The sequence below is a fragment of the Stegodyphus dumicola genome, chromosome 1 (assembly GCF_044657685.1).
Source record: "Stegodyphus dumicola isolate Sdum_Otavi_A_Nest chromosome 1, ASM4465768v1".
Lineage (NCBI taxonomy): Eukaryota > Metazoa > Arthropoda > Arachnida > Araneae > Eresidae > Stegodyphus > Stegodyphus dumicola.
The window spans coordinates 282,250,791-282,322,879 of record NC_140768.1 but is presented as its reverse complement, the minus strand read 5'-3'; the positions used below and the strand labels follow the sequence as shown (position 1 = coordinate 282,322,879).

At 36.0% G+C, this 72,089-nt stretch overlaps 1 long non-coding RNA gene across 1 annotated transcript; it reads left to right on the top strand.

Moving 5' to 3' along the window:
• The first annotated feature begins 31,790 nt into the window (after positions 1-31,790).
• Positions 31,791-56,322, top strand: LOC146999567 (uncharacterized). The gene is made up of 3 exons (XR_015039829.1): positions 31,791-32,339; positions 47,085-47,234; positions 56,256-56,322. It is a non-coding gene; the product is annotated as an uncharacterized LOC146999567 (long non-coding RNA).
• The last annotated feature ends 15,767 nt before the right edge of the window (positions 56,323-72,089 follow it).

The window sequence follows — 72,089 nt, the reverse complement described above, 5'->3', positions numbered from 1 at the left end:
CTGTCAGGCTGAAAATAATTTTCCAAGAATTGTGGGAACGAGGAATAAATTGGGATGAAGAATTACCTCAATAATTAAACCTGGAAAAACTGGTGCTCTGAAGTAGAACTCCTGAAGGAATTTTCAATGGCAAGGAAATGCTTTCCGACCAATGTAGAGATCATTGCAGATACATTGCAGTTACTCATATTTTGCGATGCCAACCCTAGAGCTTACGGTGCTGTAGCGTATCTCAGATTTTAAGGAGAGAGCATCAGCACTAGTTTTGTGATGGCTAAAACTGGAGTTTCTCCTTTAAAGAAACTAACATTACCGAGATTAAAATTAATGATTGCGGTGGTTGCAGCCAGAATTGCCGATTACCTGAAAGATATATTCGAAGTGAGCAATATTTTACTTTGGTCAGACTCTTCCATTACATTGCATTGGATAAAAGGAACGGTGAAGGATTGGAAACAATTTATATCCAATAGGGTAGCTGAAATAAAGAACTATACTGTACCGATCCTCAAAACTTGCATCATTGTAAAGGGTACGAACAACCCAGCCAATATACTCACGAAAGGAAAAAAATGTTTCAAATGTAATGAAAGACGGTAAATGGTGACAAGATCCTCCATGGTTAATGTTACCAGATTGTTCATGGCCTCCGAAGAAATTTGAGTGAAGTTAATTCTGAAGAAAAATGAAATGAAAACTACAGTGCAGTTTGCATGTAATGTCACACCGACATCAGAACCAGTTCTCAATATAGAAAAATATAGCAAACTGTCAAGATTGTATAGAATTACAGCTTGGATAAAACGCTTTATACATAACGAGAAAATTTGGTGAGAAGAAAGAAGGTCCCTTAGAAGCTTTAGAACTGTCAGAAGCAGAAATGTATTGGGTGAAAACTATCGAATCAAAGTATTTTAAAGGAGAAAGAAATCAACTGCTTAATGATCAGCTAAATAGCAGGGGTATGGAAACTTATTGAGTTCGATCCAAAATTAGATGAAAACAAACTGATATACATAAAGGGAAGACTAGAATTTTCAAAATGTGAAATGAAAGAAAAACACCCATGGTTAATTCCTGGAGGAAACAAATATGCAGAACTCTTAATTATGGAGGCTCAGGTACTACATTTAGGAATATCTGACACACTGGCTGAACTACGGAGCAAATTTTGTAGCTCCGTTTCCAGCAGATCGTGTTCTAGAATCTCCTCCATTCGATGCGATTGGCATTGTCTTTGTTGGCCCGTTGTTTACAAGGGAAAACAAAGAAAAGCACTATATTTTAATATGTACGTGTGCAGTTACATGAGCCATTCATTTAGAACTAGTTCCTAATTTAAGTACAGAAACTTTCTTACTTGCATTTCGAAGATTCTTTTCACGGAACTGAATATGTTCTACTTTCAACTCCGATAATGCGAAAAATTTCAAAAGAGCTAATATAGGAAATATGGAAGAAAATTAACCACCAAGAAGTTAGAGGATTTTTCGGGAAAACTGGAATTCACTGGAAATTTATCATTGAAAAGGGAGCCTGGTGGGGCGGCTTTTATGAACGTATAGTGAGAACAGTGAAAACATGCCTCAAGAAAATAATTGAGAAGTCGTCTCTTTCAACCGAGGAATTGAGAACTGTCTTAACAGAAATAGAAGCAGTGATAAATGCAAGACCGATTACTTATGTGTACAGTAATTCACAAGAGTTACCTTCTTTAAGTCCTTCGCATTTTCTTCTATGGAAACGTTTGATTTCTTTACCACTGGTAAAATATGATGGAAATGTTAATGCAGATAGAAATAATATGATAAAGCTATACAACTATCGACAAAATTTGTTAGATCATTATTGGAAACGATGGAAAAACGAATATTTGCTAAACTTTAAAATCTGCAAACTGTATAACACCAACAAAGGTCAAAGGATACTTTAAGGTGAATGATATAGTCTTTGATTGGAGACAACCGGTTGCCTAGAAATATGTGGAATATAGGCAAAATTGTGGAAACGTATACTGGACGCGACGGTAAGATACGATCCTGTAGTGTAAAATTTTAATCTGGTATAGTGAAACGACCAATACAACTTTTGTATCGGTTGGAACTTTCAGAATAGACTATATGCTAATAAAATAAGACAATTTGAACTTTAAAATTTCATGTAAAATTCTATATGTTCTTATTATTATTTATTGTTTTGTTATGTATTATTGTAGTATTAATGTAGTTTTTCATTATGTTTTAACATTAATTGTAGTATTTATAATTAATTATTATTGTAATGATAAATAAGTATTGTATAATATTGATTAGTTAGATTTAATTAATGAACATGCAGTTCAGGGGAGGGCAGGATGTTATAAATTGATAGTTTGCGACGTTAAGTGGCGCTCCGGACGTCTTGTCTCTGTTGATATTCTGTACGTTTTAGTCTGATGGAAGAACGAAGGTGTTAAGCCTAATAACGATGAAGGCGTGTGCCTAATAATAATGCGTAACCATTGTTTTATATTGTAAACAAAACGTGTGTGTATTAAGAACGAAGCGGATTATCACTTACCTCTGGAATGAAATGCTCTCTGATGGTAACGAAATTAGTAACTACACGCCCCACATTCTTTTTTATCTTCGTCCTTCATTTTTCTTCGCCATATTTAAATATGGCGAAGAATCAGTCAGTGATGATCCTTTCGAATGACAAAATTTCCTTTATGAAATAGTTTCATTTAGCTCTGAGTGAAAATTTTTAATTTATGGTGTCATTTCTTTGATATTCGTTTGAGTAATATCGAAGGTATGCCCTGAGTGTTTGAAACATAACTTTTTATTTCATGAGTGTCGTGCTATAAATAGATGCAGGCGTAGCTGAATATATCTCATTTTATCTTTATTATTTTTTAATAGAAAATACAGACCACCAACAGCATATACTAGAGAATGGAAGGCAAGAAGGCTAATGACCCTATTTTGATAGAAAATGATGTGGATCATACTGTGGAAAGAGAAAGTCCAGCGTTTGCCGATATAGAAATTAAAGAAGAGCCGCTTTCACCGAACCCTTCATGTTTGAATGCTAACTCATGTCAAAGAAACGCAGGTAATGATATTTCGTCAAATGATTCCTCCACTTCGCAATCTACTACAGGAATGGAAGGCAAGAAGGCTAATGACCCTATTTTGATAGAAAATGATGTGTATCATACTGTGGAAACAGGAAGTCCAGCGTTTGCCGATATAGAAATTAAAGAAGAGCCGCTTTCACCGAGTCCTTCATGTTTGAATGCTAACTCAGGTCAAAGAAACGCAGGTAATGATATTTCGTCAAATGATACCTCCACTTCGCAATCTGCTACAGGAATGGAAAGCAAGAAGGCTAATAACCCTATTTTGATAGAAAATTATGTGGATCATACTGTGGAAACAGGAAGTCCAGCGTTTGCCGATATAGAAATTAAAGAAGAGCCGCTTTCACCGAACCCTTCATGTTTGAATGCTAACTCAGGTCAAAGAAACGCAGGTAATATTTCGTCAAATGATTCCTCCACTTCGCAATCTGCTACAGGAAATTATACTTCGTATGCAAGTAGTTCTTCGATTTCGCGTACTGCTAGAAGACGTATTAGACCGTTTTTATTACATCGTACTTCAAATGAAATCAAAATTGTATACGAAAAATACACAATTGAGTATGGTAAATATGTAGAAGAATATCATGAGGATGATTCTTCAGCAGACGAATCTGAATTACCAAATAGAAAAATTAAAATACTAGAAGAAGCCCCAGAGAAAGCCACTTTTAATCCGTTCCTGAAAATTAAAGATGAACCGATTGATTATAAATTTGCACAGTCACATCGAAGTCTTTTACCACAAACGACATTTAAAAATACTTCTACAGTAGTATCAGTTTCATCAGGGAAAGACTACATGTCCATTTCATCGAGTGAGGATAATACGAAAGAGCAAAACAATGCAGAAAATCGTATATTTCTAGCACTTCCCAGAGTTCAAGAAGGCATTACTGGTGGACCAATTGATGATGAATCTGCACAGTCACATCGAAGTCTTTCACCTCAAACAACATGTAAAAATATAGATACTTCTGCAGTAGTATCAGTTTCTTCAGGGAAAGACTACATGTCCATTTCATCGAGCGAGGATAGTACGAAAGAGCAAAACAATGCAGTAAATCGTGTATTTCCTGCACTTCCCACAGTGCAAGAAGCTATTAATGGTGGACCGATTGATGATGAATCTGCACAATCACACCAAAATTTTTCACCTCCAAAGACATGTAAAAATATGGATACTTCTGCAGTAGTATCATGTTCTTCAGGGAAAGACTACATGTCCATTTCATCGAGCCAGGATAGTACGAAAGAGCAAAACAATGCAGCAAATCGTATATTTCCTTCACTTCCCACAGTTCAAGAAGGTATTAATGGTGGACCGATTGATGATGAATCTTCACAGTCACATCGAAATCTGTCACCTCAAACAACATGTAAAAATATGGATACTTCTGCAGTAGTATCAGTTTCTTCAGGGAAAGACTACATGTCTATTTCATCGAGCGAGGATAGTATGAAAGAGCAAAACAATGCAGCAAATCGTATATTTCGTGCACTTCCCACATTTCAAGAAGCTATTAATGGTGGTCTGATTGATGATGAATCTGCACAATCACACAAAAATCTTTCACCTCCAAAGACATGTGAAAGTATGGATACTTCTGCAGTAGTATCATGTTCTTCAGGGAAAGACTACATGTCCATTTCATCGAGCGAGGATAGTACGAAAGAGCAAAACAATGCAGCAAATCGTATATTTCCTGAACTTCCCACAGTTCAAGAAGGTATTAATGGTGGACCGATTGATGATGAATCTCCACAATCACACCAATATCTTTCACCTCCAAAGACATGTAAAAATATGGATACTTTAGCAGCAGTATCAGTTTCAAGGAAAGACTGCATGTCCATTTCATCGAGCGAGGATACTACGAAAGAGCAAAATAATGCAGCAAGTCGCATATTTCCAGCACTTCCCACTGCTCAAGAAGGTATTAATGGTGGAGCAGTATCAACATTTGCAGGGGTAGACAACGTGCCTATTTCACCGGATCAGAATCTTTATTTTACTTCTCCGGCTCAAATCAGTTCTGTAACAATATCGCCTTTTGAAAGGAAAGACAGCATGTCCATTTCATTAGCTGAGACTCACGGAGAAGAGGTGCAACGTGATAAGCTTCCTTTCATGGAGGACCAAACAAATGTCTTTAACACTCAGCTAGCCAGTTCTGTAACACCTTTTGCAAGGGAAGACTGCATGTCCATTGCATTGAGTGAGGATCACGGAGAAGGGATCCAGCTTGATAACCTTTCTTTCATGGAGGACCAAACAAATTACTTTAACACTCAGTGTGATGATTTTCTGATACTGAATCAACTATATGGTGTGGAGGAAGCCATGGTCGAGATTTCAGCTTGTTCTGAGGAATCGCTTTCCAGTAATCCTGAAGTAGATGGTTCTGAAAACGTAATTTCAGCTTCTCATGAATGCAGTCCTGGTACAGTATCCGTAATTAAGTTCATAGCAAGTCAAAATATTATAAATACATCCAGCATTAATACGAATGATATAAATGGCAAGAATATTGAAGATGAAGAAAATCGAAGCATTCCAGCCTTTCCAGGAGTTAAAAACCAGTCAGCAAGTGAAAGAACCATATCTGAAATTTCAGTAGCAACGTTTGCTAGTAAAAAGAATCAAAGTACTGAAAACAGTTTGTCAAAAGAAATTACAGGTTCCCCATCTGACAGTATTCGTGATCAGTTGTCTGAGGACTGTAATCATACAAATGGAAAGAAAACATTTTCCATCCGACCAACAAGCAAGAAAAGGAAACGTATAAAATCTGGTGAGCGGCTCGAAATGAAAGTTAATGCTTTGCACGAGTTAAAGTCAGGGGGAAACCCTTCTTCTCAGCATATTAAATCTAATCTTTTATTGCCTGCAGGGGAATACCATTCACCTAGTCAAGTTTTGAATAATGAAGACGCATCAGCAAATATGTGCTGTGGCACAGATGTGAATGCAACGGACGAACATACTATAGATGTATGCAGTAACAACGATCTAAGCAATTACGTATCAGCATCGAAAGAGTTAAGAGCATCTCTACCGAAGAAAGCTTGGCTTGCACAGTACTGTACATCGACGAGTAACGAAAGTGACATGGAATCTGGAACAAATGCTGCTGTAGACAATACTCCTATTTCAAGGTCTTCCGTAAAGAGGAAGTCACCTACGTATAAAGATATGATTAGAGAGGTATTTTTAAGGTCCAATGAGAAAAAGATTTTAGCCAGGGAAGTAGTTAGTTGTATTGTTGCGTATTTTCCAGAATGCACAACAAGAGTTAGTTGGAAAAGAAGTGTGGCGGGAGCGCTATCTGCAAATATATGCTTCAAACGCATACCGCCTTCTACACAGAAAACTAGAGCGGGACATTGGACATATGTTCCAGAACTTGACGTATCCAGAACGCTTATTAAAGCAAAGGCTATAAAAGTATTTAGAAGAGAATACGTCACTATGCGAATTTATGAAAATGACCAGAGGGAGCATGAAAAAACAAAAAATGTTACTTGTACGCGTAAATTACGTAGCGAGACATTTGCCTGTCGCAATAACAAACGCGCTGGCGTTAGTACATTAAGTTACAACGTAGAAGAAGGTGAAGTTTGTATGTCTATGCCACTCAACAATTCAACGAATCTCGACAGTGCATCTGTGCCTGAAACTCGGAACTTGAGAAAAGACTGTAATTCTACAGCTGAAAGTTTAAATTTCTCGACTGAAGGTTTAGGACCAGACACTTCGCTCATCGAAAAGAATAATAACTTAAAAAGTAATGAAGAGTTCTTTTTACCGCCGCAGCAATCAATATCAGAACATCAATTAAGTGCTCCAAGTTCTAATCCAAGCTCGGTTTCATCTTTACCGCCATCCACGTGCTTAAACGACATCCCTTTAAATATGCTGCAAGAGTTTCCGGAAACAGTTCCTGCATTTTCGAATGATTTGAATTCGCAAGGTATTTCTCGGAATATCGATAGTGAAGTGAATTCGAGTCAGTTCACAAAAAGAACGTCATCTAATCGCAATACGTTACCAAATAATCTGAATTTTTTAATGACAAATAATAGGAATGAAACTTTAATGCATGCAGGTAACATGTCCATAAATAATCCAGGACAGATACCAAATCGTATTAGAACTACACTTGTTCCAGATGAAGCTTTAATGCATACAGGTAACATGTCCATAAATATTCCAGGACAGGTACCAAATAGTAGTATTAGAGCTACACATGTTCCAGATGAAGCTTTAATGCATACAGGTAACATGTGCAGAAATATTCCAGGACAGATTCCAAATCCTGTTAGGACTGCATGTGTTTCAGGTTCTACCTTGCCGTCTTTTAATAGTAGTTTCAAAACAAAATCGTATTTTAATTCTGTTCCTGTTAACAATTTAATAAGATCACCATCATTTACTAAATCCTCAATATCATGATTCTTTGCAATCATTTTATTCTCCTCCTTACAACATTAATATGCCAGGTGTACCTGCCATTTACAATAGCAGTTTTCCTTATAATAGTAATCAAACATCAGATGCGTTTTTAATGCGCAACCCAGAGCATTATAATTATTATACATCTGCAAGGCCATATACATATGGAAACTTAACTGCAGAAGCAAGCCATTGTCATCCTTATAATGTGAGACTTCCTATGTTAACGCAGAGCAGTAATATAAATTTGGATTTAACGGCAGGAGAAGTTCACAGTGATATAAATTTTGAATTAACTCCAGAAAGAGGTCACTGTCTTCCTTACAATGTGAGACTTCCTATGGTAACCCAAAGCAGTGATAATGTGAGACTTCCTATGTTAACCCAAAGCAGTGATAATGTGAGACTTCCTATGTTAACCCACAGCAGTGATAATGTGAGACTTCCTATGTTAACCCAAAGCAGTGATAATCCTATGATAACCCAAAGCAGTGATAATGTGAGACTTCCTATGTTAACCCAAAGCAGTGATAATGTGAGACTTCCTATGTTAACCCACAGCAGTGATAATGTGAGACTTCCTATGTTAACCCACAGCAGTGATAATGTGAGACTTCCTATGTTAACCCAAAGCAGTGATAATCCTATGTTCACCCAAAGCACTGATAATGTGAGACTTCCTATGTTAACCCTAAGCAGTGATAATGTGAGACTTCCTATGTTAACCCAAAGCAGTGATAATGTGAGACTTCCTATGTTAACCCAAAGCAGTGATAATGTGAGACTTCCTATGTTAACCCTAAGCAGTGATAATGTGAGACTTCCTATGTTAACCCAAAGCAGTGATAATGTGAGACTTCCTATGTTAACCCACAGCAGTGATAATGTGAGACTTCCTATGTTAACCCAAAACAGTGATAATGTGAGACTTCCTATGTTAACTCAAAGCAGTGATAATGTGAGACCTCCTATGTTAAGCCACAGCAGTGACAATGTGAGACTTCCTATGTTAACCCAAAACAGTGATAATGTGAGACTTCCTATGTTAACCCAAAGCAATGATAATGTGAGACTTCCTATGTTAACACAAAACAGTGATAATGTGAGACTTCCTATGTTAACCCAAAGCAATGATCATGTGAGACTTCCTATGTTAACCCAAAACAGTGATAATGTGAGACTTCCTACGTTAACCCAAAGCAGTGATAATGTGAGACCTAATATGTTAACCCACAGCAGTGATAATGTGAGACTTCCTATGTTAACCCAAAGCAATGATAATGTGAGACTTCCTATGTTAACCCAAAACAGTGATAATGTGAGACTTCCTATGTTAACCCAAAGCAGTGATAATGTGATATCTCCTGTGTTAACACAAAGCAGTGATAATGTGAGATTTCCTATGTTAACCCACAGCAGTGATAATGTGAGACTTCCTATGTTAACCCACACCAGTGATAATGTGAGACTTCCTATGTTAAGCCACAGCAGTGATAATGTGAGACTTCCTATGTTAACCCAAAGCAGTGATAATCCTATGTTAACCCAAAGCAGTGATAATGTGAGACTTCCTATGTTAACCCAAAGCAGTGATAATGAGAGACTTCCTATGTTAACCCAAAGCAATGATAATGTGAGACTTCCTATGTTAACACAAAACAGTGATAATGTGAGACTTCCTATGTTAACCCACAGCAGTGATAATGTGAGACTTCCTATGTTAACCCACAGCAGTGATAATGTCAGACTTCCTATGTTAACCCAAAGCAGTGATAATCCTATGTTAACCCAAAGCAGTGATAATGTGAGACTTCCTATGTTAACCCAAAGCAGTGATAATGAGAGACTTCCTATGTTAACCCAAAGCAATGATAATGTGAGACTTCCTATGTTAACACAAAACAGTGATAATGTGAGACTTCTTATCTTAACCCACAGCAGTGATAATGTGAGACTTCCTATGTTAACCCACAGCAGTGATAATGTGAGACTTCCTATGTTAACCCAAAGCAGTGATAATGTGAGACTTCCTATGTTAACCCAAAGCAGTGATAATGTGAGACTTCCTGTGTTAACCCACAGCAGTGATAATGTGAGACTTACTATGTTAACCCAAAAATGTGATAATATGAGACTTCCTATGTTAACCCAAAGCAGTGATAATGTGAGACCTCCTATGTTAACACAAAGCAGTGATAATGTGAGACTTCCTATGTTAACCCACAGCAGTGAAAATGTGAGACTTCCTATGTTAACCCACAGCAGTGATAATGTGAGACTTCCTATGTTAACCCAAAGTGATAATGTGAGACTTCCTATGTTAACCCAAAGCAATGATAATGTGAGACTTCCTATGTTAACCCAAAACAGTGATAATGTGAGACTTCCTATGTTAACCCAAAGCAGTGATAATGTGAGACCTCCTATGTTAACCCAAAGCAGTGATAATGAGAGACTTCCTATGTTAACCCAAAGTGATAATGTGAGACTTCCTATGTTAACCCAAAGCAATGATAATGTGAGATTTCCTATGTTAACCCAAAACAGTCATAATGTGAGACTTCCTATGTTAACCCAAAGCAGTGATAATGAGAGACTTCCTATGTTAACCCAAAGTGATAATGTGAGACTTTCTATGTTAACGCAAAGCAATGATAATGTGAGACTTCCTATGTTAACCCACAGCAGTGATAATGTGAGACTTCCTATGTTAACCCAAAGCAGTGATAATCCTATGTTAACCCAAAGCAGTGATAATGTGAGACTTCCTATGTTAACCCATAGCAGTGATAATGTGAGACTTCCTATGTTAACCCACAGCAGTGATAATGTGAGACTTCCTATGTTAACCCAAAGCAGTGATAATGTGAGACTTCCTATATTAACCCAAAGCAGTGATAATGTGAGACTTCCTATGTTAACCCACAGCAGTGATAATGTGAGACTTCCTATGTTAACCCACAGCAGTGATAATGTGAGACTTCCTATGTTAACCCAAAACAGTGATAATGTGAGACTTCCTATGTTAACCCAAAGCAGTGATAATGTGAGACCTCCTATGTTAACACAAAGCAGTGATAATGTGAGACTTCCTATGTTAACCCACAGCAGTGAAAATGTGAGACTTCCTATGTTAACCCAAAGCAGTGATAATGTGAGACCTCCTATGTTAACACAAAGCAGTGATAATGTGAGACTTCCTATGTTAACCCACAGCAGTGAAAATGTGAGACTTCCTATGTTAACCCACAGCAGTGATAATGTGAGACTTCCTATGTTAACCCAAAGCAGTGATAATCCTATGTTAACCCAAAGCAGTGATAATGTGAGACTTCCTATGTTAACCCAAAGCAGTGATAATGAGAGACTTCCTATGTTAACCCAAAGTGATAATGTGAGACTTCCTATGTTAACCCAAAGCAATGATAATGTGAGACTTCCTATGTTAACCCAAAACAGTGATAATGTGAGACTTCCTATGTTAACCCAAAGCAGTGATAATGTGAGACCTCCTATGTTAACCCAAAGCAGTGATAATGAGAGACTTCCTATGTTAACCCAAAGTGATAATGTGAGACTTCCTATGTTAACCCAAAGCAATGATAATGTGAGATTTCCTATGTTAACCCAAAACAGTCATAATGTGAGACTTCCTATGTTAACCCAAAGCAGTGATAATGAGAGACTTCCTATGTTAACCCAAAGTGATAATGTGAGACTTTCTATGTTAACGCAAAGCAATGATAATGTGAGACTTCCTATGTTAACCCACAGCAGTGATAATGTGAGACTTCCTATGTTAACCCAAAGCAGTGATAATCCTATGTTAACCCAAAGCAGTGATAATGTGAGACTTCCTATGTTAACCCATAGCAGTGATAATGTGAGACTTCCTATGTTAACCCACAGCAGTGATAATGTGAGACTTCCTATGTTAACCCAAAGCAGTGATAATGTGAGACTTCCTATGTTAACCCAAAGCAGTGATAATGTGAGACTTCCTATGTTAACCCACAGCAGTGATAATGTGAGACTTCCTATGTTAACCCACAGCAGTGATAATGTGAGACTTCCTATGTTAACCCAATACAGTGATAATGTGAGACTTCCTATGTTAACCAAAAGCAGTGATAATGTGAGACCTCCTATGTTAAGCCACAGCAGTGATAATGTGAGACTTCCTATGTTAACCCAAAGCAATGATAATGTGAGACTTCCTATGTTAACCCAAAACAGTGATAATGTGAGACTTCCTATGTTAACCCAAAGCAATGATAAAGTGAGACTTCCTATGTTAACCCAAAACAGTGATAATGTGAGACTTCCTATGTTAACCCAAAGCAGTGATAACGTGAGACTTCCTATGTTAACACAAAACAGTGATAACGTGATACTTCCTATGTTAACCCAAAGCAATGATAATGTGAGACTTCCTATGTTAACCCACAGCAGTGATAATGTGAGACTTCCTATGTTAACCCACAGCAGTGATAATGTGAGACTTCCTATGTTAACACAAAGCAGTGATAATGTGAGACCTCCTATGTTAACCCAAAACAGTGATAATGTGAGACTTCCTATGTTAACCCAAAGCAGTGATAATGGGAGACCTCCTATGTTAACCCACAGCAGTGATAATGTGAGACTTCCTATGTTAACCCAAAGCAATGATAATGTGAGACTTCCTATGTTAACCCAAAACAGTGATAATGTGAAACTTCCTATGTTAACCCAAAGCAGTGATAATGTGAGACTTCCTATGTTAACCCACAGCAGTGATAATGTGAGACTTCCTATGTTAACCCACAGCAGTGATAATGTCAGACTTCCTATGTTAACCCAAAGCAGTGATAATCCTATGTTAACCCAAAGCAGTGATAATGTGAGACTTCCTATGTTAACCCAAAGTAGTGATAATGAGAGACTTCCTATGTTAACCCAAAGCAATGATAATGTGAGACTTCCTATGTTAACACAAAACAGTGATAATGTGAGACTTCTTATGTTAACCCACAGCAGTGATAATGTGAGACTTCCTATGTTAACCCACAGAAGTGATAATGTGAGACTTCCTATGTTAACCCACAGCAGTGATAATGTGAGACTTCCTATGTTAACCCACAGCAGTGATAATGTGAGACTTCCTATGTTAACCCACAGCAGTGATAATGTGAGACTTCCTATGTTAACCCAAAGCAGTGATAATCCTATGTTAACCCAAAGCAGTGATAATGTGAGACTTCCTATGTTAACCCAAAGCAGTGATAATGTGAGACTTCCTATGTTAACCCACAGCAGTGATAATGTGAGACTTCCTATGTTAACCCAAAGCAGTGATAAACCTATGTTAACCCAAAGCAGTGATAATTTGAGACTTCCTATGTTAACCCAAAGCAGTGATAATGAGAGACTTCCTATGTTAACCCAAAGTGATAATGTGAGACTTCCTATGTTAACCCAAAGCAATGATAATGTGAGACTTCCTATGTTAACCCAAAACAGTGATAATGTGAGACTTCCTATGTTAACCCAAAGCAGTGATAATGTGAGACCTCCTATGTTAACCCAAAGCAGTGATAATGAGAGACTTCCTATGTTAACCCAAAGTGATAATGTGAGACTTCCTATGTTAACCCAAAGCAATGATAATGTGAGATTTCCTATGTTAACCCAAAACAGTGATAATGTGAGACTTCCTATGTTAACCCAAAGCAGTGATAATGAGAGACTTCCTATGTTTACCCAAAGTGATAATGTGAGACTTCCTATGTTAACCCAAAGCAATGATAATGTGAGACTCCCTATGTTAACCCAAAACAGTGATAATGTGAGACTTCCTATGTTAACCCACAGCAGTGATAATGTGAGATCTCCTATGTTAACCCAAAGCAGTGATAATGTGAGACTTCCTATGTTAACCCACAGTAGTGATAATGTGAGATCTCCTATGTTAACCCAAAGCAATGATAATGTGAGACTTCCTGTTAACCCAAAACAGTGATAATATGAGACTTCCTATGTTAACCTACAGCAGTGATAATGTGAGACTTCCTATGTTAACCCAAAGCAGTGATAAAATTATGTTAACCCAAAGCAGTGATAATTTGAGACTTCCTATGTTAACCCAAAGCAGTGATAATGAGAGACTTCCTATGTTAACCCAAAGTGATAATGTGAGACTTCCTATGTTAACCCAAAGCAATGATAATGTGAGACTTCCTATGTTAACCCAAAACAGTGATAATGTGAGACTTCCTATGTTAACCCAAAGCAGTGATAATGTGAGACCTCCTATGTTAACCCAAAGCAGTGATAATGAGAGACTTCCTATGCTAACCCACAGCAGTGATAATGTGAGACTTCCTATGTTAACCCAAAGCAGTGATAATGTGAGACTTCCTATGTTAACCCAAAGCAATGATAATGTGAGACTTCCTATGTTAACCCACAGCAGTGATAATGTGAGACTTCCTATGTTAACCCAAAGCAGTGATAAACCTATGTTAACCCAAAGCAGTGATAATTTGAGACTTCCTATGTTAACCCAAAGCAGTGATAATGAGAGACTTCCTATGTTAACCCAAAACAGTGATAATGTGAGACTTCCTATGTTAACCCAAAACAGTGATAATGTGAGACTTCCTATGTTAACCCAAAACAGTGATAATGTGAGACTTCCTATGTTAACCCAAAGCAGTGATAATGTGAGACCTCCTATGTTAACCCAAAGCAGTGATAATGAGAGACTTCCTATGTTAACCCAAAGTGATAATGTGAGACTTCCTATGTTAACCCAAAGCAATGATAATGTGAGATTTCCTATGTTGACCCAAAACAGTGATAATGTGAGACTTCCTATGTTAACCCAAAGCCGTGATAATGAGAGACTTCCTATGTTTACCCAAAGTGATAATGTGAGACTTCCTATGTTAACCCAAAGCAATGATAATGTGAGACTCCCTATGTTAACCCAAAACAGTGATAATGTGAGACTTCCTATGTTAACCCAAAAGAGAAAAATTGTGAGACTTCCTATGTTAACCCAAAGCAGTGATAATGTGAGATCTCCTATGTTAACCCAAAGCAATGATAATGTGAGACTTCCTATGTTAACCCAAAACAGTGATAATGTGAGACTTCCTATGTTAACCTACAGCAGTGATAATGTGAGACTTCCAATGTTAACCCAAAGCAGTGATAATGAGAGACTTCCTATGTTTACCCAAAGTGATAATGTGAGACTTCCTATGTTAACCCACAGCAGTGATAATGTGAGACTTCCTATGTTAACCCACAGCAGTGATAATGTGAGACTTCCTATGTTAAACCAAAGCAGTGATAATCCTATGTTAAACCAAAGCAGTGATAATGTGAGACTTCCTATGTTAACCCAAAGCAGTGATAATCCAATGTTATTCCAAAACAGTGATAATGTGAGACTTCCTATGTTAACCCACAGCAGTGATAATGTGAGATCTCCTATGTTAACCCAAAGCAGTGATAATGTGAGACTTCCTATGTTAACCCACAGCAGTGATAATGTGAGATCTATGTTAACCCAAAGCAATGATAATGTGAGACTTCCTATGTTAACCCAAAACAGTGATAATGTGAGACTTCCTATGTTAACCTACAGCAGTGATAATGTGAGACTTCCTATGTTAACCCAAAGCAGTGATAACGTGAGACTTCCTATGTTAACCCACAGCAGTGATAATGTGAGACTTCCTATGTTAACCCAAAGCAGTGATAATCCTATGTTAACCGAAAGCAGTGATAATGTGAGACTTCCTATGTTAACCCAAAAGAGTGATAATGTGAGACTTCCTATGTTAACCCAAAGCAGTGATAATGTGAGATCTCCTATGTTAACCCAAAGCAATGATAATGTGAGACTTCCTATGTTAACCCAAAACAGTGATAATGTGAGACTTCCTATGTTAACCTACAGCAGTGATAATGTGAGACTTCCTATGTTAACCCAAAGCAGTGATAATGTGAGACTTCCTATGTTAACCCACAGCAGTGATAATGTGAGACTTCCTATGTTAACCCAAAGCAGTGATAATCCTATGTTAACCGAAAGCAGTGATAATGTGAGACTTCCTATGTTAACCCAAAAGAGTGATAATGTGAGACTTCCTATGTTAACCCAAAGCAGTGATAATGTGAGACTTCCTATGTTAACACAAAACAGTGATAATGTGATACTTCCTATGTTAACCCAAAGCAATGATAATGTGAGACTTCCTATGTTAACCCACAGCAGTGATAATGTGAGACTTCCTATGTTAACCCACAGCAGTGATAATGTGAGACTTCCTATGTTAACACAAAGCAGTGATAATGTGAGACCTCCTATATTAACCCAAAACAGTGATAATGTGAGACTTCCTATGTTAACCCAAAGCAGTGATAATGTGAGACCTCCTATGTTAACCCACAGCAGTGATAATGTGAGACTTCCTATGTTAACCCAAAGCAATGATAATGTGAGACTTCCTATGTTAACCCAAAACAGTGATAATGTGAAACTTCCTATGTTAACCCAAAGCAGTGATAATGTGAGACTTCCTATGTTAACCCACAGCAGTGATAATGTGAGACTTCCTATGTTAACCCACAGCAGTGATAATGTCAGACTTCCTATGTTAACCCAAAGCAGTGATAATCCTATGTTAACCCAAAGCAGTGATAATGTGAGATTTCCTATGTTAACCCAAAGCAGTGATAATCCTATGTTAACCCAAAGCAATGATAATGTGAGACTTCCTATGTTAACACAAAACAGTGATAATGTGAGACTTCTTATGTTAACCCACAGCAGTGATAATGTGAGACTTCCTATGTTAACCCAAAGCAGTGATAATCCTATGTTAACCCAAAGCAGTGATAATGTGAGACTTCCTATGTTAACCCAAAGCAGTGATAATGTGAGACTTCCTATGTTAACCCACAGCAGTGATAATGTGAGACTTCCTATGTTAACCCAAAGCAGTGATAATCCTATGTTAACCCAAAGCAGTGATAATGTGAGACTTCCTATGTTAACTCAAAGCAGTGATAATGTGAGACTTCCTATGTTAACCCACAGCAGTGATAATGTGAGACTTCCTATGTTAACCCAAAGCAGTGATAAACCTATGTTAACCCAAAGCAGTGATAATTTGAGACTTCCTATGTTAACCCAAAGCAGTGATAATGAGAGACTTCCTATGTTAACCCAAAGTGATAATGTGAGACTTGCTATGTTAACCCAAAGCAATGATAATGTGAGACTTCCTATGTTAACCCAAAACAGTGATAATGTGAGACTTCCTATGTTAACCCAAAGCAGTGATAATGTGAGACCTCCTATGTTAACCCTAAGCAGTGATAATGAGAGACTTCCTATGTTTACCCAAAGTGATAATGTGAGACTTCCTATGTTAACCCAAAGCAATGATAATGTGAGACTCCCTATGTTAACCCAAAACAGTGATAATGTGAGACTTCCTATGTTAACCCACAGCAGTGATAATGTGAGATCTCCTATGTTAACCCAAAGCAGTGATAATGTGAGACTTCCTATGTTAACCCACAGCAGTGATAATGTGAGATCTCCTATGTTAACCCAAAGCAATGATAATGTGAGACTTCCTATGTTAACCCAAAACAGTGATAATGTGAGACTTCCTATGTTAACCTACAGCAGTGATAATGTGAGACTTCCTATGTTAACCCAAAGCAGTGATAATCCTATGTTAACCCAAAGCAGTGATAATTTGAGACTTCCTATGTTAACCCAAAGCAGTGATAATGAGAGACTTCCTATGTTAACCCAAAGTGATAATGTGAGACTTCCTATGTTAACCCAAAGCAATGATAATGTGAGACTTCCTATGTTAACCCAAAACAGTGATAATGTGAGACTTCCTATGTTAACCCACAGCAGTGATAATGTGAGACTTCCTATGTTAAACCAAAGCAGTGATAATGTGAGACTTCCTATGTTAACCCAAAGCAGTGATAATCCTATGTTAACCCAAAACAGTGATAATGTGAGACTTCCTATGTTAACCCACAGCAGTGATAATGTGAGATCGCCTATGTTAACCCAAAGCAGTGATAATGTGAGACTTCCTATGTTAACCCACAGCAGTGATAATGTGAGATCTCCTATGTTAACCCAAAGCAATGATAATGTGAGACTTCCTATGTTAACCCAAAACAGTGATAATGTGAGACTTCCTATGTTAACCTACAGCAGTGATAATGTGAGACTTCCTATGTTAACCCAAAGCAGTGATAATGTGAGACTTCCTATGTTAACCCACAGCAGTGATAATGTGAGACTTCCTATGTTAACCCAAAGCAGTGATAATCCTATGTTAACCGAAAGCAGTGATAATGTGAGACTTCCTATGTTAACCCAAAAGAGTGATAATGTGAGACTTCCTATGTTAACCCAAAGCAGTGATAATGTGAGACTTCCTATGTTAACCCAAAGCAGTGATAATGTGAGACTTCCTATGTTAACCCAAAGCAGTGATAATGTGAGACTTCCTATGTTAACCCACATCAGTGATAATGTGAGACTTCCTATGTTAACCCACAGCAGTGATAATGTGAGACTTCCTATGTTAACCCAAAACAGTGATAATGTGAGACTTCCTATGTTAACCCAAAGCAGTGATAATGTGAGACCTCCTATGTTAGGCCACAGCAGTGATAATGTGAGACTTCCTATGTTAACCCAAAGCAATGATAATGTGAGACTTCCTATGTTAACCCAAAACAGTGATAATGTGAGACTCCCTATGTTAACCCAAAGCAATGATAATGTGAGACTTCCTATGTTAACCCACAGCAGTGATAATGTGAGACTTCCTATGTTAACCCAAAGCAATGATAATGTGAGACTTCCTATGTTAACCCAAAACAGTGATAATGTGAGACTTCCTATGTTAACCCAAAGCAGTGATAATATGAGATCTCCTATGTTAACACAAAGCAGTGATAATGTGAGACTTCCTATGTTAACCCACAGCAGTGATAATGTGAGACTTCCTATGTTAACCCACAGCAATGATAATGTGAGACTTCCTATGTTAACCCACAGCAGTGATAATGTGAGACTTCCTATGTTAACCCACAGCAGTGATAATGTGAGACTTCCTATGTTAACCCAAAGCAGTGATAATCCTATGTTAACCCAAAGCAGTGATAATGTGAGACTTCCTATGTTAACCCAAAGCAGTGATAATGAGAGACTTCCTATGTTAACCCAAAGCAATGATAATGTGAGACTACCTAGGTTAACACAAAACAGTGATAATGTGAGACTTCCTATGTTAACCCACAGCAGTGATAATGTGAGACTTCCTATGTTAACCCAAAGCAGTGATAATGTGAGACTTCCTATGTTAACCCACAGCAGTGATAATGTGAGACTTCCTATGTTAACCCAAAGCAGTGATAATCCTATGTTCACCCAAAGCACTGATAATGTGAGACTTCCTATGTTAACCCTAAGCAGTGATAATGTGAGACTTCCTATGTTAACCCAAAGCAGTGATAATGTGAGACTTCCTATGTTAACCCAAAGCAGTGATAATGTGAGACTTCCTATGTTAACCCTAAGCAGTGATAATGTGAGACTTCCTATGTTAACCCAAAGCAGTGATAATGTGAGACTTCCTATGTTAACCCACAGCAGTGATAATGTGAGACTTCCTATGTTAACCCAAAACAGTGATAATGTGAGACTTCCTATGTTAACTCAAAGCAGTGATAATGTGAGACCTCCTATGTTAAGCCACAGCAGTGACAATGTGAGACTTCCTATGTTAACCCAAAACAGTGATAATGTGAGACTTCCTATGTTAACCCAAAGCAATGATAATGTGAGACTTCCTATGTTAACACAAAACAGTGATAATGTGAGACTTCCTATGTTAACCCAAAGCAATGATCATGTGAGACTTCCTATGTTAACCCAAAACAGTGATAATGTGAGACTTCCTACGTTAACCCAAAGCAGTGATAATGTGAGACCTAATATGTTAACCCACAGCAGTGATAATGTGAGACTTCCTATGTTAACCCAAAGCAATGATAATGTGAGACTTCCTATGTTAACCCAAAACAGTGATAATGTGAGACTTCCTATGTTAACCCAAAGCAGTGATAATGTGATATCTCCTGTGTTAACACAAAGCAGTGATAATGTGAGATTTCCTATGTTAACCCACAGCAGTGATAATGTGAGACTTCCTATGTTAACCCACACCAGTGATAATGTGAGACTTCCTATGTTAAGCCACAGCAGTGATAATGTGAGACTTCCTATGTTAACCCAAAGCAGTGATAATCCTATGTTAACCCAAAGCAGTGATAATGTGAGACTTCCTATGTTAACCCAAAGCAGTGATAATGAGAGACTTCCTATGTTAACCCAAAGCAATGATAATGTGAGACTTCCTATGTTAACACAAAACAGTGATAATGTGAGACTTCCTATGTTAACCCACAGCAGTGATAATGTGAGACTTCCTATGTTAACCCACAGCAGTGATAATGTCAGACTTCCTATGTTAACCCAAAGCAGTGATAATCCTATGTTAACCCAAAGCAGTGATAATGTGAGACTTCCTATGTTAACCCAAAGCAGTGATAATGAGAGACTTCCTATGTTAACCCAAAGCAATGATAATGTGAGACTTCCTATGTTAACACAAAACAGTGATAATGTGAGACTTCTTATCTTAACCCACAGCAGTGATAATGTGAGACTTCCTATGTTAACCCACAGCAGTGATAATGTGAGACTTCCTATGTTAACCCAAAGCAGTGATAATGTGAGACTTCCTATGTTAACCCAAAGCAGTGATAATGTGAGACTTCCTGTGTTAACCCACAGCAGTGATAATGTGAGACTTACTATGTTAACCCAAAAATGTGATAATATGAGACTTCCTATGTTAACCCAAAGCAGTGATAATGTGAGACCTCCTATGTTAACACAAAGCAGTGATAATGTGAGACTTCCTATGTTAACCCACAGCAGTGAAAATGTGAGACTTCCTATGTTAACCCACAGCAGTGATAATGTGAGACTTCCTATGTTAACCCAAAGTGATAATGTGAGACTTCCTATGTTAACCCAAAGCAATGATAATGTGAGACTTCCTATGTTAACCCAAAACAGTGATAATGTGAGACTTCCTATGTTAACCCAAAGCAGTGATAATGTGAGACCTCCTATGTTAACCCAAAGCAGTGATAATGAGAGACTTCCTATGTTAACCCAAAGTGATAATGTGAGACTTCCTATGTTAACCCAAAGCAATGATAATGTGAGATTTCCTATGTTAACCCAAAACAGTCATAATGTGAGACTTCCTATGTTAACCCAAAGCAGTGATAATGAGAGACTTCCTATGTTAACCCAAAGTGATAATGTGAGACTTTCTATGTTAACGCAAAGCAATGATAATGTGAGACTTCCTATGTTAACCCACAGCAGTGATAATGTGAGACTTCCTATGTTAACCCAAAGCAGTGATAATCCTATGTTAACCCAAAGCAGTGATAATGTGAGACTTCCTATGTTAACCCATAGCAGTGATAATGTGAGACTTCCTATGTTAACCCACAGCAGTGATAATGTGAGACTTCCTATGTTAACCCAAAGCAGTGATAATGTGAGACTTCCTATATTAACCCAAAGCAGTGATAATGTGAGACTTCCTATGTTAACCCACAGCAGTGATAATGTGAGACTTCCTATGTTAACCCACAGCAGTGATAATGTGAGACTTCCTATGTTAACCCAAAACAGTGATAATGTGAGACTTCCTATGTTAACCCAAAGCAGTGATAATGTGAGACCTCCTATGTTAACACAAAGCAGTGATAATGTGAGACTTCCTATGTTAACCCACAGCAGTGAAAATGTGAGACTTCCTATGTTAACCCAAAGCAGTGATAATGTGAGACCTCCTATGTTAACACAAAGCAGTGATAATGTGAGACTTCCTATGTTAACCCACAGCAGTGAAAATGTGAGACTTCCTATGTTAACCCACAGCAGTGATAATGTGAGACTTCCTATGTTAACCCAAAGCAGTGATAATCCTATGTTAACCCAAAGCAGTGATAATGTGAGACTTCCTATGTTAACCCAAAGCAGTGATAATGAGAGACTTCCTATGTTAACCCAAAGTGATAATGTGAGACTTCCTATGTTAACCCAAAGCAATGATAATGTGAGACTTCCTATGTTAACCCAAAACAGTGATAATGTGAGACTTCCTATGTTAACCCAAAGCAGTGATAATGTGAGACCTCCTATGTTAACCCAAAGCAGTGATAATGAGAGACTTCCTATGTTAACCCAAAGTGATAATGTGAGACTTCCTATGTTAACCCAAAGCAATGATAATGTGAGATTTCCTATGTTAACCCAAAACAGTCATAATGTGAGACTTCCTATGTTAACCCAAAGCAGTGATAATGAGAGACTTCCTATGTTAACCCAAAGTGATAATGTGAGACTTTCTATGTTAACGCAAAGCAATGATAATGTGAGACTTCCTATGTTAACCCACAGCAGTGATAATGTGAGACTTCCTATGTTAACCCAAAGCAGTGATAATCCTATGTTAACCCAAAGCAGTGATAATGTGAGACTTCCTATGTTAACCCATAGCAGTGATAATGTGAGACTTCCTATGTTAACCCACAGCAGTGATAATGTGAGACTTCCTATGTTAACCCAAAGCAGTGATAATGTGAGACTTCCTATGTTAACCCAAAGCAGTGATAATGTGAGACTTCCTATGTTAACCCACAGCAGTGATAATGTGAGACTTCCTATGTTAACCCACAGCAGTGATAATGTGAGACTTCCTATGTTAACCCAATACAGTGATAATGTGAGACTTCCTATGTTAACCAAAAGCAGTGATAATGTGAGACCTCCTATGTTAAGCCACAGCAGTGATAATGTGAGACTTCCTATGTTAACCCAAAGCAATGATAATGTGAGACTTCCTATGTTAACCCAAAACAGTGATAATGTGAGACTTCCTATGTTAACCCAAAGCAATGATAAAGTGAGACTTCCTATGTTAACCCAAAACAGTGATAATGTGAGACTTCCTATGTTAACCCAAAGCAGTGATAACGTGAGACTTCCTATGTTAACACAAAACAGTGATAACGTGATACTTCCTATGTTAACCCAAAGCAATGATAATGTGAGACTTCCTATGTTAACCCACAGCAGTGATAATGTGAGACTTCCTATGTTAACACAAAGCAGTGATAATGTGAGACCTCCTATGTTAACCCAAAACAGTGATAATGTGAGACTTCCTATGTTAACCCAAAGCAGTGATAATGGGAGACCTCCTATGTTAACCCACAGCAGTGATAATGTGAGACTTCCTATGTTAACCCAAAGCAATGATAATGTGAGACTTCCTATGTTAACCCAAAACAGTGATAATGTGAAACTTCCTATGTTAACCCAAAGCAGTGATAATGTGAGACTTCCTATGTTAACCCACAGCAGTGATAATGTGAGACTTCCTATGTTAACCCACAGCAGTGATAATGTCAGACTTCCTATGTTAACCCAAAGCAGTGATAATCCTATGTTAACCCAAAGCAGTGATAATGTGAGACTTCCTATGTTAACCCAAAGTAGTGATAATGAGAGACTTCCTATGTTAACCCAAAGCAATGATAATGTGAGACTTCCTATGTTAACACAAAACAGTGATAATGTGAGACTTCTTATGTTAACCCACAGCAGTGATAATGTGAGACTTCCTATGTTAACCCACAGAAGTGATAATGTGAGACTTCCTATGTTAACCCACAGCAGTGATAATGTGAGACTTCCTATGTTAACCCACAGCAGTGATAATGTGAGACTTCCTATGTTAACCCACAGCAGTGATAATGTGAGACTTCCTATGTTAACCCAAAGCAGTGATAATCCTATGTTAACCCAAAGCAGTGATAATGTGAGACTTCCTATGTTAACCCAAAGCAGTGATAATGTGAGACTTCCTATGTTAACCCACAGCAGTGATAATGTGAGACTTCCTATGTTAACCCAAAGCAGTGATAAACCTATGTTAACCCAAAGCAGTGATAATTTGAGACTTCCTATGTTAACCCAAAGCAGTGATAATGAGAGACTTCCTATGTTAACCCAAAGTGATAATGTGAGACTTCCTATGTTAACCCAAAGCAATGATAATGTGAGACTTCCTATGTTAACCCAAAACAGTGATAATGTGAGACTTCCTATGTTAACCCAAAGCAGTGATAATGTGAGACCTCCTATGTTAACCCAAAGCAGTGATAATGAGAGACTTCCTATGTTAACCCAAAGTGATAATGTGAGACTTCCTATGTTAACCCAAAGCAATGATAATGTGAGATTTCCTATGTTAACCCAAAACAGTGATAATGTGAGACTTCCTATGTTAACCCAAAGCAGTGATAATGAGAGACTTCCTATGTTTACCCAAAGTGATAATGTGAGACTTCCTATGTTAACCCAAAGCAATGATAATGTGAGACTCCCTATGTTAACCCAAAACAGTGATAATGTGAGACTTCCTATGTTAACCCACAGCAGTGATAATGTGAGATCTCCTATGTTAACCCAAAGCAGTGATAATGTGAGACTTCCTATGTTAACCCACAGTAGTGATAATGTGAGATCTCCTATGTTAACCCAAAGCAATGATAATGTGAGACTTCCTGTTAACCCAAAACAGTGATAATATGAGACTTCCTATGTTAACCTACAGCAGTGATAATGTGAGACTTCCTATGTTAACCCAAAGCAGTGATAAAATTATGTTAACCCAAAGCAGTGATAATTTGAGACTTCCTATGTTAACCCAAAGCAGTGATAATGAGAGACTTCCTATGTTAACCCAAAGTGATAATGTGAGACTTCCTATGTTAACCCAAAGCAATGATAATGTGAGACTTCCTATGTTAACCCAAAACAGTGATAATGTGAGACTTCCTATGTTAACCCAAAGCAGTGATAATGTGAGACCTCCTATGTTAACCCAAAGCAGTGATAATGAGAGACTTCCTATGCTAACCCACAGCAGTGATAATGTGAGACTTCCTATGTTAACCCAAAGCAGTGATAATGTGAGACTTCCTATGTTAACCCAAAGCAATGATAATGTGAGACTTCCTATGTTAACCCACAGCAGTGATAATGTGAGACTTCCTATGTTAACCCAAAGCAGTGATAAACCTATGTTAACCCAAAGCAGTGATAATTTGAGACTTCCTATGTTAACCCAAAGCAGTGATAATGAGAGACTTCCTATGTTAACCCAAAACAGTGATAATGTGAGACTTCCTATGTTAACCCAAAACAGTGATAATGTGAGACTTCCTATGTTAACCCAAAACAGTGATAATGTGAGACTTCCTATGTTAACCCAAAGCAGTGATAATGTGAGACCTCCTATGTTAACCCAAAGCAGTGATAATGAGAGACTTCCTATGTTAACCCAAAGTGATAATGTGAGACTTCCTATGTTAACCCAAAGCAATGATAATGTGAGATTTCCTATGTTGACCCAAAACAGTGATAATGTGAGACTTCCTATGTTAACCCAAAGCCGTGATAATGAGAGACTTCCTATGTTTACCCAAAGTGATAATGTGAGACTTCCTATGTTAACCCAAAGCAATGATAATGTGAGACTCCCTATGTTAACCCAAAACAGTGATAATGTGAGACTTCCTATGTTAACCCAAAAGAGAAAAATTGTGAGACTTCCTATGTTAACCCAAAGCAGTGATAATGTGAGATCTCCTATGTTAACCCAAAGCAATGATAATGTGAGACTTCCTATGTTAACCCAAAACAGTGATAATGTGAGACTTCCTATGTTAACCTACAGCAGTGATAATGTGAGACTTCCAATGTTAACCCAAAGCAGTGATAATGAGAGACTTCCTATGTTTACCCAAAGTGATAATGTGAGACTTCCTATGTTAACCCACAGCAGTGATAATGTGAGACTTCCTATGTTAACCCACAGCAGTGATAATGTGAGACTTCCTATGTTAAACCAAAGCAGTGATAATCCTATGTTAAACCAAAGCAGTGATAATGTGAGACTTCCTATGTTAACCCAAAGCAGTGATAATCCAATGTTATTCCAAAACAGTGATAATGTGAGACTTCCTATGTTAACCCACAGCAGTGATAATGTGAGATCTCCTATGTTAACCCAAAGCAGTGATAATGTGAGACTTCCTATGTTAACCCACAGCAGTGATAATGTGAGATCTATGTTAACCCAAAGCAATGATAATGTGAGACTTCCTATGTTAACCCAAAACAGTGATAATGTGAGACTTCCTATGTTAACCTACAGCAGTGATAATGTGAGACTTCCTATGTTAACCCAAAGCAGTGATAACGTGAGACTTCCTATGTTAACCCACAGCAGTGATAATGTGAGACTTCCTATGTTAACCCAAAGCAGTGATAATCCTATGTTAACCGAAAGCAGTGATAATGTGAGACTTCCTATGTTAACCCAAAAGAGTGATAATGTGAGACTTCCTATGTTAACCCAAAGCAGTGATAATGTGAGATCTCCTATGTTAACCCAAAGCAATGATAATGTGAGACTTCCTATGTTAACCCAAAACAGTGATAATGTGAGACTTCCTATGTTAACCTACAGCAGTGATAATGTGAGACTTCCTATGTTAACCCAAAGCAGTGATAATGTGAGACTTCCTATGTTAACCCACAGCAGTGATAATGTGAGACTTCCTATGTTAACCCAAAGCAGTGATAATCCTATGTTAACCGAAAGCAGTGATAATGTGAGACTTCCTATGTTAACCCAAAAGAGTGATAATGTGAGACTTCCTATGTTAACCCAAAGCAGTGATAATGTGAGACTTCCTATGTTAACACAAAACAGTGATAATGTGATACTTCCTATGTTAACCCAAAGCAATGATAATGTGAGACTTCCTATGTTAACCCACAGCAGTGATAATGTGAGACTTCCTATGTTAACCCACAGCAGTGATAATGTGAGACTTCCTATGTTAACACAAAGCAGTGATAATGTGAGACCTCCTATATTAACCCAAAACAGTGATAATGTGAGACTTCCTATGTTAACCCAAAGCAGTGATAATGTGAGACCTCCTATGTTAACCCACAGCAGTGATAATGTGAGACTTCCTATGTTAACCCAAAGCAATGATAATGTGAGACTTCCTATGTTAACCCAAAACAGTGATAATGTGAAACTTCCTATGTTAACCCAAAGCAGTGATAATGTGAGACTTCCTATGTTAACCCACAGCAGTGATAATGTGAGACTTCCTATGTTAACCCACAGCAGTGATAATGTCAGACTTCCTATGTTAACCCAAAGCAGTGATAATCCTATGTTAACCCAAAGCAGTGATAATGTGAGATTTCCTATGTTAACCCAAAGCAGTGATAATCCTATGTTAACCCAAAGCAATGATAATGTGAGACTTCCTATGTTAACACAAAACAGTGATAATGTGAGACTTCTTATGTTAACCCACAGCAGTGATAATGTGAGACTTCCTATGTTAACCCAAAGCAGTGATAATCCTATGTTAACCCAAAGCAGTGATAATGTGAGACTTCCTATGTTAACCCAAAGCAGTGATAATGTGAGACTTCCTATGTTAACCCACAGCAGTGATAATGTGAGACTTCCTATGTTAACCCAAAGCAGTGATAATCCTATGTTAACCCAAAGCAGTGATAATGTGAGACTTCCTATGTTAACTCAAAGCAGTGATAATGTGAGACTTCCTATGTTAACCCACAGCAGTGATAATGTGAGACTTCCTATGTTAACCCAAAGCAGTGATAAACCTATGTTAACCCAAAGCAGTGATAATTTGAGACTTCCTATGTTAACCCAAAGCAGTGATAATGAGAGACTTCCTATGTTAACCCAAAGTGATAATGTGAGACTTGCTATGTTAACCCAAAGCAATGATAATGTGAGACTTCCTATGTTAACCCAAAACAGTGATAATGTGAGACTTCCTATGTTAACCCAAAGCAGTGATAATGTGAGACCTCCTATGTTAACCCTAAGCAGTGATAATGAGAGACTTCCTATGTTTACCCAAAGTGATAATGTGAGACTTCCTATGTTAACCCAAAGCAATGATAATGTGAGACTCCCTATGTTAACCCAAAACAGTGATAATGTGAGACTTCCTATGTTAACCCACAGCAGTGATAATGTGAGATCTCCTATGTTAACCCAAAGCAGTGATAATGTGAGACTTCCTATGTTAACCCACAGCAGTGATAATGTGAGATCTCCTATGTTAACCCAAAGCAATGATAATGTGAGACTTCCTATGTTAACCCAAAACAGTGATAATGTGAGACTTCCTATGTTAACCTACAGCAGTGATAATGTGAGACTTCCTATGTTAACCCAAAGCAGTGATAATCCTATGTTAACCCAAAGCAGTGATAATTTGAGACTTCCTATGTTAACCCAAAGCAGTGATAATGAGAGACTTCCTATGTTAACCCAAAGTGATAATGTGAGACTTCCTATGTTAACCCAAAGCAATGATAATGTGAGACTTCCTATGTTAACCCAAAACAGTGATAATGTGAGACTTCCTATGTTAACCCACAGCAGTGATAATGTGAGACTTCCTATGTTAAACCAAAGCAGTGATAATGTGAGACTTCCTATGTTAACCCAAAGCAGTGATAATCCTATGTTAACCCAAAACAGTGATAATGTGAGACTTCCTATGTTAACCCACAGCAGTGATAATGTGAGATCGCCTATGTTAACCCAAAGCAGTGATAATGTGAGACTTCCTATGTTAACCCACAGCAGTGATAATGTGAGATCTCCTATGTTAACCCAAAGCAATGATAATGTGAGACTTCCTATGTTAACCCAAAACAGTGATAATGTGAGACTTCCTATGTTAACCTACAGCAGTGATAATGTGAGACTTCCTATGTTAACCCAAAGCAGTGATAATGTGAGACTTCCTATGTTAACCCACAGCAGTGATAATGTGAGACTTCCTATGTTAACCCAAAGCAGTGATAATCCTATGTTAACCGAAAGCAGTGATAATGTGAGACTTCCTATGTTAACCCAAAAGAGTGATAATGTGAGACTTCCTATGTTAACCCAAAGCAGTGATAATGTGAGACTTCCTATGTTAACCCAAAGCAGTGATAATGTGAGACTTCCTATGTTAACCCAAAGCAGTGATAATGTGAGACTTCCTATGTTAACCCACATCAGTGATAATGTGAGACTTCCTATGTTAACCCACAGCAGTGATAATGTGAGACTTCCTATGTTAACCCAAAACAGTGATAATGTGAGACTTCCTATGTTAACCCAAAGCAGTGATAATGTGAGACCTCCTATGTTAGGCCACAGCAGTGATAATGTGAGACTTCCTATGTTAACCCAAAGCAATGATAATGTGAGACTTCCTATGTTAACCCAAAACAGTGATAATGTGAGACTCCCTATGTTAACCCAAAGCAATGATAATGTGAGACTTCCTATGTTAACCCACAGCAGTGATAATGTGAGACTTCCTATGTTAACCCAAAGCAATGATAATGTGAGACTTCCTATGTTAACCCAAAACAGTGATAATGTGAGACTTCCTATGTTAACCCAAAGCAGTGATAATATGAGATCTCCTATGTTAACACAAAGCAGTGATAATGTGAGACTTCCTATGTTAACCCACAGCAGTGATAATGTGAGACTTCCTATGTTAACCCACAGCAATGATAATGTGAGACTTCCTATGTTAACCCACAGCAGTGATAATGTGAGACTTCCTATGTTAACCCACAGCAGTGATAATGTGAGACTTCCTATGTTAACCCAAAGCAGTGATAATCCTATGTTAACCCAAAGCAGTGATAATGTGAGACTTCCTATGTTAACCCAAAGCAGTGATAATGAGAGACTTCCTATGTTAACCCAAAGCAATGATAATGTGAGACTACCTAGGTTAACACAAAACAGTGATAATGTGAGACTTCCTATGTTAACCCACAGCAGTGATAATGTGAGACTTCCTATGTTAACCCAAAGCAGTGATAATGTGAGACTTCCTATGTTAACCCACAGCAGTGATAATGTGAGACTTCCTATGTTAACCCAAAGCAGTGATAATCCTATGTTAACCCAAAGCAGTGATAATGTGAGACTTCCTATGTTAACCCAAAGCAGTGATAATGTGAGACTTCCTATGTTAACCCACAGCAGTGATAATGTGAGACTTCTTATGTTAACCCAAAGCAGTGATAATCCTATTTTAACCCAAAGCAGTGATAATGTGAGACTTCCTATGTTAACCCAAAGCAGTGATAATATGAGACTTCCTATGTTAACCCAAAGCAGTGATAATGTGAGACTTCCTGTGTTAACCCACAGCAGTGATAATGTGAGACTTCCTATGTTAACCCAAAACAGTGATAATATGAGACTTCCTATGTTAACCCAAAGCAGTGATAATGTGAGACCTCCTATGTTAACACAAAGCAGTGATAATGTGAGACTTCCTATGTTAACCCACAGCAGTGATAATGTGAGACTTCCTATGTTAACCCACAGCAGTGATATTGTGAGACTTCCTATGTTAACCCACAGCAGTGATAATGTGAGACTTCCTATGTTAACCCACAGCAGTGATAATGTGAGACTTCCTATGTTAAACCAAAGCAGTGATAATCCTATGTTAAACCAAAGCAGTGATAATGTGAGACTTCCTATGTTAACGCAAAGCAGTGATAATGAGAGTTCCTATGTTAACCCAAAGTGATAATGTGAGACTTCCTATGTTAACCCAAAGCAATGATAATGTGAGACTTCCTATGTTAACCCAAAACAGTGATAATGTGAGACTTCCTATGTTAACCCACAGCAGTGATAATGTGAGACTTCCTATGTTAACCCACAGCAGTGATAATGTGAGACTTCCTATGTTAACCCAAAGCAGTGATAATCCTATGTTAACCCAAAGCAGTGATAATGTGAGACTTCCTATGTTAACCCACAGCAGTGATAATGTGAGACTTCCTATGTTAACCCAAAGCAGTGATAATCCTATGTTAACCCAAAGCAGTGATAATGTGAGACTTCCTATGTTAACCCAAAGCAGTGATAATGTGAGACTTCCTATGTTAACCCACAGCAGTGATAATGTGAGACTTCCTATGTTAACCCACAGCAGTGATAATCCTATGTTAACCCAAAGCAGTGATAATGTGAGACTTCCTATGTTAACCCAAAGCAGTGATAAACCTATGTTAACCCAAAGCAGTGATAATTTGAGACTTCCTATGTTAACCCAAAGCAGTGATAATGAGAGACTTCCTATGTTAACCCAAAGCAATGATAATGTGAGACTTCCTATGTTAACCCACAGCAGTGATAATGTGAGACTTCCTATGTTAACCCACAGCAGTGATAATGTGAGACTTCCTATGTTAACCCACAGCAGTGATAATGTGAGACTTCCTATGTTAACCCACAGCAGTGATAATGTGAGACTTCCTATGTTAAACCAAATCAGTGATAATCCTATGTTAAACCAAAGCAGTGATAATGTGAGACTTCCTATTTTAACGCAAAGCAGTGATAATGAGAGACTTCCTATGTTAACCCAAAGTGATAATGTGAGACTTCCTATGTTAACCCAAAGCAATGATAATGTGAGACTTCCTATGTTAACCCAAAACAGTGATAATGTGAGACTTCCTATGTTAACCCACAGCAGTGATAATGTGAGACTTCCTATGTTAACCCACAGCAGTGATAATGTGAGACTTCCTATGTTAACCCAAAGCAGTGATAATCCTATGTTAACCCAAAGCAGTGATAATGTGAGACTTCCTATGTTAACCCACAGCAGTGATAATGTGAGACTTCCTATGTTATCCCAAAGCAGTGATAATCCTATGTTAACCCAAAGCAGTGATAATGTGAGACTTCCTATGTTAACCCAAAGCAGTGATAATGTGAGACTTCCTATGTTAACCCACAGCAGTGATAATGTGAGACTTCCTATGTTAACCCAAAGCAGTGATAATCCTATGTTAACCCAAAGCAGTGATAATGTGAGACTTCCTATGTTAACCCAAAGCAGTGATAATGTGAGACTTCCTATGTTAACCCAAAGCAGTGATAATGAGAGACTTCCTATGTTAACCTAAAGTGATAATGTGAGACTTCCTATGTTAACCCAAAGCAATGATAATGTGAGACTTCCTATGTTAACCCAAAACAGTGATAATGTGAGACTTCTATGTTAACCCAAAGCAGTGATAATGTGAGACCTCCTATGTTAACACAAAGCAGTGAAATGTTTAGACACTCAACGCCTTCATTTAATCATCGTGCACCATATTTCAGAGTGCCTCCTCCTTGTAGTAAAGTATCTGGTTTGTGGTATAACTGGCCAAAAAAAGGTAAGTCTTCGAAACAAACACATTCGTAAGAAAAGTAAAATGGCAAGGCTCTGTTATTAATTTAATTTTCATAAAATTTGAAAAGCTTCTGTTGTATGTCATGAAAATAATGAATTGCATTCTATAACGAATTTTCAGAAAATTAGAATTGAATGGTCGTACTGAAAACTGGAAAGAAAACACGCCGAGCCATTTTTACTTATAAATGCTTTAATTCAGTAAGTATTATTCTTCATTTACTTGCAGTATTAAAACTTTACGACGTGTCAGTTCATGATTTCAAACTTTCTTTTCTCTTTCTGAAATTTATTAAAATGATTACATTTCTTATAACAGTAGGTATATTTTCTGTTATTTGTATTGCAGAATGGTTTGTTAAAGCATATCAAATAAACTAAAGATAGTTGCCTTGAAGAGGTAACGTTTAATATCGATGTTATATTCTCAGAAATATCGGCTGCTTTTAGAAGTGGTGGTCATTGCGAATGGCTTCAGTGGGGATTTCAGCATACAGTGAACCCTGTCATGGCGATCATCATTTTGTAACTCCTAAAAATGATCAGCATTTCTGAGAACACGAATAAAACATCGTTGTTAAATTTAACCTCTTTGAAGCGACCACCACTTCCACAGAAAAGCAAAATCGGATGAGTCATGTTACGACAGTGTTCGCTATACAAAATTTTTGGTATTTAACATTATTCATAATATTCAAGATTATTCAGTTTTTTCCTAGTTTAATAACTTAAAAATTTTGGGATAGTCAAGATATACGTAATTTCGAAACAAATGTCACTTCATTATTTTATGTATTTGTACTGAACATGCTAAGCTTACATAGGTACACCTCATTTTAAATACCTTAAGCATCATTTATTTTTGTGCAACAAATATTTATGCTTAAATTTGTATTTAATGTATTTAATTTGAATATTAAACTTATTTAGTTTGTGACAAATAACTAAATAATTATTAGCGTGTTTTATTTAGAGTTTTACTTTACATGCCTCTTATATGTAGAATGGAGCTCATCATCACTTTGCAATAGTATTGAAAGATAGGCTGGAATTTAAAATGTTAAATGCTAAGATGTTAGTCCATATGATTGTTTACAGGCAAAAACAATCCCTGGCATAAACTTCCATAATAACAACGGAAGACGAAAACGTCCTAAGAAAAAAACATCACGGGAGAAAAGCAAACAAATCGTCGCAGTTCTAAGCCAAAAAACATGGTAGTCGAGAGAAAAGCAATTGAAAAACTTCGCAGTTTAAAAGGTCGTCGAAAATATGATACAAAAAATAAAGCGCCTAACAAATTATCGCATGACGATAACTTGCTGACATGTGATTTTCAGCTCTGAAAGTTGTAAATCCTTATTCGCATAATATGTGAGCGCAAAAAGGACTGGGGAACATTTTTAATAATTTATTTAATTAATATTTTTTGTGAAAAATTCAGAAGAAAACGTAAGCATTCAGAAAGTGAGTAGAAAATTAGTGCTACCTTATAACAGTTAATATTATAATTAATAAACAATATTAATAAAGGTAAAACCATATGGAGCTACTCATCTTCCTTTTTCTGATCCTTTTAGTTTATGTTTTTCATTTTTTTAAGACTATGTTTTTGGAAATATTACCATTAAGACGCGACATTTATTGAATTATTTTTTTTGCTCATTTTCAGTTTTTGATTGCTTTATTACTTTCTTATTTTTCTGCAAAAATTTATTATTTAAATCGATAATATAAAAGTAAAAACATTCCTTGTTTTTTCTTGCACTGACAAATCATTTCGCGAATAGGCGAAATATCAAAGACTGAGAACAGTACGTCTGTGACGTTACCGATCGTCATGCGATGATTTGAAGGTGCTGTATTTTTTATCTCCGTTTTTTCGAAGACGCTGTTTTTGAACTGCGAAGTTTTTGAACCGCTTTATTTTCGATGACGATGTTTTAGGGGGAATTGATGACCTTTTCTACTCACTTTGTTTTGTACGAGGCATTTTCGCCTTGTGATGTTTTCTCAGCGACGTTTTGCGATTGCCATGTTTTCGTCTGTCGCCGATATGATTTATTTAATGGCGTATAATTCTGTAATTGTATTTGTGAAAGTGATTATATTTTTTTATATTTTTGAATTTAGATCTTCTAGACGTTCATATAATATTGTGAGAGCTTTTAAACGTATTTTTATATATTTTGTGATCATTTGTAATTGTATTTGAAATGTAAGAAAAGATCTTCGCTTTGAATATTTATCTTTTGTTTCAATTTATTTAATATTATGAAAATTCTTATCACACCTGTTTTTGAAATGTAAAAAAAGATCTTCGTTTTGAATATTTATCTTTGTTTCAATTTATTCAATATTATGAAATTTCTTGTGACCCCTGTTTGACCTTCTTAAAAGCAGAACTTCAAGGCTACATTTAATGAATTAAATTGGAACTCAACATGTATATTTTTATCGAATAATAATTTGCGTAACTGCACTTAGCTTAATGAATCTTCATGCCTGGAATTTATTATTAAAGTGCATCTATAAGCATAGCTGTTAACTTTCCTGATTAACCTTTGCTTTTTTTGCAGCAACTAATGAAATGTACTGAATTTCTTAAATAGTGCTTAATTTATTCCCTGTACTCGTACTCAGTTTGGGCGTAATTTTTCGTATTAAACTTTTATCTAAATTTGTTTAATCTGTTGTAGACATTTGTGAAACCATGTATAAAGAAAGATTCATTTTATTTTTATATAATTTGTTGTATATTGTTAAATGATACATTGCTGTGTTTATTTACCTAATAGTATGAACATTGATTCTAATTTTTGCTTCTTTCGTATGTAAAATTACTTTGATAAATGAAAACGTTTCTTTTGCTACTCTGAATTTGTTTTCAATAGAAAAATTGGAGGAAAATTACAAAATAAAATTATCCAAAGAACCTAAAATTTATATACCTAGTCTAGCCAAAGAACATAAAAGTTTAGATTCGTAAACCTTTATATTCATAGTTTAGCCAAAGAACGTAAACGTTCAGATTCCTAGTTCAGCTAAAGAACGTAAAATTTACATACCTAGTCTAGCCAAACAATGCAGCCGTTAAGATTAGTAATTTTTAGCTAAAGAATGTAAACGTTTAGATTCCTGCTTCAGCCAAAGAACGTAAAAATTTATACAAAGGCTTAAACACTAATATATTTTACACCAAAATCGTATTATGAGTAGTTCAATAACTTGAATCATGCATTATAAAAAGAAATTAGGTTTCTTTGTATTCTTTTAAAATGACGTCGCAAATTTCTGGAATGTAAATGGAGAATAGTTTTATAAACATTGAATCCTCTCGAAGACGACCACTCAGTGTCTTAGATGATTTTTCTCTTCTGTAAAAGTAGTTTTCAAAGAATTCCATATATTGAATATCAGTGTTTATTTTTACTCCTAGAAATGCAAGATATTGAATATCAGTGTTTCTTTTTGCTCCTAGAAATGCCAGATATTGAATATCAGTGTTTCCTTTTGCTAGACACTCAGTGTCCTAGATGATTTTGTTTTCTGTAAAAGCAGTTTTCAAAGAATTCGAGATATTGAATATAAGTGTTCCTTTTTGCAGTTAGGAAATGCTAAACACTTTTAAGTGGTGGTCGTCTTAAGAGAAATTATTCCTACGAGAAATTTCATTGTATCTTAAGTCACAATAGCAAAGATTGTTCCACATTCTGCATACCAAATAAATATCGGTAACTAGAAATTTTTATTATTAAAAAATTATATTTTAGGAGGATGATTTAAATGTATCATAATTAGAATAATTATTAACTTATTAGAATAATACAGTTTCAAAGTATCCATTGGCATAGCTGCCAGCCATCTCGGTTTTACCGGGAGACTCCCTATTTTCCGTAACATCTTCCGGTAGATACGGAATCGTCATGTTTTTTAATTTTACCTTTTATGAAATTAAGAGAAATGTTTCTTGTAAATGAAACATGCAGTAAATGAATTTTATTAAATTAATAATATTGTGCAAACTTCTTTTCTGTTTATTTACTTTAGAAGTTTGTAAGGCTATTAGTAACGGCGTTCTGCGTTGAATCACTTTAAAAGTCTTCACTTTTCAAAATGTTGCCTTAAAATAATGAAGAATGAGCATGAATGTATGTATGTTTTTTGCATTGTGAAAAACGACGGTACCTTAGATCCATCAAATTTCGAAGACACCTGGAAACACGAAATCTTGGAATTCGTTTTATTATCTATTTCATATTTTTGCAAAACTTTTAACGAATTTTTGATTAACAGACAACGATTTCAAAACGAGCAATGGTAATACTATATGGAAAAAAAATCTAGCGCCCGAGACTGCCTATCGGAAATTCTAAAGGTATGCTGTTTTTAAATATTTTGTGATATTGCTGTTGAGTTGAATTTTATGTGTTTTTTAAGTGCGAAGAACACCATATTTAATCAATAAAAGTAACAGACAAAACGTTAAAAAAAGAGAGCTTCTTTGGGCGTAATGTAAAATCTGAACGCTTTTAGAGGTTTTTTTATTTAGCTTTTCATCTATACTAGGTACATTAAAACGTTAAAAAAAGCCCCTTTGGGCGTAATGTAAAATCTGAACGCTTTCAGATTTTTTACTTGTTTATTTTTGCTTTTCATCGATACAAGGTACATGACTAAGTTTATCTACACAGTAGTAAGGTACACTTATGGAATTGTTTTAGCAAAGCGCGAGAAGGCTATTTGCATGTGCTAACATTTATAGGTTTCTAATTGTGTAAATTAATTAAAATTTCCTTCAAGCTTCCTTGTTATAACAAAGTCTTATGTAGGTCTTAAGTAACCTTTACCAGAGCTGGGCAATAGAACGTAAACCTCAAGCTTCGCTGTCAGAAACTCTAACCATGTCTAAAACCGTAAAAACCCTAGACTTAAATGCGCTGTAAACGCATTTTTATTTTGATGCTAGTCTCGAAATGGGATTTTGCGTGCGTCGTTTCACTTTTCATTCAAGTCTGTTGCTATTCTCTGTAAAATGTAAGAAACGGAATCGACCTGTTGTGGATTAACAAACTATTTGAAAACAAAGATGCAGTTCTTAAGAATTTTCATTTCCCACATTTGAACCGAATTGATTTAAATAATAAAAGCTAATTTAAATCGTAATCTAGCTAATTAAACTATTTAGTATGTTCATAGAATGACGTTATAGGCTTTTCATATTTTGTAAAACTTTAAAGTATTTCCAGTACATTCCATTTCTCGAAATTACTGTAAGGCATATTACGGTTACAGTGCCATTTAGAGCCGGACATAGTTACAGGTACATAGGAATTAGATAAATTAAAGTTATACAGGGACCGGACCCAAATGTAGCCAAATGGTGGCCAAGTAAACGTTATTTTTCCGTCGGAAATTTGTTTATTTCGAGCCATTTCGTGTAATATTAAAACAAGAGATGCAATAATTTCGCGCATTATTTCAATAAAATTATTTACATACATGCAAAATTCGTAACAGTATTTTTTAGTTGATCTAAGCTGTGCTAATCCGCTGTAGCTGTTTTTAAGAATTTTTTTATGAACTTTCAACCGATGCTTAATCAGTTAATAGTGTTAAATATCATTTTATTGGAATACACGGTACATAATTAAGTTATCTACGCGAAAGTAGGTACACAAATTGTTAATTTTATTGCCACCATATTTAAAATTATTCGTATAAGTAAAAGCTTTTCGACCGTATTCTGGATTTTTTACAAAATGAAATTAGCAGAAGAACTAAATATTTAGACTGGTTTTCAGATACGTGAACTTAATTGACATATGCTCTTAAAATTTAAATGATATTGTAAAATTAGTTTACAGCAATAATTAATTTTTTTCTTATTTTTTATTTTTGCAATCAAAATTTCTTAATTAAATTTTTAATTCATATTAGCTTTATATGAATGGAGAATATTCGTTAAATTCAAATTTAATTAATATATTTTGCAGTGGAATCACATTATAAATAGTTCAGAGATCTGAAACTGTGTAAATAAAGCACTAATAAGGATGACTATACAGTGGCGGACTGTAGGACAGTCTTGACTATAGAATACCATCCTGTAGATTTCAAGCGAAAAAAAATAGAAACAATATAAGGTATTTTCTCCTTAATTTCGGCATGCTGCTTCGTGGTATAATTAAAAGTATACTCAGCGCTTATTCGAGAGATCCAGCGTTCGATTCCCAGCGAGAGCAATGCCATCCTGTAGATTTCAAGCGAAAAAAAATAGAAACAATATAAGGTATTTTCTCCTTAATTTCGGCATGCTGCTTCGTGGTATAATTAAAAGTATACTCAGCGCTTATTCAAGAGATCTAGCGTTCGATTCCCAGCGAGAGCACTGCACATTTTTCACGTCTCCATGATCAAAAATTCCAAAGACAGTAGGAAAGGACGCCTAATCAAAACGTTGGTGGTCAGTAATTAGCCGCTCTTTAAAACGGGGATTATATAAGGTATTTTCTTCCTCCTTTCCGCATGTCTTCGTGGTGCAACTGGCAAATTCGTGAGATCCGAAGGCAAGGCAGCAAGGGTATTACTCATTTTTCACATCTCTTGCTTTTTTTTAAAAAAAAAAAAAGAAAAATCTGTGACTTGAGTTGATTTTGTCTTCCGTGGACGAGATCACCTGTAAAGAACTGATGTTAAGTACCGATTTTTTATATAGTGTCATAAATACTAGTTACTTTCAATGGTGGTCATCATGAGAGGATTTCACTTATGATTGAATAACAATATTTTGCATATTTATCTGAATTATCATCCAAATAAAAGTCTGGTAAAATGTAGTGACAAGAAAAAATAGTTTCTTTATTAAACATAATTTTTAATCAGTTAAAAACTCCATTTATTTGTTACTTCATTATTGAATTGTTTTCTGAGATTCTCCCTTTTTCTCTTCCCCTGCAGCAGCTGCATTGAATAGCTCTCTTTGATATGTCCGCCCACAATTTTAAATGATTTCAATCTTCTCTTGACGTTATCATGCGAAAGAAGTGATATTCAGTTCCCGTGTTTATGTTCCATTTTCCAAGGAGGTAGTCTTAAGATAGGGGTCACACTGTATTGTTCACTGTGTTTGTATTTGAGTGTTTCGTTATACGCAAGGTCAGTGGAAGGGCTAGGAATGTTTTGAGACACTGTAGCGCAGAATTACGAACCGATGTAGCCTTTGTTGAAGTATACATTTTTGTTAATTATTCAGATAACTACTATTGTTGTTGCTTTTTTGTGACTTATCACACTTGTTTAAAAGCATCAGAACATGCCCACGAAATTCATCGTCGCAAGGAGAGCAAGATTGTGCATGTCGTTGGAAAGAGCCTTGTGCACCATACAGGTGACAATACGACTTTGTGCTCCGTCCCGCCCCAATGTTGAAGAACACCTCGGGGGGCGAGTCAGAAGGTCTCCCACCCCTCTTCCTCACCCACCAACTCTCGTGAGCATTTTCGCCTCGCCTCATTTTTAGAATGCTCCCAACCCGCGCAGTACAAACGTCCCTTGCTTTCTCCAGGATTCGAACCCGAGTCCTACGGAACGGCAATCAGAGTCGCTAACCACTATCTCACTAGGCACTGAAATATATTTATCATCCTTTACAAAAACGAAGGTATAAGAAAACACGTTTAAAATCAAGATTGGCGTGTCCGTAAATTTAAATAATTTGCACATTCTTAATAGTATTAAGGAGACACTCTTTTTACTCAATGTTCTTAAAGAAACAAACAAAATATGTGCTAATATACCTAGCCTGCCTCGTTCAACCAGAATCAAAACAACTGAAAACTTGGATGCTAATCACAGAAGTGAATTCGAAAAATTTGTTACTGCCAGTAACGTACATAAATTGCCTTGAGGAATTTTAGTATGAAGTGACATGCTGCAGTTCAAGTCCATGCTGAGTGGCGTAGCAAAGCGTATCCTCTTACGCAGGAATGCGTTTAATTCAAATTTATTCATATATATGATTTATTCAATCAAGATGTGGAGTAATACAATTCAGAAAAGTGCATGCTAATCAAAAGGGTAATCTATAAATGTGTGTTTCTTTAATACTGTGTTTTGCTTTAGATGGGAACTCTCGCTGTAACTACATATTTCAGCCAGTTTCAGACAGAATGTAATGTCTCACCATATTGTTGTTCGGTTACGTTGTTTACATAAGTCACATTTACAGTTGTCACATTGTTACCTAGGACCATAAGATTTACAAGTGTATGCGGGGAGCTCGAAGTTAACTGTAACTATCTCCCTAGATTTAGCACGAGAGAATTCACAAGCCAGCTTAACATAAATGTGCACTCTGCACGTTTTATAAGACCTTGAAAGCATATACAGTAAAATCGTTACTTGGCTAATTCAATAAATATTGCTAGAATTTAACCAACCTATTCATATTTTGACATACCATCTGTTCAAATTGTAGCGTACGAAGTCCGTTCTTGTTTTCTTATCTTTCGACCACAACAACAACAAACAAACAAAAAAAAGTGTCGAAAATCATACAGATTATTTAAATTTAAAACGCATATCTATAGTTTTATATTTCAAAATAACAATCAACAGTGTTTTTAAATTACCGTGCATATTATCTCTTGAGGGTAAGAATTTTTTAATAAGGGGGCGTTTAACTTCGAATGTCTGCCTGCTTTGAAGAACGATACTGTAGTTCGCTTTGTTAAATAATTAAGTTTATATCAGCATCTAATGACGTAAATGGACATTTCTTGACATACATGGACGTAAATGGACTTTATGAGAAAATGAACAATCCTTTTTCAGCCTCGTTCTATGAAATTTTCTTGCTCTGCGTGTCTTTCGTCTTTATCTTCATTCCCTCCTCTTTCTCGTCGTATCTCCTCTCCCAGTACATGTTTCCTCCTCTCCCAGTACTGATTGTTTCGTGGTTATCTTAAGAGAGCGTGAACATTCACAATTCATGCTCTTTTAAGAAGAGATTTACACTCTCCAAGGTTCACTTATAATAAAATTCTACGAACTTATAACTAAATCTGAGATGTCGCCAAGAACTCCGTGTTTCAAAAATCAAGAGAATCTTTGTCACTGGACTCGTCAATCTACGAACGTGATCATTTAGCACAATTTTCGCCAACAGCAACATAATGTGTTCTCTACATCTTTCCAAGCAAGCGACATTTAAGAATATGGCTTCTTTCAATGAGAATAATTTCAACAAATCACGGACAGTTCCGTCTGAATGAAATGCTGATTGAAAACCTTTTTTAAAAAAGTTAAGAATATAACGTAAATCTCCGATTTTGTATTTAAAAACGTCTTTGCTAAAGACTCGCCATTCCAAAACGTCCAATATTCCGAACATATTAGAACTTGTTCGGACAGTTGCTGAAGATTTATGGGCGGAAGCCAGCAAAAATGATCCTCAAGTGATTTTCACGTAATAATTCATCGGAACATTCCAATTCCTTTCCGCATATAACTTGATTATTTATTTATTTTAGCTCTCCTACTTTTCGTAATTACAATTCCTGTTTCTTTCTTATTAATACTCATCTATGTTTGATTCGGCATATTGTTTTTTATGTAGCATTTGGATCTGAACAAAAACCTTCTTTTGTGATTTATTTTTTCTAAAGCTAACTCAATTAAAATAATTATACAGTCAACATTTGATTAAAATTACACGTTCATTAACCAAGCCTTGTATAAAATACGTTGCAGAACAGTGTACAAGTTACTACCACAAATCAGCAGAATAAATCAAAATTTCTACGGGAAGTACCAAAAGGTGAAGAAAATGCGAGAAAAACAGCACAAGTAGCAGTTTATGCAACGGTATTTAGAAATTATTTTTGTCCACATGCAGTTTAGTTACACACATTGCGATATATATAAACATAATTCAATCATCCATTGAAAATAAACTGCTAAATTACAAAATAAATTGTTTCAGCCAATCATCTTTTGTTTTCCTATAACTCATGTTGAAATACAAAAGTAATGCGCACGAATCATTATTCATTCTTTCTTTAAAAGTTATGTTTAAATACGATAAACGGAGCAAAAACATTCAAGAACACATTCTTCGCTGTTCTCTCGGGAATATTCTCTAAGGTAGGTTAAAACTATATATACCCCACCTGTACGCGGAGTTGTAGTGTAGTAGTAGTGTCTTGAGTTCAGAGATTAGCCTGAGAGCTATCGACCGAGTTGGGAGCTGTATTTTAGTGCTTAGCCGTGAAGAAGTGTCTTCACAATTATAGCCTGAAGGTTGTTGCTTATTACTTCAGCCTGTTTATCGTAGTTTTTCGACGAACTGTAAACTTGTCTTTCAAACTATCCTGTGTAATAATGTTTGCTGGCAAATAAATTGTGTTTTGATTCTTTATCAGTTGTTGCCCTAAATTACTCCAAATCCGCGAACCGTTAAACCGCAAGAATATAGTTTTAATTTACATAGTCAAGCGAACTTATCAAAAATTATACTATTAAAAAGTACTGGCAAATTGCTAGTAATATTTTTGTTGATTAATAATATCGATTATTTATCTTATAAATTTTTTACGTACTGTCTGATTCATCTTGATTTTTATATTGTTCGTGATTATGCTGTAACTTTTACCTCTACAAGCATAACCTGAACTTTTGATTAAGACAAACTAATAGTTATCATTTGTTAACTATTCAAGATGTGAAAGTAAAATCGACAGAGATAAATTCATATTTATTACTGGTCCTTAGTTTGTGACCATCTTCCTGTGATGGTCGCCACCGAAAATCATCAGTATTTTTGAAATCACAAATAAATATACCAGAAATCACTTTCCTTAAAAACGACTGCATCCGTCTGGAATGGTGGCTGTCATCTTAGAGACCATTCATAAGAAGAAATTGTGAACTTTGTGGAAATATTATAAATCCTCTCATTGCAACCATCTTCTGTTGGCGATCACCTTTGAAAGTCACCTATAGAAGACGTAAACGATTATCGTAATTGAATTGTAATTAGCTCACTTAAATCAACTTCACGTAAGACCAAGATCACTTAGAATGTGGTTGCTTAGATAGGGTTCACTGTAATTCGGTTTTTGTTCCATAGCGTTGTCATATTTAAATATTAAAATCGATTATCCAGATCTATCGTGATTGATTTCAAGTTTGGCAATTAAAGTTTATAATTCAGAGTGAATTTTATTCTACAATCCTGGCTTCTGAAATAATTTTCAATAATTAACTAGTTTTTATTAAAAGTTTTGTCATCTGCTAAGTATCAGAAAGCATATTCACGGAGGAACATCGTGAAAACACGAATATTCACCTCAAGTGAAAACAGAAATATTTATAGTGTTGAATAAAAATAAGACATTTGTATCTCATAACAACATTAACACTTCATTGAAAGAAATCACGAAGGAGTTTGTTTTAGAGAGATTTAACTATTTCCCCACCGGGCGGGCACTTGCCTAGTCAGCATTGGCCACTCGGTATCTCCATATTGAATCGGTATACATAGCCGCCAAATCTCGTGGTTTTTATCACATCTCCGCGTTTTTAATTTTAAACCTTTACTAAGAAAAGTGCTTTTAGAAATAAATGAAATGTAATTGAATTAATGAAAATGAAGTTGTGCAAATTTCATTCTCCGCCGTGTAGTGTTTTTTAGCATAATTTTTCTCATTAAATTTTATTTAATCTGAATAGTCGTAATATACATTTGCAGAAATTTATACGTCGATCCGCAGGGTAATGAGTTCATTAATTATTTAATTTTATTTTCATCATGTTTTGAGCCGACTAGCGGCCGAGCGGTAAAGTCGCTGAACACTGGTAGGTCGGTCCGAGGTTCGAATCCGCGAACGGGCTGGCTGCATGGGCGTTTTCGTGATTTTCCCCGTGTGTAACGTGTATACGAGCCAGTTTCCCATAGAAAGTCCTCCACGAAGGCATCCCTTCTCTCAGGCAGATAGCCCTCGTGTGCTTTGCCATAATTAAATACACCAACCAATCATGTTTTGATGAATTAAAGCTTTGCTTTTCTAATCAGGATTTTCTCAGTATAAAGAAATCACGAAATGAAGTTTTAGCTAAAGGACACATAATTTTTAAGGTATGTAATAAAATATTTTCACTTGTAAAGTTGTTGCCACCAAATATTGTTGCCCTTTATTATATTTAAAGAATTAAATAATGAAGAATCTGCATGAATGTATGTATGTTTCTCGCATTGTGATAAAACAGCCATCAGAGCCATCAAAATTTGAGTAACGTAATTCACCAAATATGGCATCTGGTAAGCCCTAATTTGAATTTGAAATTTGTTTTACTATCGATTTCACTTCAACGAATTTTTTTATTTAAAACTGAAGGATTTCAAAGCGAGCAATGGCAGCACTGTACGGTGGAAAAAAAATCTCCAGCGCGCGAGACTCTGTATCGGAAATTCTAGATAGGCTCATTTTAAAGTTATTTTGTGATGTAGCTGTTGAACTGAATTTTATGGTTTGAGTACAAAGAACGTGATATTTAATAAATAAAAGTAGCACGAAAACCGGCCCTTTGGACGTAATTTAAAATGTGAAACCTTTCACTTTTTTTTAATAGAGTATAGTAGTTCATGCTACGAACATGTGGAGTTCTATTACATACGATATTTCAACTGCTTGCTTTTAATAGAAACTCCTCATGTGAAGGCAAGACCGATTGCATGCCACTAATTTAGTGGTTTAACTTTTATTGATATCTTTGCCTCTGAAAATTGATAAATTCAAATTACTTTACTGCGCATAAAAGCTCTAGAGGCAACTTCCGATATCCAAACCTCAGTTGCTGTAGAAGTTCCTAAAGGTGAATTTTGATTTTATGGAGTCATTGGATATCAGATTCATTACTACTGGATATTTCTAGACATATGAGGGTAAAATGAAACTAGTTGGAAGGTCTTATTGCCGGTCTGCGAAAAATTCTCAAAAAATAGCAGCTGTCCTGGGACTCTCGGGTTTATAGTAGTTGAGGAGCGCAAAGCCAGGAATTGATTATTAGGAGTCTACTATATTATGTTACTTTAAAATAGGAACTCCAAGGTTATTTTCTGCCGCGCAATTTGACTGGTAGCCATGTGAAAAACAGCTGCGGAAAAAAGCTGGATTCGCTCAATTTTTGCCCTTCAATTTACTTCATTTCAGGTTACTGTACAGTGTACTTTCAATTATCCGCGCTAATTCAGGAAGAAGAAAGTCGCGAATAATTTTAAAAACACGGATAATCCAAACTGTGCATTTTCATGCATATTGTATGTGATTAAGGTTTAGGACAGCATTTAAATATTTGTCGAATATCACTGCGTGTTTTTAAGTGCTGTTTCATCATTGTATTCTAAGTCCCCTCCGGTCGATGATAGAAAAAAGGTTTCAACAGAAATCACTACTATCTCGACATCTTCTTCTTTTGTATTTTCTATATCACTGTGTTCCTTTTCTGTTGCTGTGACATTTGAAACGATTTCCGCATCACTTCAAGCACTGAAAAAGTATATCTCCGATTTCTCTGTTAGGAAGAATCTCTCGCCATGATCGAATCAGTGTTCCTGTATGGCATCCACTATAGGTCCGACAGAACTTCATATCATTTTCTTCAGCAAGAGTAATGAGAGGTAAATTTGTTGCACTGATGATATGACACCTTGTTTATCAGCCGAATTAAAGTAATATTTGGAGGTAAAGATTTAGCCAGCGTCCATGGTTTTTAAAATGGTCTCGTTTAGATGAGAATGTGCACTATATAATAACAATACTACATTTTCCTGGTAACCCTTTATTTATAGGACTCTGCTGTGTCTTTAGCTTCTGCAGACTCTACTAAATTGAAAGCAAATTAGCGCTTTAGTGTGAAAAAATGATTAAATGGTAAGAAGTTTGAATACTTTTTTTTAAATTTAACTCTTAATTGAACATTGATTGAACTCCGATTCTTGCTTAAGTGCAATCAAATGCTTGAAAGATTGGCATAGAATTTAGGATAAGCTGGGCAGGATATCCTTTCCAAATTGACCATTATGAACCAGACCGCCCTTGTATGCTTACAGTGGATTCTATCCATGTGAGAATTTATGGAAGAAAATTGCGGATAATCCTAGCTAGAGAGGGTAGTGAATTCCTCACTCCGCCTTCCTCAAATTACGAGCTTCTGAGGTCCATTCCTTGTTTTTGACCAATGTTTAATAACACTTGCAAGATCCCGCCATTTGATGTATGAAACGCCACAAAGTGCCCTGGATTGTCCCTGCAGTGTCCTGACTCAGATCTCCTCAAACGGCTTTATTAAGGCTTAAGGCTGGACAAATTAAGAGTTTAGTCTTCAGTGATTAATGAGAAGTAGTCTTCAGTGATTAATGAGAAGACATATGCCTATTGTCATTGCTCATCCCATCGCGTCATCCTCTCATATCATCGAATATATCGGTGTCTCTATGCAGGAACTTATGCGTAATGATCCTTTGGAATTGGTTTAGGGGCCTAAATCAAGGGGATACCCTGAATCGTGCAAAGTGAATTAAAGTTAATCTGGATTTCCTTCGAAATCGCCGAATTACGCAGCATGAAAAATCTCGCGTTATTTTGCGCTGGAACCTCCTGAATTTTTTTGGCTGGGTTGGCAGCTATAAAATAGACTTCTATGATGAATTTTGAAAGAAAACCTCGTAAATCGTGAGGATTTTATAGGTTAAAACAACGGTTTTAATCTTTTAATATTTAAGAATAAGAAAAAATGTTTTTGTACTTCATGACATGCTTTATCAATGTATCGAGATTCTACATCAATGCATTATTTTTATACTTGATTCATTCTATAGGTTCTGTTCATCAGTTTATTATACATCAATGAATTGTAATTAAAATAATCTTTTATTTGTTTTAGATTTTTTGGCCTGTAATAAAAAATGGGCTATTTATACCATGCATTTGGAGCATTATAAGGATTTCTCAGGACCTAAGTAACGCCTACCTCTACCAACACTATTATTGCGACGGAAAGTTTCAGAAATTTTAAGGGATTGTTTAAAACTTCGTGAGTATCAGATTTACCACTAAAGTCAAATAAATGTGTAAATTTTGAATTTTTTAGTATGTGTTATAACTGTTGTTTTTTATGTTTAGTAATTTTTATTGTACTACTATCCGATAAAATTTACTCAAAAATACACTGCAAATTAATTCCCTAAATTATTTACTCTTAGTGGTCTTCTGGATTGCGAAAGAAAGTCATTTTGTCTAAATACTTATATTAAAACGTTCTGTATTGTATTGCCTTTCGGTACTGACAAAGAATTTCGATAACAAAAAGTTTTATAATTATTATTATTAAATAGTGCTACGTGGTGAAGGAGACTTTTACTTGCAATCTATAAAATCACCATCCAGTTTAATATCAATCTGGGAGTAAAATAACTGTGTTAAATATAAATATGTTTCCAGAATTTGGATTCTTTACGGTACGTTTATTTAACTGCGCGCACGTTATTTATGGCGCTAATTTGTTTTTGACCTTTTGGAAATAATAACACGTCTATCACAAAGTATTTCGCTGAAATGTAAAGCGTAATATAGAACCGAAAGTTCCTCAGTAATATTTATACTTAGTAATTTCTTCACGAAAACTTAACACCTGTTGAGTTCTTCAATATAACTTAACCATTATATGATGCATAACCGAATGCTGATGAAGTGCTACCTTTCACTAAGTTTTTATTATCAATGACAGTATTAAGTGGTTTGTACTGTAACTTTAAAAATGCTTCTTGATCGGTTAATATTTCTTTATTTTAAGGATATTCCTATTAGAATAGCTTTGTAATTGATTCCCAAATTTTGTTTTGATGTTCATTGTCATTTTTTAAGTTATTTGATAACTAAGTACTATATTTTTTTCACTTGTCTTTCATTTCCCGTGTGATGCATTTCAACTTTTAACTGTTCACGTATGATAAAAAAATGAATAATTTTCTGTCGTTTTGGAAATTTTATCGTGGAAATAATTAATTCACAGAAAATTTATCATTTTAATTTTCTCGTTTTTGATAGGTAAGGGTCATAATTTTTAACTCATTTATAGATGATATTAAAAGCTATCATGCGTCGGTAGTTGCAGAGGTAACCAATCTGCATATTTTTTGTAATTGATATGTCTCCCTCTCCCCCGTTTCCTCCTTATTGTCTAATATTCATTGTCGACACTTCCAAAAATGAAAATAATTTATAAACAAGTTATTGAAAGATACTTAGCGTGCTATGAAGTTCAGACAGTTTAGAAAGAGATTGATTCATATTATGGTAACTTTGCTTTCCTGTTCCTTAATCATGGTTGGAACTTTAATGTACCCACTCTGGAAAAAGCCGTTATTATCCCTATTCTGAAAAAAGATAAACCTGCAAATAATATTAAGGGGGCCATATACTTTCGAACGCTTTTTTTTTTAATTTTTAAGTTTTTGCATTTAATTTTGGCTTTAAAGCAATTAATGATGAAAATAATGAAGAATCTGAGTTATTGAATCACCCTTAATTGTGTATTTTTGGAGTAAAAGTAAGAAAACAAGCAAAAAAACAGCAATATTTGCAATAAATTAGAAACACTGTGTTAAAAATGTATAATATATTTTCATATTTTGTAAAATGCAAACCCATCATAAACATATTCTCGAGGAGGTAGATTATTATTTTAAAGCTATTTTAAAGCTAGGAAGTTATTTAAAATATTTTTGAGCTAGAACGTGTAATATAACAAAGAAAAAGCATATTTTCTCATTAAAATTCGTCTTTAAGACATAATTACTTTATAAAAAATGCATTTATCAATTAGTAAATAGTCTGCCTCCTTGCAAGAAGTGTTCTAAACCTGTGTACCAAATTGTATAAGATTTCAATCATAATTTTTAAAGATATCGTGTTATTGTTAGCATTAAAACACGAAAAATGAAAAACGAGACAAACGCGTTTAAAGAATTCGAACATTCGAATGCCTACTTTCAATCAGTTTGTAAACTTGAAATTACCCTGGTTTATAACTATGCGCTCTTATGTTTTCGAATTTACATTTTTTAGCTTTCTCGTCGTTTTTAAAATTTTTCTACGCTTTTTAGAGAAAAATCAGGGAATGTCTTTTTGCATTGTCGATACGGTTAACATCAAAATTTCATATTCGTTTACAGTATAGTAACCAATATTTATACCTAATTTACCATATCTATACCTAATGTGTACCAATATCTATCCATACCTATGAAAATTAATGAATATTACTCACTAATAAATAAAAAAAGGCTTATCAGCAACGTAAACACAGAATCAAAACACGAGCGAAAATGCGTTAATGAATTAATAACACACAGCTTGAAATTATATATCGACCTATTGCACTGACTATTGGTTTGTTGAAGATTATGGAAAAGATAATAGTCTTTAGACTGACTAGTTTTCTGGTGAGTAACAGTCTTTTGTCTCCTAAATAAGCTGAATTCAGGCAATCCACTGTCCAACAGGTATCTTATGTTAGTTGAGCCATTAAAGATTGTTTAGACAATCGCCTGTCTGTCCTGGCAACATTTATAGGCTTTAAATCAGCTTAGGATGAAATATGGAGACTACGTACTATTCGGAAATTACGGAACTAAAGAGTAAGTGGAAGGCTGTTTTTATGGATGCGGAACAAGTGGCAGAGTGTTTTATGGATGCGAATAAGTGGCAGGATGTTTTTATGGATTACGAATTTCTTATCACAGCATTTATCTGCTGGTAGATAGGCTGTGACATTTCTAGATTTAAACAGACTGAATATCAGCCCAAATCTTTTTAATGTTTTTAATAACCATATACCGAACACTCTGGCACCGTGGATGGATTCTGCCGGTTTTGCGGACGATTTGGTTATGTGGAGTAGTGCATATAAAGAAGCAGAATGATTTAAATGTGACCCTTAGAAGTGCCGTGAAAGAACTGGAATATTGGTGTCAAAAAAATGGTATGAGAATAAATCAGGATAAGAGCACGTGCCAGTTCTTCACTCTGAACAGACAGCCTTTTACCGCGAAGTTGACATATAGTGTGTAGATGTTCAACACAATAATGATTCGATAGAATATTTGGGTTGCATCCTCGAGCCGCGCACAAATTGGAGGAAACACGCGGAACATTTGGGGGGAGAGAGCTGTGAGAAGACTCTCTTAAAACGTCTGACCAGTTCAAGGTGGGGCTGTGACAGAGACACTGAACGACTACTCAAGAATTGTACATTTCACCAATTATTGGTCATTGTAGCGAGATCCTTATCACGGCTCCGGAGAATGTAGTCCAGATCCTCGAAGTCTTCCAGAACCAAGTGTTACGTATAATTACCGGGATAGTGGGATCTACTCCTATTCTTGCAATACAGCAATAAACCGGTTTGAAACCTGTTCATGACTGTGTTAAGAGAAAAGCTATCTTATTAAACCAGGAGCTGGTGCGTTTGCCCGACTTTTAAAAGAAGAATGAAATTTCTAGAAATCAAAAACTTCAAGTTTCTTTTATCCAGGCTACTCAGAGAGAATCTGATGCTTTGGAATTGAGTCGAAGCTATTACTGTGGCTGATCAACAACTGTCGATTCGTAGCCACTCTTTTGTAAAGGCAGTCATATTATCAGATTCAAAAAGTGCATTTCAAGCTCTTCTGAATAACCAAAATAGTTCCCAAAGAATTTTAGACTGTAGGCCCTTTGCTTAAGACATGGCAAACAGAATTTCTTTCCTGTGGATTCTAGCACACTGTAGAATTATGGAAAGTGGGAAAAGCTGATAGTTTGGCTAAGAAAGGAACTTGATAATGCAACCCAATAATCGACCATTTTCTTTTCATACTACTAAATTGTTTGTTAACCTGACTCTTAAGAAAATTCTTAAGCAGGATTATGATTCAATGTGCTATGGAGTTGGAGGACACTGTACGAAGAGACAACTTTCATTCCCAATTTTCCAAGAAAGACAGCGGTAGCTCTATTTAGACTTCTGACAGGACATGACTTTTTGCGAGACCACCTCTGTAGACTTGGAGTGGGAATTCCCAAACTGTATTTTATATGACTCCAATCAGCCTATGATTTTTGAACATTTAAATAATTGTGTTGCACTTTCTCGGTATGAGGACTATATTAAAAAGTACTGGAGAGCCCGTCAACTAATGGCTTATGCGCTAATGTTTGCCATTTGTAAAATAAATCGCCATTTATAAAATAAATCATCTTCAGAGGAACAGCTGGTAAATTTAATCATCTTCAGAGGGACAGCTGGTAAATTTGGCTCGTTCTATCCTTTGTGTGGGTGGATAAATGATCAGATTGTTGAAGGACTATTTTCAGAATTGTCAAAACATTCTGGAAATCTAGAGAATGGCATATTGTGCTTAGTCATCTGTTCAGTGTCTGCGCTAGAATTTCTACATCCTGTTATTGGGCTCGAATAAAAGAATCACTAATGAAGTGCAACTTGCTTCAAAACTGAGCATATAGTGTTTTTTCTCTCTCCAAAATAATACTCAAGTGAGTCTCAAAACTTGGGCTAGCTCCAGATGCGCCAAATAAAACCGTTATTCCCACGTCTAAAATGTTTCCCTGTTTTCCCTACATTCTGATTGTAGTCTGCGGTATTTTATCGCGTAAAATATGTAGACAATGAGATTTTCATGAACAATTGAATTTACTGTATTAAGTCTAAATATTCAGGTAGTGAACTTTATAACTTTAGTTTCTATCGAATTTTAGTTATCTTTTCAGGATTTAAATAAAATAATATTTCCTTCGGACCCTGAAATTTATAATTTTATTTTGAATAAACTTAATAATTGTTATAGATATTCTTGATAAGTTTATTAATGGTATAAGAAGTTATCTGAATTTTGCAATATCAAGGGTTTGCAATATCGAGTTCATTAACTGTCTGCAAAAGTAGAGAAGTTCGACAGTACGTAGAATAATAATGATAAAAACCATTTTTATTCAAGCTAAAAACTAATTTTTTTCGAGAAGAGATAAATTTTAAAAAGGAAAGAAAATTTCGAGGAATAAAAGTCACAAAACTTAATATGTTTATGACACTGTCAAATGCAGCTTAGCTGAGGATGTATGAAATTTTACGAAGGTTCTTTGAAGCACGTCGACCGCTGAAGAAAAATTATATGCTATTTTCTTTTTGGTGGCAAGTGACATATTACGACGGATGAACACATTCTAAATTCTTATAATGTCTTTTTGTTGTTGTATGGCTTTAAAGAGTACAGGATTTTTAGTCTTATTTTTCTGAAATTAGATATTATTAATCTCGACTTCGTTATGAAACAGAGCTTCTTGTTTCCTCCTATGCAGTTGAGCGAATGTGTCTTAAAAACGTGTTGCATGCATTTTTTTTCATGTTTGAGCCTCTTCTACTTTGCGCATCATTTGCGGCTGTAATTGTGTTACTGATTCCGGAGCAGAAATAATACACTAGAGATTACATAACATAACAATCTTACACACTATCTTACATTACATAACTACTTATCTTTACATAATCTTACAATTACTGTTACACTCTGAGCTTAAGAAATGAGGTTACAGGGACGTACAGTTAGTGAATAAAATCTGCGTACATCAAGAAAAGTAATATCAAATCCAAATTTTAAGGTGCGAAAAGGGTAGTTTCTTAAAGTTTTATTTTTTAAATATTTAGTTTCAATAAGGGACTTTAAAATTTTTTAACTGTAATATTTTCATATCTAATAATTTATGCACACTAATTTTTGAAAGATAAGTGGCCAGAAATCAAAGCCAATAAAGTTTGCGTACAAAGCGAAGGAGGCGGGGGATTTCTTATCTAACTTTTAAACTTCAAACTTGAGAATGCAAAGAAGGTTACACTTTCAAGGTCATTGACTTCCGAAGCAAATTTCACGTTGATTGGAAGTTGCTATTTCTATTTTCTTTGACGAAAATGACAACCAATAAAGAAATAAGTTATGAGACAACTAATTATCAAATTGAGAGATGAAGGTAAAACTCTTCGTTATATTGATAAAACCATTGGAAAACCATTTTCTAATGTGCAAAGAGTTATTCAAAACTATCTTGACACTGGTAGTCTTGCTGTAAAACCAAGATGTGGGAGACCGAAGAAGCTAACGCAGAGAGAAGAAAGAAAAATTCCTTTATGAATTAAACAAAATCCTAAACTTTCTGCTGCAAGCATTGCAAAAGACATTTTTTTAACTAGCAACAACGAAATTTCTCCTGAAACTGTACGAAAAGTGCTGCGAAAGTCCGATTATCATGGACGCAAACCTAGGTCTAAGCCATACATTTCCGAGACAAATAGAAAGAAAATAATTGCTTTTGCCAAAACATATTTAAACTCTTCGCAGGAATTCTGCAACAATGCAATTTGGTCAGATGAAAGTAAATTAACAATATTAAAGTTAATGGCCACCCTATTGTATGGAGAAAACCAGGAACAGAACTGAATCTGAGAAATTTAAATCCAACTGGGAAACATGGAGTTGGCGGTGTGATGGTATGGGGGTGTATGTCGCGTCGAAAGGAGTTGGAAATTTTCACATTATTCATAAAGTCATGGATAAGGATGTTTATCTGGATATTCTGAAGAAAAATCTACGAGACAGTGCCTGAAATTTAAACCTTTCTAATACCTTTATTTTCCAACAAGACAACGACCCGAAACATACAGCTAAAACTGTGAAGGAATATGTCCTTTATCACACTCCCAAGACAGTTGCGTACTCCTCCACAGTCACCAGACCTCAATCCAATCGAACATTTGTGGGCAAAATTGGAGAAACGAATTCGAAAACACAATATTACGTCGCGAAATAAGCTAATTAGTAAATTGCAGGAAGAATGGGCGAAATTTACGTCGGATGACACTGAAAAACTAGTTCAGTCAATTCCCAAACGTCTGCAAGCTGTTTTGAAGAATAAAGGATAACCTACAAAGTATTGAAGTAATGTAAAAAACTTATATTTCGCTTTTTTTTTTTTTTTTTTTGTTTGTTTGTTTTGAAAGTGTACGCAGACTTATTGGAGGGAATTTCTGAGTTTTTTTGACAAAATATATTTTTGAAAATATGTAAAAAATATTACACTGATATTATTTACTTTTTATTTAAGCTTACAATTTTAGCTAATAGAAGAAAAAAAATGCAATGCATTTTTCTCTGCTTTAAGTGTTTTTTTAATTTAAAATTTAGTCTGTACGCAGACTTTTGTGACTAACTGTAATATAAAAATCTTGACCGGCTGAAGGAAAAAATGATGCAAACCAATAACGAACGTTAATTACACGTTGTTGTCAAATGTGTGGACCGTAAGTGGATATCGGTATCCCTTCATTTTCGTCCTTAGCAGCTCATAAAGATGGAAATTGAACTCAAACATATTACGTTTTAGACATCGTATAAGTGTGTAGAGATTTTAGGATTTTTTTTGGGGGGGGGAAGCGGTCAGGATGAAAAATGAGCAATCGCCTTCGCCGAGAATCGAACCACGGACCTCTGAAATACCGGCTCAGTGTGCTGTCGAAGGCACGCCAGGAAGGTGGGAGAAATACCTTATAAGTGAATTGAGTAACACTTTTTCAATGTATTTCACAGTCACCCCATGAAATCCCGCCATTCATTCTCGAGATCAATATACAAAAACTGAAATTTTTGCAATAAAAGTCCCAACTTTTTTGTAACCCGTGTGCAGAACCAGATAAAAGTTTGTTTTCTAATATTTTCAACACTTTCTGATGATAAAAATGGCCGAAGTAATTCTTTACCGTTCCTTTTCTTACTTTTTCCAACAGCCTGAAATAGACTAAATCTTTACTGAGAGGCGCATTTCGACTTTGCGACAAGAAACTTTAGGCAGCGCACAAACGAGTATCAAAGTGTATAATGCAAGGTGTAAACCACCTCTCATTAATAATAATAATGGCTATAAAATTAAAATTTTATGTATTATAGATGTTTTTTAATTTTATGTATTAGGGATGTTTTGAGTGAATTACCTAAAAAATACACAATGCCGTTTTGAATATCTTTCTTTCATGAGACATATATGTCTTTATACTAAATATAAACTAATAAGGACTCTCTAAGCAAGTTTACAAGGCAGCAGTATGACTAAACGTCCGTTTTGCCAAAAAGCATTGTGCCCACGGAAGAGTTTAGTTGAGGTGGAATTCATGGTCTGGGGATGTTCTAGTATGGACTGGGACCCTTAGTCCAACGATGCGTACTGCATTATTTTGGATGACAGCGCTTCTTATGCTGTGGCAGTTTTACGGGTTGGACCTATGTTACTTTAAGGATTACAACGTCATCTGCCATGTTGCGAGGTCCATAATGGATTGGTGACAGTGGGGTTAGCTGAAGGGCTGTTCTGCCCAAATCCCACACGTGAACCCTATCGAGAGCCTCTGGAACGACTAGATATATCGCCAAATTAGGGAAAGTGTGAAATGCTTGGCAGGATCTCATCGAATATTTCAGGAGATCAGGTGGTTAAATGCAAGACGTTTTCCATGTGTTAGAAATTTCTTCACGAACACATCCTTATTTATCAAGAACTATCTTTATTAATCAGTTACCCATATTAGTTTATCCTTATTAATTTTCCTGATCACTTTATTAATTTATTCTTATGGGAAGAACAGCACTAGTGGCATAAAGTGCTCATCGTGTTACTATTAACCTACAATTTATTTACATACTATAAAAATAGGAGAGTAATTATCACATCATCACTCCATCTTCATTCCTCATCGTCGCTTACTCGAGTCGAGTGCTCGTCTTTTACGTATTTATATAATTTAGTTACAGGACCATTGCCTACATTCAGGACGACGAGAAGGTGATAGGTTCATTATTTGATGCATATGCATACTGATAAAGTGCTGTCTGTCACTAAAGCGTGAGAAAGACGTCACTGAGGGGTTTTTAATAATATTTTGCGCTTCCCTGTTACCCCCCCCCCAAAAAAAAATCTCATTTTATTTATTTATTTATTTATTTATTTATTTTAGGCTTTCTCCAGTTAGAGGACAATTTTTCGATTTCGTTCTGACGGTCGCTGCCATCTTTTAAGTTTCTTTGGTAAGTAAGTACTAGATTTGAAAATCTGTTTTTCACCCCCCCCCTTGTGTAATGCGTTTTAGATATATTTAACTGCTTCTTTAAAAGAACATGTGATAGAGGATGAATACTTTTCTCCTATTTTGCAGGTTCTACTGTGAAAATAAGAAAATTTTTATTTTGCAATTTCCCGTGCTTGATGGGTAAGTGTCATAATTTTCACTTATTTATGTCTTGATTATTAAAAGCTATCATGCGTCCATAGGCAGAAGTAAACATTTTCATGTTTTTCATAATTTGATAGTCATGCCCCCTTTTCGTAGGCTAAAATCAGGAGAAGAGACTTTCAAAGATATTGAAAGATACAGGACCTTACTTTCAAGTTGAGAGAGTTGAAAAGGGAATCAGGTTCTATTTATGTGGTTTTGAATTCCTTTCCATCTTCACTGCTGGTTCCATTGGTACGTTAGAAATTTAGCTTTACCAGAGTGCGTTAGCACCTTTACCAGAGACCTTCAACTGAAGACTCAAAAGTATAGTCCAGGGTTGTCTTCATATGGGTGGGTAAATGCTCTGAATTTTAAAGGGTGCTTTTAGAAATGTCAAAATGTGCAAGAAATCGACGAACGTGGCTGGCATTGTGCTCTGCTCCGGCTCTGTAGTAGGATTTCTACATGCAATTTACTCGGCTAGAATGATAATATTACTGTTGGATGCATCAAAACTTTATATACACTTGGTGTTTTTAAACTCTCCAAAGTAATACTGAAGTGAGATTAAAATTCAGCTATCCTCCTGATCCAGCATATGAAACCATTGTCACATCTTAAAACTTTTCCACTCATTCTAAAACGAGTAATTTCATTTCGCATTCTCATCTCGTTAACATTTTTAGATCATAAATATCTTTTATTTCCGTGTTACTGACTGTAGTATGTGCCATTTTCTTGCGTAAAATATGTGTATAGTGAGATTTTCGCGAAACAGTTGATCTTGCTAATGAAGTCTAATATCCTTGTAACGATTTTTATAACGTAGTTGCTCTTGACATTAGCATCTTACGTTTTATCTAATTTAAATCTTATATTTAAGTCGCAAATGTTTTCAGAATTTTAATAAAATAACATTTCTGGGACGCTGAATTTTAGAATTTTATTCTGAATAAAAAATTTTATAGGTACTTTTCTCACAAATTTTTATTACGGCAACAGGGCTATCTAAATTTTTGCAACATCGAGGGATCGGCTTCCATTAATTGTCCGCCAAAGTGAACTGAAGTTTACTTCTGGAGACAGTGTTTGGCGGACTTGTGCTTAGACTGAAGAGGATCAAAAACCACTTCCACTGAGAGGAAGATATCAACTAAAAAGAATTCCAACAGTATTGTGTGATACTCTCAAATTCAGGCCTTGGAAATGTACGATGAGATTTTATGAAAGTTTACTAAAGTATATAATGTCGTTTGATATCTATCGTTCAAAAAGAATGCATGTTTTATAAAGCAGCGGGGAAGGGCAGCTGCTTGCGACATAAGAACACATTCAAAATTCTTCTTAGGTACATTCTAATACGGTTTTAAAGAATAAAAAGATTTAAATCATACTTTCCTGAAACAAATATTGGCTTCAGAGTACATTTGGTTATGCTGCGGAGCTTGTTCCTTTTTAATCGAGCTTGAGCAAGACGCCATGATTGCAGGTCTTGTTTCGCCAAGATGTAGCACCACCCATTTTGCTTATACGTTGATACTTTTTTTGTATGCTAGTTTCACTGAACTATAATTAGTCGCTATTACTAGGACCTTAAATATATCTTCATGAGGAGAGATCTCACATACAAAACCTTATGGGCAGAACTGTCCTTACCCTATGGATTGCTTCGTGTGCACTGAAGTGTCATTCAGTAATATAATGATAATGGCTTATCTGGAAAGGCATGCGATTGTAAATTATCCGTGGGTATGGTTACGAGCTGTGTACTGTAAAAGGATGTGTTTTAGTATGTTAAAGAAGAGCATGGATCTACATCTAAGCATTGAAAGAATTTGACGAAAAATAAATCCTTGCGAGCGCTATTCTCGGTTGCCCGTCACGTGGGTGGTCATGTACAGAAATATAATTACCCCGGCGAGTGCTACTTGATAACGCTTATGAATGTGTAACGCTTCTGCGGTGCTCCGAATATGCGGGTAGCGATGCAGGAACTTAATATTAGCAGGATTTGTGAATGCAATATTAGCAGGATTTGTGAATGCCAGATGTAGTTAAAACGAATGGAAGATAAAGCAAAATTTTATGGAGGAGGTCGATGGAAAGCAAACTTGGAGGAAGAAGTATGCGTAACGTTAGTTGATAAATGTCTTGAAATCATCCGTTTTGAAGTAATATCGTACTTGTTTGTTACGAGCAAACTAGGATGCCCCTATAATTTTGCAGCGAAAATTATTCTTATATGTTTGCAAAGTATTAAAATCTATGTTAGAATCAGCGTTTGAGGCAGACGAAGGAGTATGTCAGAATGGACCTTATTATAGCAGTATAAATGCGCTTTTTTCCACGCAGCGTCAGGGAGAGATGATATTTCGAGGAAGCAATTTAATGTTCTGGGAATCTAGTGGCTTTGCCAATATCAGTCGGGACGTGTCGTTTCCACTGACTGTGTGGTATTGAACCTCAGTTCTTGGTATTTCGGGCACTGGCTCGTTAAAAGTGTAAACGCGTTTTTTTTATCACAAGGTCGTCAAAAAGAGGAGATGTTTCGAGGGTACAATTTAATTATTTGCCAGTTCCAGTGGCTTTGCTAATAGCAACCGCGAAACGTGGTTTCCAGATGAAAACGGTATTAAAAGCTAGATACATCGCTCTGGTGGTTTTTCACATGTATCGTGTGCTTTCTTGGCCATTTTTCCTCTTTCCATGTCGGCTGATGGGAAACAATTTGGATATCGAACCATTAATATTTGTCCTTCATCTTAAAGACACAGTGTGTGTGTCATCTGCGAGCAAGCTGTAACAGTCTTCAAAGTATATAAACTTTCTCGTTACTTCACATCGAGGCATAAGAATTCCAATTACGAAGCAAAGTCCGAATATGAAAGAAAACGGGGGGGGAACTATCTAAGGCAGGGCTTCTTAAACGTTTTCAGTCGTGACCCCTTTTATCACAGATTTTTTCGCGACCCCATAATATTTACGAAATTTTAGCATTGCACAAATCCGACACAGTGTGAATCCGTGAGTTAAACTGGCAATTTTTTTTCTACTGTAATACACTATTGCAGTTTTAGGTCATTAACTTCAAAAATTTATAATTTTAAGACATAAAACTGTGAAAATTTTAAGTAAGTAACAGACAATTATGTGCAAAGCAAGTAAAATGAACGTTTATATTATAAAAAAAATGCGTCGAAACGTTATCGTTTTTTGCTTTCTCGGTATTGTCTTACCTTTATCTATTTTCTGATACATTGTGTAAAAATGTTTGGTAATTGGAAAATTATTATAATAAGTTAAAAGGAATATTAAAATTGCAAAAAGTTTTGGCGGCCCCCTGCTGCAGATCCCCCGACTCCCAGTTTAAGAATCTGTGATCAAAAGAATTAACGGATAGACAGATATTTAAGGAAAGTATACGTTATCCAGGAAGCAGGTTACCTTAGAGCTAAACTGTAGCTATATGCTATTAATAAAATTAATAAAGCTCTCAGTGGTAGGGCAGTTCGTTATGCTGTCCAGACAAGAAAAAATGATTTTGAAACTTTAAGCTTTTCTCGAAAAACGATGACTTCTAATGTCGACGCGATCAATAAACGTCACATTAGTCACACATTTTCCAGTTTAAATTCTTCTTTGTAGCTATGGATGAAAGCACTCATATAAATGATGCTGCGTAAACTAGTTACTATGAGAAGTATTGATGAGAACTTTGAAATTACCGAAGAAGTGGTATGCATGCGGTCGTAAAAGGGAACTATAAAGGAACGTCGAACTTTTCGTTAATTTCTGGAAGTCCTTTGAACTTTGAAAATACCAATAGCAAACATCCGTAGCGTTACGACCGATAGAGCACCCAATATGACAGGAAATATCTGGATTTATAGGATTCTTTGATAAAAATTATGTAGGGAACAAGGTTGTCTTATTCTACAACATGCTGTTTTTAAATCTGCATTGAATATGAAACCTGTGAATGAAGTAATCGTGAAGCTTATAAATACTATTCCATCTCGTGAACTTTAATCAGTTTCGAGAATTTTTTCATTTCATGCAATCTGAATACTCTGCAGCCTGATCCCAAAGTTTACCCATCTCTAAAATAGAGGATTCGGTCGAGAATTCATCTTGTAGGACATCGGTCTCGATCTTAGTAGCTACGGAATAATGTTTGCTATGCATGACGCTGAAGATTCTATTTGTAATAAATAATAAGCACCAGCTCTCTGCTACGTTTGAGCTTGGTGAGCTTCTAAATTAAATCTTCATGCCAGATGCGGTCATGCCAGATGCAGATATCTTTGCCAAGTGTAGCATAGGAAAAGCAGTGGTTTGTTGCTTATATATAACGGAGCTCACAATTTCTACAATCCTCACTAGGTGCATGATGATGGATAACCATTTGGAGAAACCAAACTGCCGATCTGGAAACGAGCTCAGCTGGTTCCATTCGCTTCGAAATAAAACGTTGAAGGATTAAAAACTGAACAATGGGAGACTGAAGTTTCTAGGAGCCCACCAGCGGCCGAGCGATAAAGTCGCTGAACACTGGTAGTTCGGTCCGAGGTTCCAATCCCGCGAACGGGCTGGCTGCATGGGTGTGTTCGTGGTTTTCTCCATGTGTAACGTGTATACGAGCCAGTTTCTCTTAGAAAGTCCTTCATGAAGGCATCCCTCCCCTTAGGTAGCCCTAGTGTGCTTTCCTATAATTAAATACGTCTACACATACAAGGCAGTATTTAATGCATTCTGTAGCAATTGGAAATATCTTTTTATTGACCTTTATCAGTTATCCTATAAGTTTTCCTCATGAATCAATTTTATTGACCTTTATCAGTTATCCTTATAAGTTTTTCTCATGAATCAATTATTTCATATGAATTTATTCTTATCAGTTTTTCTTTTCAATTATTAATTCATTTTTATTAATTTCTTCAGTAAAGTGAGTAGGTGATAAGTTGTTTAAGTACCTAACCAGTTATCTAATACATACATACATACATGCATACATACCTATGCTGAAGAAATTCTGGCAGTAAGGCTTAGAATTTTCAGTGGCTGTATTAGTGCTTTAAATTTTATTTTTATTTTTAAAAATACTATTATTGCTCGAGTATTATTTCTCAGTTTTAGGGTCTTCAATAACAGTATGCTGTACAATCGATTTCCAGATTTCATTCCGATATTGACTGCCATCTTTAAAGCTTTCTTTGATTAGTAAGTACTAGATTTTGTTTTCACTTTTTTGTTGTTGTTGTTGTTTCCCTTATAATACATTCAATTTTATTTTTCCTTTAAGAATATTTGATGTATGATGAATAATTTTTAGCCATTTTGTAAATTTTACGATGAAAATAGTTTGGCCGTAGAAAATTTTCATTGTAATTTTATGTATATGGGTATATGAGCAATGTTCTTGAAAAACTACTATGTAAAGTCACAACTTTCTAGGATTTCCAGCCATTTTGGAAGTTTTACGATGAAAATAATTCGGTCATAGAAAATGTTCATTGTAATTTTATGTGTATACGTATATGAGCAGTTTTCTTGAAACACTACTATATGAAGTCGCAACGCAAAATCGGTATTGTTTGACTCGCTAAAATAATAAAAACAGTGGCTAGGGGATATACGTGATGCTGCATCCGAAAGAGTTAAATGCTTTTAAAAAACGCTTCTGCTTTTGATTTAAATTTATTGGCATAAGAGACAATGTAAAGTAAAATTAATCTATTGTGGACCTCAATAATTACCCAATACGAAATATATTTAGAACGCGTTTCAGATTATATTATTAAGAAATGATAAATTGGAAGTGGTTACCAAAATCTTGGAATACCGGCCCAGCGTGCTTACCGTTTCACCACGAAGGCACGCTAGGGAATTGGGAGAAATACCTTATATACTCCCCTTTTTAAAGGGCGACTATGGGTTTAGGGGACCTACTCGCCAAATCCTGGGTGCGGAGAATCATCATCCACAACCCTTTTAGTTCGAGCGCCACTTGTAGAGTCATTAGGTATATTTTTGGATGCAGGAGAGATGAAAAATATGCAACCGCCTTCGGCGGGAATCGAACCACAGACCTCTGGAATACCGGCCCAGCCTGCTACCGTTACACCACGAAGCCACGCTAGGGAAGTGGGAGAAACCTCTCGTAAAATTTATAGTTGGAGTAGTTCAGTCCTCTTCTCGAGGAAGCTGCTCAGTCACTTCTGACTGGCATTACCTATGAAGTAGTCATTGTAACTTCTTTGAACGTAGACTAAGTAGGGCATGTACCTTTGCTTTATTGAGTAGTATTAATTTACTTTAACGGTTTGGAGGTATATATAGCAAAGCAAAAGCACAAATAACAAATTGACTATGAAAAAAATTAAAATATGCTTTTCAAAATTGAAATTTACAAGGCAATAAAATTCTAAAAGCACATTCAACATCCTTATTTACATCCAAATGACCAATGGTCCGTCTAATTATTAGTTAGTCGACTGTAACTGATTAACTAAGTAATTAGACTTCATTCACATATTTGTGAAAGGCATTCTGTGGTCCACACATACACAGCTTCGTTTGCAAAGTAAGCATTTTTTCTCTTATAGTAGCGATGGCAGCACCATCCGTTGCAAAGGGATTTAACATTCCCGCGGATGGAAACACGAACTATGAAGAAGCTATTTAAAAAAAATTAAAAACCAAATAAATATGCTTAACTACTTAGAAAACAACATGAATAATCGGGTCAGTCCATAACTCACGTGCACTGAAAAATAAACAAGGTATAATAAAGCGCAATTTACGAAATAGCAAAAGCAAAAAAGCTGTTTAATTAATTAAAAATGTCTTCTTTTTACTTTCTTCATGGTAAGAGTTTTTTACCCATGTAATTGTCTCAGCCTATTCAGAATTGTCAGAATATACATCAATTTTCTCTATAAAATTAATTTTACACACTCTGATTTTTGTTTTCTCCCAAAAGATTTTTTCCTTTTTCCTGTTACAGAATTAGCTGGGGTAATTTTTTTTTTAGGATTTTACACATTGCAGCTTGCAAAGTTTAAAAGAATTTGAAGGCAAGATTTTATAGACCCACGATTCTAGAAGATTCCGAAAAAATTTGGCAAAATGAAAAATTTTTTCATGGTATTAACATGTAATGGATTTATTTTACAAATCGTTTGCGATGAATTTCTTACTTTTTGGAGAACATCTGGAAGAACAATGAAACCATAATATTTGAATGTTTTACTTGTGATACTCGAATCCTTTTCTTAACATCCCTTCTGAACATCTTCCCTTTATTTCTGCTACTTTTCACTAAACACTAACATGGAAAATATCAGAAATGCTTCTAATCTTATCACATGGACAGGCAATATAGAAAGTAATTTTTTGATTATTAAAGAAGTTGAAAACTGACAAGTTAAAAGATTCATCTAATGTTGTAAGAATCATAAGTTTGACCACCGTTTATTTTGCTTTAAAACTTCACTGTCCTCTCTTATTTTCCACTTCCGTCCAGAATAAACTCGTTAAATTGTTTATGCAAATTGTATCTGCTAACGCTTAAGTATTTAAAGAGTGGCTTTTCGCCAAGAACAGAGTTATATGGAGAGAGAGAGAGCTTTCTTGCCACTGTACTTCACGCGAGCTTTCAATCAGTTACTGTCCGTCTTTAAGGCCAGAGATTTAGTCCTCTTGATATCTAAGACGTATTGTACAGGGGTTGGACAAAAATATGGAAACACCTTTAAAAAAACATGTTTCTGTGCTTAATATGGTGTAGGAAACCCGTTGGCATCCGAAACAGCTTGCAGTCTTCTCGAAATGGATAAATATAGTTCCTGTATGTTTGCCAAGGGAATATTTTACTATTCTTCCTGCAAAACAGTGGAAAGTTTAGATAACGATGTTGGCGGTGGATAACGAGAACGCACTTTCCGTTCCAATGTAGATCACAAAGGTTCGATAATATTCAGGTCTGGTGACTGTGGTGGCCAGGGGAGATGGGGCAACTCATCCTCGTGCTCAGAAAACCAGTCCTGGACAATGTGAGCTGTGTGAACAGGGGCTTTGTCGTCTTGGAAGACACCATCACCATCGGGGAACAAAGTTTGTACCATGGGATGAACTTGATCGGCCAAAATGTTCACATAAGTCTTGGCAGTCATGTGCCCTGACACAGTTATCACGGGGCTAGCAGAGAACCACGATATCTGCCCAAACCATAACAGAACCCCCGGCCATGTTTCACTCTTGGCAACAAGCAGTCTGTATTATAGGCTTGAGATGGCGTTCTCCAGACGTAAACTCGGCCAGAAATGGGAAACAATGTGAAAGAAGACTCGTCAGACCATATTACTCGCTTCGACTGTTCTATAGTCCAGGCTTTATGACTTAAACACCACCTTTTCCTGTTACGTGCATTAGCATCACTGATGAGTGGCTTCTCAATTGCAGCACGGCCAGCAATTCCCTATTTATGAAGCTCCCTTCTAATTGTTTTGGTACTCACAGGGTTCGGTAACACAACATTCATTTCAGCAGTAACTTTTACAGCTATGGTCTTCTTACTTTTCGTCTTAATTGCCCTTAATTATCGTCTGTCACGATTACTCAGGACACACTTTCGTCCGCGCTGTGATTTAGCAGATGATGTTTTTACGCTTTTCAAATACGCGGAATAAATCTTCGATACAGTACCTCTTGAAACACTAAACACCTCGGCTATCTTGCTTACGGAAGCACCTACCATACGTGCTCCAACAATTTGCCCACGTTCGAAGTCTGTTAACTCTGACATAATGCAATGACAACTTCACATAACAGTACTCCGACAACAACTGAACTGTTTAGCACATTTACGAAGTTGTATAGGTGGCGTCAGTAGTCAAAAACGTCAGCGCCACCTACATATTTCATTAAAATCAATCAATCTTTTCAAACATGCATTTCACAAGGTGTTTCCATATTTTTGTCCATCCACTGTAGTTTTCAGCAGTTTGCGTTCTACATACGTAATAATCTGAAAAGCCAACCTCAGTGTTAGTCATCTGTTTAAAATATTCAAAGTTTAGCTCTTATTTAAATATAGTTAGTTAGTAGTACTTATATTTTTACGTTCAGACCACAAGTGTTTGCTCTTTGTATCTCGAAGTATGGGAGCGCCTGTAATATCGTGGAGAATAAAGGGTAAAGTTAACCCTTCCTGCTTGTGTTGTCCATTCCACACATACTCGAATATAAGCTTGAGTACGCTCCCTGTTCCCATTCAGGACATATGTTCCCTAAACAGATGAGACGATCAACCAGTCCTGATAAATGGGTCTTAATGGATCATACACAGGCCTGGCGGTAGGCATATTCCCAGCTGCTGCAACCTCTGTGAATCCTAAATCCTGCTGCCCAGTGCCTTTCTAAATTCTGCTTCCAATGCCTGCTCTAAATTCTAATAGTTTTGCCATTTCTAGACTTTGTTGCTCTGTGTGTTATTAAATTCTAAAAATTCTGCCACGCCAGCTCCGTAACCGACCTTTACCATATATATTTCATATTTCTTCTGAATATTCATGTTACTAAAGAAATAAAATTAGCAGGCTTTTCTGTAAATTTCTTTTGTATTTTCTAAATGCGTCTAGTGTTTTTATTATTATTATAGGATAACAGAAATCTTTAATTAAATCCGAAAATCCTAAAATTAAAATGAAACGTATTTAAGAAAGGAACTAAATACATAAAGAGAAAGAAAATTATACTTCAAAGATATGTACAATTATTATTGCGTAAATTACCCAGTTGTTTATAATTTCAGCCATTACTATAATTTCCCATTTCTATTTCCTCACCAGAATGTAAATCACTTAGACAGTTTTTAAGCTAAAGCTTTTGGAGTGTAAGACAGTTGTGTGTTTCTGACCTCCGCTTGCTCGCTTCGTTAGTTCCTCCCAGCTCTGATAATTTGTAATTATTCGTCTTTGCATTATCGCTGTTCGCATTTGAGTTTGTTATCACGACAGAGTTCCTGAGCCAGCTTATATTAAAATTAAATTGTATAGTCTTTGACCACTAGTCCACATTTTTAGTTTGAATTTGACGCTTCTTATTTAATTACATCACCACAAGCTGTAATTGATTTTCTTAGCGTAAGAATATGCTTTTATGTTCCAAACAAGAGGATTAAGAAAAATTAATAAAATAAAAAGCTTATTTAAACCTTTGTCTGGCTTTGTAGTTAGTTACTTTTAGACAAAGCGATAATTTGCTCCTCGTCTATGGGATGTTTAGGACTACTGAACTTTTACCAGATCAGGTAAAACCTTATAGGTAGGTACATTGTGGAGAGGTTGACAATTTAGGAGATAAAGCACGCAGAAACTAGCAAGAACATCGATTTGCGTATTGAAACAAATTTCTAATTGTTAGAAGAGATGCTTAAAGAAAAAGAAACTCGATATAGATTAGCCAAAATAAGCGTCTTTTTAATGACATTTATGCTTGTTTTTAAAATGTTCTGTTGAGTGTTGTTGCTATAAAACATACATAAGGTATTTCTTCCCCCCCTCTTCTTAGCGTGAGGTAGTAGCGTGCACGCTCGGCGCGTATTTGAGAGGTCCGTGGGTCGATTCCCGGCGAGAGCATTGCTCCGTTTTCATCTATCGTGCTTTCAAAAAGTACCTAATGTCCCTACAGTGGCGCTCGAACTAAAAACGTTGCTGGGTGACGGTATTCCTACCACTAGTATTTGGCGATTGGGTCCCTTTAATCGCCAGGACAGGACTAAGTGTGAGAAGAACCAACACATCGCCATTGGCAGAACTGGTGTTACTCCTTCACACTAACCTTCTTGAGAACAACACCTCTACAGTTTGTACTCACGCCACGCATCGGTGTTAATTGAAACGTTATCATTAGGGCATAGAGAACTTGGGGTACAGAGTATGGCCGGGAGATACAGTTGCTGATGACAATGACATTACATTACAGTACATTACAGTTGATGGGGAAATATAAATATAAGCATAGGTACACAAATAAACAAATAGAATTGAAGGGAAAGACATTAAATATTATTTATCTTGGTTAAGTTATTGTGCTACTAATGTGATGTTTTTGGGACAGTGTAGCAGTTCATAGATGGTTCACATTTCATTGTCAGTTCATGAAAAGTTTATGGATTGAGTCATAGTTCATGCATATAGAGTTCACCAGTTCCAGTTATGCCATTTTTGATGTGCATAGCTGTGGGCGTATTGTCTAGGTGTTAAGTCATTACTAACCTTCATACACTAAGATAATCTATTGCAATGACTATGAAGGCACCTCCATTGGAAAACTGGAGTTTGTGCCAGAGAGGAAGAAGCACTTATAAGAGATATGCGGCACACAGTTCCAATCCGTTACAAAGGAGTGTGTCAATTAAGTTGTTGATACTAATGTGGATTCGGTGTTTTATCATTAAGCGTTTGAAGTGTGTTCCTGGTGCTGTGGGATGATAGTCTGCTGTTATTGGGCATTGGAATAAATAATGGTCTGGATCACCCGGATTGCCACAAACGCATATTTCAGTCTCTGAAATGTTTCGTTCATAGAATTACTTTGGGTACGGTCCATGTATGTTGAGAGAGAGAATAATTATAAATGGTGCGCTCAGTATCGACACATGGGAGAAGTGAATGCGTCCTTCTGCCTTGCGGTCGTTGGTCCCATTGTCTCTGCCAGTCTTCTTTGGCCATCACTTTTAGAGTAAACTTCAGTGTGGAGCGTGGCCATGGCATGTGTATGGTAGTGCCTGACTGTTCGAGGGCTACCTGCTTTGACAGGAAGTCCGGTCTTTCATTCCCAGCGCAACTGCTGTGACTTTTCGTCCATGTAAGAACTAAGTTCTTTTGACTGGAATTGATAATTGTGTGTATCTGTCGGGCTATTGGTGAATTTGTGCAGGGATTTTTAATAGCATAGATAGATGATTGGCTGACACTGACGATATGGACTGTGTCCGTTGGTAGTTTGTGGAGCGCTTGCATACTGTAGATGATTGCTGTCAGTTCAGCTTGGTGCACGCTGTTTAGATCTCTAAAGGTGCCCTTGCCATTCTGTGTGTGAGCTAAGGTTGCATTGAATGGTTGCACCGCTGCCAACCTTTTGTTCGATCTTTGAGCCGTTAGTGAAAGCCGTGTATTCTGTTGTGTCTGGGTGGATTGTCGAAAATGCAGTGCATGTTTTGAAGAGTAAAAGCTGGGTGATGAAAGTACTTTTTAGGCTGATCTTCGTAGTCTGTTGGGTGGAACGAATCATCATCATATGAAATAGTAGTTAGTTATCATACGAAAATAAAAATCCAAGAAAACAGTCAACAGCTGCGGCTTTAAACACATTTGTTGGTAATTTGTGTTTTTGTGATAAAGTAACAGATCATTTATCAGACGATTGTAATAAACTTAACATAGCACAAAATAAGGATATTCTGAAAAGAAATTTTAGATGTTTCTTGTGTTATAAAAAGTTCCATACTAAAAAATTATGCAGAATTAAGGTTGAATGTTTAATGTATGTCACAAAAGGCAACAATACAGAAAGGGTTTATGTGAAAAGGGCTATCCAGTTGTAAATGATTCTTCATGTGAACTTCATGTTCTGTTAAAAACTCTGAAACAGTATTGACGTCAGTAATGCCAGAAAAGAAAGAAATTACAAATGGTAAACAAACAAAACATTTCGAGCCATTGTTTTTGTTTCACAGGAATTAAAAGTTCGTTGTTTACTTGATTCAGGAAGTCAACGAACATTTATTTAATCATGAAATTTTATCGAAGAAATTAAATTTGCCAGTCGTCGGTAAGAAAAAATAAATTTACACACTTCTGGTAATAATGCTGCAGTGAAAACTACAAGATGTAGGATTAAATTCCAGTTATGTAATATCGAAAACGAAAGTAAAAGTTTGACTATTGAAGCATTAGAATCCCCAGAAATTTGTAATGCTTTGAAGCAATAGAATCCCCAGAAATTTGTAATGCTTGAAGAATTAGAATCCCCAGAAATTTGTAATGCTTTAATAGAGAATCCTAGGCAAGAATTGAATGAACAGATCCAATCTTTCAATATTAAATTATCTGATTATGAAGATGGTCAAAGTAATCATCATAAAATTGATTTCTAATTGGATCAGACTATTTAGGGGAAATAGTTTCTGGTAAACCAAAACGTTGAAGTTCATCGGTGATGATACATTGATGGGATGGTCAACTCAAGGACTAGTTCCACATTCCTCTTTAAGCATAAAACCATCATCCGTTGGAGTTTTAAACACAGTTCTTATAAAGGATTTGGATGAGGGTGAGTTAACGTCGTCTGAGTTAAAAGTGTTTTGGGAATTAGAATCCCTAGGTATCCATAATGACTTAAAAGTGTCCGCTTCTGATGAAGAAGCTCTTTTCGAATCAAGTTTCACTTTTAAAGAAGGCCGTTATGAAGTACAACTTCATTGGAAACATAACTGTGATAATTTGGAAAATAATTACGGTAATGCTAAGAAAAGACTTATTTCGTTGGTTCGAAGATTTTATAAGGATCCATACTTGTATGCTGACTATAAATCTGTGATAGAAGAATACTGTAAGCTGGGAATCGTAGAATCAATAACTGAACAAAATGATGCAGGTCAGAATCCGATATGTTATTTACCACATCACCTTGTAATTCGAAAGGATAAGAATTCAACGAAATTAAGAATTGGTTTTTGATGCTTCATCGCATCCTCCTCATGCTCCAGAGACTGATCCTGATGTTGTACGATTTCTGTGGATAGATGATTTGCCATATAATGATCTAAAGAAGCAGAGTGCATAATCAAAGGAATCGAGAATGAAACTTCGAAAAAGGAAAGGTAATTCTGTAGACCTTGGAAACCTGTGGTCTGATTATGAATTTGAAACTAGTACATCAGACGATACAGTTATTTCCTCAAAGGGCATTGGGAATGTTATGGGATACTCAAAAGTATGTTTTTAAATTTGACGTCAAAAACCTATTAAATTTTGTTTTGAATTCTGATGATACTAAACGTACAATAATAAGAACTGCGGAAAGAATATTGACCCAGTGGGCTTTCTTTTCCCCTTTACTGTCAGGCTAAAAATAATTTTCCAAGAATTGTGGGAACGAGGAATAAATTGGGATGAAGAATTACCTCAATAATTAAACCTGGAAAAACTGGTGCTCTGAAGTAGAACTCCTGAAGGAATTTTCAATGGCAAGGAAATGCTTTCCGACCAATGTGGAGATCATTGCAGATACATTGCAGTTACTCATATTTTGCGATGCCAACCCTAGATCTTACGGTACTGTAGCGTATCTCAGATTTTAAGGAGAGAGCATCAGCACTAGTTTTGTGATGGCTAAAACTGGAGTTTCTCCTTTAAAGAAACTAACACTACCGAGATTAGAATTAATGATTGCGGTGGTTGCAGCCAGAATTGCCGATTACCTGAAAGATCTATTCGAAGTGAGCAATATTTTACTTTGGTCAGACTCTTCCATTACATTGCATTGGATAAAAGGAACGGTGAAGGATTGGAAACAATTTATATCCAATAGGGTAGCTGAAATAAAGAACTATACTGTACCGATCCTCAAAACTTGCATCATTGTAAAGGGTACGAACAACCCAGCCAATATACTCACGAAAGGAAAAAAATGTTTCAAATGTAATGAAAGACGGTAAATGGTGACAAGATCCTCCATGGTTAATGTTACCAGATTGTTCATGGCCTCCGAAGAAATTTGAGTGAAGTTAATTCTGAAGAAAAATGAAATGAAAACTACAGTGCAGTTTGCATGTAATGTCACACCGACATCAGAACCAGTTCTCAATATAGAAAAATATAGCAAACTGTCAAGATTGTATAGAATTACAGCTTGGATAAAACGCTTTATACATAACGAGAAAATTTGGTGAGAAGAAAGAAGGTCCCTTAGAAGCTTTAGAACTGTCAGAAGCAGAAATGTATTGGGTGAAAACTATCGAATCAAAGTATTTTAAAGGAGAAAGAAATCAACTGCTTAATGATCAGCTAAATAGCAGGGGTATGGAAACTTATTGAGTTCGATCCAAAATTAGATGAAAACAAACTGATATACATAAAGGGAAGACTAGAATTTTCAAAATGTGAAATGAAAGAAAAACACCCATGGTTAATTCCTGGAGGAAACAAATATGCAGAACTCTTAATTATGGAGGCTCAGGTACTACATTTAGGAATATCTGACACACTGGCTGAACTACGGAGCAAATTTTGTAGCTCCGTTTCCAGCAGATCGTGTTCTAGAATCTCCTCCATTCGATGCGATTGGCATTGTCTTTGTTGGCCCGTTGTTTACAAGGGAAAACAAAGAAAAGCACTATATTTTAATATGTACGTGTGCAGTTACATGAGCCATTCATTTAGAACTAGATCCTAATTTAAGTACAGAAACTTTCTTACTTGCATTTCGAAGATTCTTTTCACGGAACTGAATATGTTCTACTTTCAACTCCGATAATGCGAAAAATTTCAAGAGAGCTAATATAGGAAA